Source organism: Danio rerio, chromosome 2, assembly GCF_049306965.1.
Source record: "Danio rerio strain Tuebingen ecotype United States chromosome 2, GRCz12tu, whole genome shotgun sequence".
NCBI classification, from domain to species: Eukaryota; Metazoa; Chordata; class Actinopteri; order Cypriniformes; family Danionidae; genus Danio; species Danio rerio.
The window spans coordinates 6,806,643-6,878,731 of record NC_133177.1 but is presented as its reverse complement, the minus strand read 5'-3'; the positions used below and the strand labels follow the sequence as shown (position 1 = coordinate 6,878,731).

General features: G+C 36.0%; 2 protein-coding genes across 4 annotated transcripts in view; both read left to right on the top strand.

Moving 5' to 3' along the window:
• Window positions 1-21,835, top strand: part of rgs18 (regulator of G protein signaling 18) — a 24,053-nt gene extending 2,218 nt beyond the window's left edge. The window contains exons 1-6 of one of the 2 annotated variants that reach the window (NM_001077307.1): window positions 8,806-9,140; window positions 9,297-9,388; window positions 12,480-12,578; window positions 12,733-12,794; window positions 16,714-16,880; window positions 20,897-21,835. In NM_001077307.1, coding sequence (NP_001070775.1) covers window positions 9,336-9,388; window positions 12,480-12,578; window positions 12,733-12,794; window positions 16,714-16,880; window positions 20,897-21,142 — 627 coding nt within the window. In that variant the 5' untranslated portion in view covers window positions 8,806-9,140; window positions 9,297-9,335 and the 3' untranslated portion in view covers window positions 21,143-21,835. Of the gene's footprint in view, window positions 1-8,805; window positions 9,141-9,296; window positions 9,389-12,479; window positions 12,579-12,732; window positions 12,795-16,713; window positions 16,881-20,896 lie in introns of those variants that run through there. The other variant, XM_005163237.6, reaches the window with a different exon arrangement.
• A 4,505-nt stretch (window positions 21,836-26,340) lies between these two features.
• On the top strand, window positions 26,341-46,199 carry rgs1 (regulator of G protein signaling 1). 2 transcript variants are annotated; one of them, XM_021468455.3, is made up of 5 exons: window positions 26,341-26,562; window positions 38,799-38,988; window positions 39,266-39,326; window positions 40,963-41,129; window positions 45,290-46,199. In XM_021468455.3, exons 2-5 carry the CDS (start codon window positions 38,866-38,868, stop codon window positions 45,464-45,466), a joined length of 528 nt encoding a protein of 175 aa, XP_021324130.2. In that variant the 5' UTR covers window positions 26,341-26,562; window positions 38,799-38,865; the 3' UTR covers window positions 45,467-46,199. The 2 variants fall into 2 exon arrangements, with proteins under 2 accessions (XP_021324130.2, XP_073789205.1); XM_073933104.1 differs by lacking the exon at window positions 26,341-26,562 and having other exon boundaries at window positions 38,800-38,988; window positions 39,247-39,326.
• Window positions 46,200-72,089: the final 25,890 nt, after the last annotated feature.

The following is a 72,089-nucleotide window of genomic DNA, read 5'->3' as shown; positions in this document are numbered from 1 at the left end:
AAAACCAGTCAACCAGCCTAGACTGGTTTAAGCTGGATTTTTCAGCAGGGACAGTGTTACTTGGCTACAAAAATAGCTTCGCTACAGAAAAGCAATTTAATTTAGAATATAGCGACGCCACTGAGAAATATAGTTAAGCTAGTAGCGTCACTTCTTGTAGCAACGCTACTGCCCAGCACTGAATATTAATAGCTGATTTTATTTCTTCCTTAATATAAATGCTAACATAAAGCAAAATTCCATTCGGATTTCAGGTGGAAAAAGCTCAAATTTGAATGAATGCATCTGTTCACAGGAAGTGAATCGGAGTTTAGGAGTGGCTCTGGATTCAGTTTTGAATGACTCTCAATCAGAAAACCAACAAAACAACAAGCCTCTGCAGTCTGAATGCAAATCAGGTGTCAAAGGGCACTTGATGTTTTCGCCAGCGCTGTGGACAGGAAGTGTAGCTCTTCTCATCGGCACATTTCAGTTTCAATTTCTGTCTGTCTCGCATTTCCCTTTTAGTCAGGAGCTTATGAGAATCTGACAGCTGTAACAAATGAATCACGCTCGAGGAAAACTTTGATGCAAAAGACGAACAACATCCCGAGAGAATGGCTCGCAGCCCCAAACTAACAATTCATAATAAGAACACATATTTATCATGGTAATATTCATTGATAGATTGAAGTTGCTTGTGAAACGATCCCCAAATGTATGTTTTTTTATGCAAACAGCAAGGATAGATGTTCTCTGCACTGTTGAGAGACTTAACCGTGTAATCTTTTCACATTTGAAGGTGTCACTTGTCATTCACAGCTTAAATTTGTTTGTTTTTCACTCAGTTCTTGACAAAAACAAAGCTGTTTCATGGTAATGGACGCTTTTAGTGTGTGAAAGAGGAAGATTCACTCTGCAAGGGTGACATTTGACATGTCAGAAGAACATTTGCAATGTGTAGTAATTTTTATGTGATGACATTTTGAAAGTGATTGAATCACGGAAAAACTTTCAGATTTATCTTATTAATCGTGTATCAAAAATATTCATAAAACCTTAATATTGCTAATTATTGCTAAATAATATTGCTAATTTAGGTGCTGTTTGCATATTTTAAAAGAAATATACATTTTCTAGTACATTTCATTTGTATATTTGTGTGTGATTTGCTCATCCTCTAATGAGGGGTAGGTTTAGGGGTTGGGTTTTAGGGTAGCCTACAAATCATACGAATTAGCCACTTTTCTGACAATATGTAAATCAGCTACAATTCCTCGTACAATCGGGCTGGATATAAATGTGTTTTTCTTAGTTCAATTTGGTATTTAGACGAAATATATTACAGTTTGATTAATATAATGCTTTAAATGACACCTAATTTAATAAGTTTGTTATATAACTGTAAGTAACTATAACTAAATGACTTTAACATATTTTAAGTTGTCACACTGGCGAGGCAGTGGCGCAGTATGTAGTTAAATAAAACTTGAGAAATTAAGATGTTTACTTGCAGGATCTCTCAAATCTTTTTACAAGACCTGGAACCCTGTTTTAGACTATATCAAAGGCTTACCCTGTTCAGATGATATCAGTTTTAATACACAGTAATTAATTGGAAAGAGGAAACATTAACTCCTTATTGTCAACTTTTAATATTATTATTTTTTTTTACTCTTTTATTGTAAACTTGTTAATTTTTTTTATCATTTCTTTATTTTTTCTTTATTTTTATTGATTATTAAAAAGTATTTTGGGCGAGGCAGTAGCGCAGTAGGTAGTGCTGTTGCTTCACAGCAAGAAGGTCGCTGGGTCACTGGTTCGGAACCTGGCTCAGTTGGCGTATCTGTGTGGAGTTTGCATGTTCTCCCTGCCTTCGCGTGGGTTTCCTCCGGGTGCTCCGATTTCCCCCACAGTCCAAAGACATGCGGTACAGGTGAATTGGGTCGGCTAAATTGTCCGTAGTGTGTGTGTGAATGTGTGTGTGGATGTTTCCCAGAGATGGGTTGCGGCTGGAAGGGCATACGCTGCGTTAAAACTTGCTGGATAAGTTGGCGCTTCATTCCGCTGTGGCGACCCCGGATTAATAAAGGGACTATGCCGACAAGAAAATGAATGAATGAAAGATGTCACGCTTTGATATTACTTAATACTAATAGTTGGTTTGGTATCCTGCCCTGGGAGAGAACCCAGAGCTTGGCGATTAGGAGCTCGGAGGGCTCCTGCCTGCTCATTTAACATGAAAAAGGGGGGCTGAGATCAGGTAGGTCTAGAGAGCTCCCCCTTGTAAAGGAGGAAAAAATGGAGTGAATGGGAAGTAGGGTGAAAATGGGCATTTTATTGTAGGCTAGGATTAATCAGACTGGTTTATCGATTATGGCAACCATCAATCGTTTGCGCTACAGTGTTTGTCTGAGATAATTATTGTAATAAAATGTGTATATTCCATACAAAATATAAAGCTGATTGGTCAGCTCTTGTCATGTGACTCGTAGTGTGATGAGGGCATTCTGAAGATGTTTTCAACTGTGTATGCCTGGAAGGCACAAGCGTCGCGCCAATCCTACATTGGAAATAATGTGCTTTTACGCTAAAAAGATATGTGAACAGCCGCCCTATTATTTGTGAACTCCAACAGTTAATCTTGTTCTTGCATGCTGGATTCACCTGATTTGTTGACAAATGGGTTGCAGATTCATTCCTTGGCAGTGCATGGGTCTTTAACTGAGCCTTTTCCTCTTCGCAAACAAACTTTACAAAGACGTCTGTTTCTTACTTATTTTGCTGCTTGTGGGTGAAATTTTGGCGCTCAAATGACTTAAATGTAACCGAGAGAATACAGTCATTTTTCAAAATAAAATACTTTTCAAAATAAAAGATCGTTCAGACTCAGATAATAAATAAAATTTAAATAATTAATGATTTTTTTGTGCAGCCTGGTACCAATTGATCCACAGACTGGTACTGGTCTGTGACATGGGGGTTGAAGACCCCTGAGCTAAAGCACATTGTGTAGTCCGAATCCATTCTGTGAGTTGATGTCCACCCCTGTGTGTGTAATAAGCAACGTGTACATGCTTTTTGGCCTTTTTCTATAGCCACATATCACTAACGCACTCTTTAAATAACTTAAAATAGATTTGCATTTACCAATATAGTTATTTTAGCACCATTTAATTTAATATGTTGGTTATGAAAAAAATAAGACTCTACTTCTACTTCTCAGTTTCAATCGATATTTGATGTATAGCTTATATATAGTGTTTGAGTAAAACTGTATTTTTGTTTTGTTCAGCAAACTACTGATGAAATTTCTCCAAGATATATATACAGTTTTAGATTCAAATTAAAATGTTTTAACTACAGAAGAAATGGATACTTGAAGAAACGGCCACGTCTAATGATAATTTCTTTACAGAATAAAACATATATATATATATATATATATATATATATATATATATATATATATATATATATATATATATATATATATATATATATAAATATTTCACCCATGCCTAACAAATCCAGTAGGATTGAAATAAAAATCATAAGTGGACTATGAAGTATATGGCTGGCTTGGCCTGGAAGCAACCAAAGATTTCATAAACAATCACTATTATCAACAAGCGAGTAGTGTGGGATTCTGCAAATGTGTGAACGGTTCAAATGTGTGTATGCAAACTGACAGGTTTTTGCTAACAGCTGCCCAAAACCTTTAAACGATCCACTTGAGATTGTGCCCTCAAAAGGACACTCTGAGGATTGTGTGGTTTTTGTCTGTGCGCCACTTCGCCTGTTGATTAAATGAAGATGTCACCCTTGTCGCTGTCTGAGGACATTTCTATTCGCTCCTGTCATTTATTGTGCCCAAAAGGATTTGTCCATCATTATAATGGCTCTGCAGAGGCAACAGCCACAGTAGGTTTACAGAGTCTTTCTCTTGAGTTTCTTTGGTCCTTTAAATAACACTACTATAGTTTTACAGCTTATTCTGAAGTCTCCACAAAACCACTGCCGTTTACAGATCTCAATGACTGACGATTGATGGTAGTAACATTTATATACTGAATATCATATTTAAAGGGATAGTATGCTAAAAAAAAAAAACACTAAAGTGGTTCAACACACACTGTAAACTTAGAACTAAGTTTGGTGAATTGAATAATTAAAGTATAGTCTACAAAACCGGCGAGTTAAATAAACTTAAATATACAAGTTTTGGGAGACTCCATTACTCAATTGAATTGAGGAAATGAGTTTACTCAATTAATTTAATTCAGTCAACTTATTAGGGTTTTTTTAGTGCAAAGGAAGATATTCTGAAGATTGTTGAGGGGAAAAAAAATCATCAACTGACATCCATAGTAGGAACAAAAATACTATGGAAGTCAATAGCTGTTTTTTTCCCCCAACATTCTTCAGTGTTTCTTCCTTTGTGGAGAAATAGAAGAAAAAAAACTAGGACAAGTGAATGATGAGTAAATGATGACAATTTTCATTTTGGGGTGAACTATCCAGGAGCAATTAAGGAGCAATGTGGTATATGCCCAGCTAGTGTGTTTCCCATACTGATGAACTTCCATGCAGGGAAATGTTATTGTATTTTTTTTATTAAATTTTTTACGGTTATTTTACAGCATCGATGTTGTAGTGTAATTACAATACAATCAGTTAAATAGATTTTGGCATTCATTTAGTTGCTCAAGCGTAAAACAAGACTAAAAGACGTTTACTCGCACGCGCCCGTCAGAATTGGCAGGCTAGCACAGAAGCTCATTGAATATACTGGGGTAAAACAAATGCTCATATTTTAAAGACATGGCAGGGAAAAAATGTAATGTAATGCAGCGCTTCTCATACAATCTGAGACCCACTTTATATCAGATATCACTCAGCCAGTGGAGATCGCTGATTTCTACAGTAAACAGACCTTAAACATGCCGATTTTGCATTGTCATACAGTTCACCGGAAGCGCTTAAACCAGGTTACTGGCAAATTAAAAGTCCTATTAGCATGATTCGGCATATACCCTAAAATAAAATAAAAACAGATTCTTTGATTATTTGTGTACACTCAAAATACTATTTGTGCTGCTTGTTCAAACATCTCAATTGTTAAGATTTTTTGGGGACAACGTTTTTGTTTTAAAGGGGCAGAAGGTGATCTGCCAAAATGCTAATCGGTTAGCATATTAGCTTCGGACGGCAGGGGAGGGACTGTGTTTCAAAGCCACACCTCCTGAAATCGCGAACGTGCTCACCGCAACACGACATCAGACAACCCACTAGTTCATATCATTCGCCAGTTAGAAGTGTATGTAGTGGTTGGCCCGGCGGAATTACAGTAATTACTAAGGAATTACACTTATTACTAAGCCACACTTATATGCTATTTCAGAGCGAATATTCAGAGTAGCATGGTAAACAATACCTGGAGCGCCTCACAGGCTGTCATTGTTCAGAAATGACCCAATGTGAATATAAAAGCAACTGCCTAGCTTTTTTCGGCTAGGCAGAATAGCGCTATTTACTGATGATTTGTTGTAAACTAAATATAAATCTACATTACTGATGCTGTAAAAGGACCTTATGAAACTGAAAATAGTTGCATCAATCTTTCACCGGGGGATTTCAATGGCTGAACAACACTTCTGTGCATATAACAATAACCTATTTGTAACACAACATCTGCATCAGCTCAGCGTGAAGCTAAAATAGTTTTAAAACATTACCTGTCTAACAAAAACACTTCATCCATGGTGTCATCCTTCCTCCAGTGTGCAAAAGTAACTCCAAAATTGATTCAGGATTTTAAAAAGTTACAATTCAGCATTTGATTTTGCCACTCTTTAGGTACCATACTGTTATGCTAGGTAGGGAAAGGGTCCCAAAAAGTGGTACGTGCTACTGGTGACCAGGAAGAGGCAAAAAGTAGAACCACATGCAGATTGTAACATTTATTATATGTAGAAGAGAAACCAAAACAAACAAAGGCTGACATAAAAAATAACCAGATACACTACTTAGAAAACAATGAACAACAAACAGGAAGTGAAACAAAGGGGGTTAAATACATAAATATGTTAATGGAGTAATAAGGGGTGGAAACAATAATAAAAAAATCTATTATTAAAAAAACTGACAATTGACAGGACGTAACAAGCGAGAAAAAGGCAAAAGTACAACACAAACATGGGACCTAAATAATACAGTATGGATTGCTATGTTGCTGGTAGTTTTGACAGTAGAAACCATACCTTCCAACCCTCCCTTTTTCCCGGGATGCTCCTGTATTTTACAGTTCTATTCTGTTATTTCCGTCATCCCGTAAAGGTAGACTATTTCTCCTATATTTTTAGTCTTTTTCTGAAGGGTGGCTATAAACATTAAAGAGCCGAGCCTCCCTATATGCAACCCATTCCGCTGAACCACCAGGGGACATCCCTTGCTCTTAAATGTGAGTCTGTTCTGTGCTTTCATTTTATTTAGGCATGAAAACAGTTTGAAATAAATATAAAAATGGCGGGATTCCATTTCCTTTATATTACAGGTGTCATTGCCCCTTCTATGCAATCCTCATAACAGTCATATATAGCGGTGCGTGACTGTCAGCTGACGCACGCCATAGTGATAAATAGATGCTGTTTCTCAAACAGATTCTGTACACACGATTTGAAGTGGAGTGAAAGTCTGGGTTTTAAGCACACATATACATATAATTGATAATAATAACATCTAAAGATGTCGATCTTGGTGTTTTTTTTTTTTTTCAAACACAACTATTTTTGTTAGAAAAGCAATTGAATGCTTTCATTATGACATTAGAAGTGTGCATTTTTAAAGTGACACCTGTTGTTTAATTAAAGCAAACGAAACATACAAATAAATGAGATTCATTCTGTTTTTTAATCAAAATGTGTAAGTTATACAGTGAAGAAAAGATTCATGAGATTTGATAATTATTTTTCTTTATAACTGTTTGCTAGTTTATTTGCTGCTAATGTATACTATTTATTTTTTATTTTGTAAATAGTAATAATAAAACATATTACTGACTGTTTAACTTTACAATAAAACAGCTCCAGACTAATATATTTAGTATAAGGGGTGGGTTTAGAGAGAGAGGGGGGGGGGGTTTATCCCTTATTAAGGTGGTCATATTCCTTATTTTCACATCCTAAAGTTGACAGGTGTGATAGAAACAGAAATAAATGTGTATCATATGTTACTCTACTGAACAGTAATGTCGTGGTCGCACTAGAGTTTGAGCATGTGAAATTATGTCGTACGGTGCTGCGAAAAGGGGCGGGATTAAACAAAAAGATTAGACATTCAAAAAAGCAAGCGATTGGTCCAAATTTGAAATTTCTGTCTAGAGAGGTCATGTTTTTGATTGGTCTCATGCAGTCACATGATGTGGTTTCCCAGGCCAGGGTTCACCAAGCTTAAACTTTGCAATGCAATAAACTGCAAGACTTGTTGAACGAGCTTACGCTTACGATCTGTCGCATTCGCATGTGTATGAATAGAAGTCTATGAGGCGAAAAGTGCAGTGTGACCAAAGCTTAACGCTCAATGGAAAAGGTTTACTTTAGACCATTATAGGTTGTTGTTGTTTTTTACAACAATTAATCATTTGGTTTATGTTACATTCAATGCTATGTTAATAATAACTGCAGTGATCTTCAAAGTAATAATAAAATAAATAACTAAATAGCTAAATTCACCAACAAATTGCCTTAATGCACCTAGGATCCACATATTACATTCATTACAAACGATGCTTACGGTTTCGTGCTTATTTTGTGCTTATATCAATTGAGGTATACACTACCTGACAAAACTGTTGTTGTCTATCCAAGTTTTAGGAACAACAAATAATAACTTGACTTTTAGTTGATCATTTGGTATCAGAAGTGGCTTTTATGAAAAGTGAAGGCCTGTAGATTATGATTTATTTTACCAAAATAAAAAACATTTTCATAGGACAGTAAGGTCTGACTTTGCTTAAACGTAAGTCTTGTCACTAAACAGAAATAATGTACAGTATAGAATATAAAGTCATGGTGCAGTGGAAAAAGAATTAATATATCGCTCAAATAACTTATTAATAAATCTGGAATGGCAAACGTTTTTCCAGGACTCCCAGAGTTCATCAAGATTCTTTGGATTCATTTTCAATGCCTCCTCCTTCATACTCAACAATGTTCATGTCTGGTGACTGGGCTGGCCAATCCTGGAGCACCTTGGCCTTTGCTTTCAGGAGCTTTGATGTGGAGGCTGAAGTATGAGAAGGAGCGCTATCCTACTGAAGAATTTGCCCTCTCCTGTGGTTTGTAATTTTAATGTAATGGGCAGCACAAATGTCTTGATACCTCAGTCTGTTGATGTTGCCATCCACTCTACAGATCTCTAGCACACCCCCATACTGAGTGTGACCTTTATATTTTTCAAGATATTAGTATTCAGCTGAAAGTGCCTTTTTAAAGGCTTAACTAGGTTAATTGGGTTCACTAAGCAAGTCAGGGCAACTAGACAAATCTTTGTATAACTATATAAATGCTGCTTAAGGGGGCTAATACTATTGACCTTAAAATGCTTTTATTCTAGCTAAAATAAAACAATTAAGACTTTCTCCAGAAGAAATAAATATTATCGAAAATATTGTAAAAATTGTTTTCAACATAATTTGGGAAATATGTAAAAAAGAAAAAAAACAGGAGGCCTAATAATTTTGACTTCAAGTGTACATGATGGCATGTAATAGTTGTGTTTCATTTCGTAGGGGAGTATTTTTACCACTGCATCATTGTAGCTAAAGGAAAGGGTAGGTGTAAGGGTAGGCGATGGGTAAGTAGAATAGGGTTTGGACCCTCGCATAGTGGATTTTATTCGCATCCGGTGTGGGCTTGGTGGAACGCAGACCTTACAGGGTCTTCAATTCTCCCTTCAGAAACCTCACACTGACTACATAGTGACAACCTACCATCCTGCTGTCACTTAAAAAGAAGTCATTTACGCAAAAACTTGACCTGAAAATACCTTTAAAATATATATATAACATGCTGATGGGTATCCTAAAGCCGAAAAGAACAGGTTGAGAGATATTACAGTAAACGGCGGGTAGTTTCCCTGACAGGAAGTCATCTTGACAGGTATGGGAAATGACCTCCTAACACACTAAACATACAAATATGTGCTCGAGTATTGTTTTCGGGGTGGTTTACACTAGATTGAGTCCCTGCTGTGCTGATCAGCGAGTGTCAACTTGAGGGAAGAGCATGAAGATTTTTGTGTTTCTGTTTCCTCAGTTCAACTTCTCTGCCCCCAAGGAGGAAGCATATTTCAAAATGCGCAGCGAGGACGAGCAGCTCGCCTGCAGAATGAAAGAGACACACTTGAGGTACACTTTTATTTCATTTTTACTCATATTAAAGTATTGAAGGAGAGAGGTACCACCCGCTGGGGGTTTTCTTCAAGCAAATGCATTGAGATAGCATTTGGGTTATGTTTCTCTTTGTTATGTGTAACTTCCTTTATTTCTGGAGCTCATTTTGCTGTGACCAAAACAAGAAGGCTTTGTTTAATAAAATGTTGCCCTTTTAAGATGTTGAAAGCTAAACTTTTATTTTGCTTTAATAAAACAGGCAAGAAAAGAAATTGAAAATGTTCTGTAGATCAGTGTGAAAATGCACCTGCTGTTGTGTCTACTTCACATTATGCTTGTGTATCTTGTATTATCAACATATCCTCAGTTAAGATTCACTGTGGGAATATCTCAGTGCTGAACGACAGTTCTGTCCTAAACCTTACAGTGTAAAAAAGGCCTATTAATTAACCGTATTCCCTATTTGGCGGTTCAAAAGTGTTTTCTGTTTATTTATAGTTGTGAATTGCACTATGGTTGCTTGATTTCTGCTCTCTTGACTTTAGATGGTGAAAATTCAACTCTAAAGTTGAACAAAGTGACTTTTATTGACATTTTAGTAGTTTGAATTAATATAATGTAATAGAAATTTGATCATTCTGTCACATTACATTATTTCAAACTACTAAAATGTCAAGAAAAGTCACTTTGTTCAACTGTAGAGTTGAACTTTTAACATAGAGAGAAATATAGAAAAATAAGTCTGTAAAAGGACAGAATTTACAGGCAGTTTATTACAAGGTTTTTGTAGCATAATAAACAAGACCAACCTATACAATATATCACTTTAAACTATTAAAAATGTTAATAAGAGTTCAATATTTTCAAGGTTGAAAGTTTTTGGAAGAAAGACCAAGGTCCCTTAATGCAATTCAAAAGACGTGAATTACAAAATACGCAAAACCTCTAATTCACAGGTATGTTTAATAGTGTACTTTCTCAGATAGACTGAGAAACAGCAGTAAATCTATCAGAACTCAAAATGCATGCAGCACAGTGTGAGTAAAGTTTAACATTTCTCTCATAGGCATGGCAAAGAAGCATTTCAGCAAATAAATTGTTTATTTTGTACAACGTATCATTGACTTTTGTACTCTAAAAGCCATTAGCCAGCACTGTGGTAAAACTTCCCCTTACAGCAGCCATATGAAAGCACAAATGTTCTGTTTAGCAACTGCATGGTGGAAGTAAACATGCAATGTACAGTAATATCGCATGTGTGTACATTTGTGCACAATGCAATCTGATTCTTTGACCTCTATTCTTAATGATAGATAGATAGATAGATAGATAGATAGATAGATAGATAGATAGATAGATAGATAGATAGATAGATAGATAGATAGATAGATAGATAGATAGATAGATAGATAGATAGATAGATAGATAGATAGATCTATCAGATTCACTTCAGAGTGGCATTTCTTATTGATTTAAGCAAATTGCAAAGGCTTTGGTGCATGTGTGCCAACAGTAGGTACAATTGTCTGCCGTTTGGACAAAAACTAATTGCATATGGCTTGTTGATCACAACCGAATCAATTCTCATTTAAACTGTTAAACTCTTCACAACTTCTAACTATTTTTTTTATCGAGTAAGCCATCCCAACATTATCAAACATTTGTATGTGCACGTTTACACCATAAATATCTGAATATGACTTTGTTTTTAATGTCTGCTAAATTGGTAAATGACCTCTAGTTGCAATACAATTTGCATTATCTATTTAATAATCAACTTTGGTAGTATATATATATATATATATGGCATTTCTTATTGATTTAATATATATATATATATATATATATATATATATATATATATATATATATATATATAACTGTAACATTTCTCTTATAGGCATGGTATATAGGCAATGTACCATTGTGTCTTTTGTACTCTAAAAGCCTCTTGCTAGCACTGTGGTAAAAGTTCCCCTTATAGCAGCCATATGGAAGCACACATATTCAGTTTAGCAGCTTCATGGTGGAAGTAGACATGCTGCATGTGTGTACATTTGTGTACAATGCAATCTGATTCGTTGACCTCATTTCTTAATGATAGATAGATAGATAGATAGATAGATAGATAGATAGATAGATAGATAGATAGATAGATAGATAGATAGATAGATAGATAGATAGATAGATAGATAGATAGATAGATAGATAGATAGATGGATAGATAGATAATTTATTTGACTATTTATCCCTCTATATTTATGATTAAAATTGCATTATGAGATCTTAATCTTTCTTTCAACACCTTTTAACCTTGAAAAGCTGTCCAACTGTCCAACCCCAACATCTCCAATACTCCCCAATATCTTTAATCAAAGAAAAGGAATCAAACTACTTCCGTCATGTTTTTTACTTGGCGTGTGCTGTGAAACTCTATTAAACAACACTCTTCCAGCAGTCCCTATGCCATACTCGTGTTCAATAGCCCAATTTGTCACAGGGGCATGAATGCAGTTAAAAGTCGAAAAATTAAAGATGAAACACCCAAAATTACATGAAACTCTGCAGGAAACGTGGATAGCCTGGTGACACAACATTCAAAAAGCACTGCACGTAAACACCTATATTATTGTCTTATTCTGATTAAGGCAAATAACTAGATTACTTGATGTCAATGTAAACGTAGTCAGCAGAGTCTTCAAAGTAAGTGAAAGATCCAGAAGGGCATCCTGCTGAAGGTCACTTTTTTGGCAGATGCTCCTCGGTTTTACTTTCATTTACTGTCACTAATTTTAATAAGCACCCGGTCCATTTTATTTGTATATGTTTTACTCGAATCCATTAACTCTACAGGTGCCTGATAGTTAGCTGTAGATCGTTATTCTATATTCAATTTCTGTATTGCACTGTATTGCACTGTATCTGTATTGCACTGTAGTGAATGCATAAAAATCATAATTTATTTGAGTGCACCCTCAAAAAAATGTTAATAAGCAGATCTTATACAATTGGTTTTTACAGGATTGATTGATTGATTGATTGATTGATTGATTGATTGATTGATTGATTGATTGATTGATTGATTGATTGATTGACATTTTTGCAGAAGTAAAGATAAAAAAGGTCGACTCAGTCTTCTTCTGGCCAGGTCTGGATCCCACGAAAATGTCAGTCCCGATAAGAAGCCCCAAGCAAAAAGTAACCAGTAAGTCAGGTATTTTTTATTCAATCAACTCCAATATCAAAAAGTCACCATACAATGTTTCATATTGGACAATCAGAAGCATGAATCTGTCTCTATACTCACAAAGCGCTTCTCTAACAACAATAATAACCACTGATTAATGTGATTTTGACAGTATACCACCGGACGTGGCTATGAAATGGAGTGACTCATTTGAGGACTTGCTGAGTCACTCAGGTACGAGCTCTTCATTTTATCATTGCACTGCAGTTAATGCGTCTGAATGTTTTAAAGTTCCCCGTCATAACCACATCATGAAAACAAATATATTTGACAACAAGTCTTCTGAACGTTATGGTTTTTTCGTGATTGATTAAACAAACACGTTATTAATTTGTGCTGTCTGGAATGTCTATTATTGGTCCTTCAGTGGAACCTTGTAATGAGCTGGCGATTTATTAAAAGTAGTTTTGACTGTCAACACTGTAAATAAATGCTGGGTTGTGTTGAGACAACATGATGGAATCAAGTCATTAGTTTTACAAATTTAAGTGGATGGAACATAAAAAATTGAGTTGTGCCTCAAAAAAACTCAAGAGTTGTTTCAGCTCATTTTAAATAAGTAGCTTGAATTATACATAGGCTCATTCTGAAAACATAGCCCTATATACATTCCTGGAGATCGCAAATTATGTAGCCAGAAGCACGTACTGTATGGCTGCTTTTCGTCTTTAAAGCGAACGCTACAGGGTGGTATGAAACCGGTCCTTTACGCGATTACCAACTGATCGCTTACCTCTGTATGAACGACTTTCCCGCTGTTACCAGTTTGTCCAGTAGCTCGCCATGTATGTCAGTAGACTTTGAGATTTCGTGTTCGAGGGTTCAAGTCAGGTGAAGAACGGTTCCAGACAAAAACAGAAGCCAAAAAATAAAATAAACAAGTAAATAACAGGGTGAAAATTTTGTAAAACCTGAAAACGTGATAAAAATCAGACGAGGGCTTTTTTTCTGTATTGCTTTTTAATACTGTCGGTTGGGTTTAGGGAAGTGGGTGGACGGGTTAATTGGTGCCTTTGAAAACACTATTCGCTTGTTTAGTGTGACGTCACGCGAAGCGGCTTCCAGGTCCAAGCGCTCTATTCAACTGAATGGGGAGACTCATGAAATGGTAGTAAAAAACGTTTACAAAGCGATTTAATAATTTCGAAAATACTTCGAAACTCCAATGGCTAGAAAGTGATTACTTTTTTTATAAATTGAAAAAATTTTGGTATTTGTTATGCAGCAAACAAAGATATTGTTGTGTACACTATGACTTTATGCAAAATTAACTTTAATGTGTGATATGAATAAAAAGCGATCATAAACGAATAATTTCTCAACTCAAATGAATGGCGGTTTGGACCCGGAAACATACATACGTTACATACGTCACAAACACATCACCACTTAACAAGCACATTGGTTGGGTTTAAGCAAGGAGGATGGTGGGTCAGTCGATCAGTCAGTCAGGTGACAGCGGCCTCTGGTGGATTTATGCAAAAACAGTCGACACGAATAGCATTTGCGAGATAAATTTGAGATCTGAAAAAACATACACAGGGGCCTCTTATGAATTTGCGAAAACAAAAAATCTAAAAAAAAAAAAAACTTTCCTCCTAAAACATATTTGGGACTCTCGAGAAATGTATATAGTGGTACATTTTCAGAATGAGCCTGGGTTGCTTGAATTCCTAATTTTTTGAGTGAGTAAGTATGATTATTTCACAACCTCAACATTATTCTCGATCAATCGTTTCTACGGCAACACGATTTGTATTGCATTTTGAGCTGCTTCTGTCAATACACACTGCAAAAAAATGCACAATTCCTTCATGTTGTCCAAACACAAACTGAGTTAACTTAATCGTTTTTACAAATTTAAGTACATTCAATATAAAACAATTATGTCGTCCCCAAAATAACGAATAACGAATAACGAAAGAATTGTGTTGTTTGAACTCATTTTAACCCTTATGTACTGTTGGGGATGTTTACATCCACATATGGGGTGATTTTGTGTCCTAATATGACCAAAACTTTTTCTGTGTTTCAGCCATCAGAATGATTTTTGGTGACACGTCTTATGTTGACACATATTTTGAGAAAATGCCTTGAATTGTTTAAAGAACTCAACAATACACTCCGGGAAAATTTACTACACTTTTGTTATGTCCAGGATGAAAACATCCACTGAATGAAACTGCTGTACTAATGCATCAGATACATTTTTTTATTTGATTTTTTTTTTGCATAAATCTGTTAATCAACCTCATTCCTAATTAAAACTACTAAATGTTTTTAAAAATGACCGGATTTAACTCTTTAAATGCCAAATTCATAAATGATGTCACTGACTTGGTGAAAAACACACAATGACGTTTTTTCAACATAAAAGTAATTGTGAACTTGATTTTTTTTTATCAAAGTCCTGGAAATATATATATATATATATATATATATATATATATATATATATATATATATATATATATATATATATATATATATATATATATATATATATATATATATATATATTTTTTTTTTTTTTTTTTTTTTTTTATTAATTTGAACTTTTCCCCCCTTATTTTACTGTTAGTGACTGTTTTTGCCCCACTGACTTCCATTAAAACCACATTTTTTTATTGCAAAACCAAGACAGCATATAATCATCCATTTTTGATTGTTGGTGGTTTTCCTTTTGGAAAGAGGTCAAATTTGTAATTTTTTATTGTTGATCATCAGTTGGCACTTTAAACCCTTTAGATAGTCCTATGCAAAAAAGCTTAGTTTCTGTATTTTATATGGAGTATAACAGTAAATTAAAGTGTGTATGTGTGTCTGTGAGTGTAAGAGTTACCTTAACGCACTTACCTTGATGTGTCTGAGAAAATCATGAGGCATTTTTCAGCAATTTAATCCAGTGAATGTTTTCATCCGAATGTAACAAAAGGGTAGTAAAATTTAACAGCGGAAAAGGTTAAAAAGTAATTTGAACAAGCAGGAAAAGTCATTTTCTGAGTGCAAATGATAATACTTCACAACATTTCTAGTAATCTGAACTTATTTTAAAGGCAAAATTGTACCTAAAATGACAGAAAGAGAAATTTTGCAAGTGAAGAAGTGTCTGCATTTTATATTATAGTGTGCAAGTGAAAGTCATAACATTTTAAAGAATGTGGTGGACATTCTTTTCCATAAAAAGTGCAAAAAATAGTACTTCACAACATTTTTAATAAATCTAAGCCAATTTTAAAGACAAATTTGTATCTAAAATGACAGAAAGAGCTGCATTTTGCAAGTGAAGAAGTATTACTTTTTATCAAGGTTGTCTGCTTTTTATATAATATTGTAGAAGTTGAACAATTGTAGATTGAATTTTAATAAGAAAAGCTTCCATTTGTTTTGGAAATTTCTATAGTTAAAATCTACATTAATCATGGAATGGAATAATTTGGTTAGTCCATTTGATTCAATTAGTCCATTCAATATATTGCAAGCAAAAACATGTGTAACTTGAAAATTTCCACCAGAAACTAGTACACTGTAAAAAAAAATAAAAATCCGTAAATTAACAGTTTTCTGTATTTTGTAATTCATGTTTTTATTTTTCCTTTTATTTATGATTTCAATATGGGATCTTGATCTTTCTTCCAACAACTTTTGACCTTAAAAATGTGAAGTTTGTTAACATTTTTAATAGTTTAAAGTGGTATATTGTCTGAGTTTGTGTTGTATATTATGGTACAAAATCCTTTTCTCTGTAAATTATTTCTCTCTATATTATTTCTTATGTTATTATAAACTGCTAAAATGTCAATAAAAGTCACTTGTTCAACTCTAGAGTTGAATTTTCAACATCAAAAGTTGACAGAGCAGAGATCAAGCTCCCATAATACAATTCAAAATTGTAAATAAACACAAAATACGGAATACGGAAACTGTTATTTTTTTCACAGTGTAGGGCTAATTTTAAAACCCTTTAACCACATGGCTGCTATAGACTCCAATGCAAATAAAATAAGAAAAGCATCCCAATAATCTCTCAGTTTACTTCAATATGTGTAAATAATGGATTTAGCAATTGATGTTAAGTTGCCTCTCATTTCAGATGGTGTGGAAGTCTTTACACGGTTTTTGCGTACAGAGTTTAGTGAGGAAAACATTGAGTTCTGGTTAGCCTGCGAAGACTTCAAAACCACTGAGTCTTCAACCAAACTGCAGACTAAAGCCAAACAGATACACGCTATTTTCATCGATAAGGAAGCTCCCAAAGAGGTACGTACAACACATTTGCAGTTTTGAACTTTAAAGTCAGGCTTGATGCTGTATTTAATAAATAAAGATTGGCAGATGGATGGATGGATGAATGGATGAATGGATAGGAAAATGGATAGACATACAGACATATAGATGGATGGATGAATGTTGTATGTATGGATGTATGTATGTATGGATGGATGAATGGATTTATGGATGTATGTATGTATGTATGTATGTATGTATGTATGGATGGATGGATGGATGGATGGATGTATGGATGTATGGATGGATGGATTTATGGATGTATGTATGTATGGATGGATGGATGGATGGATTTATGGATGTATGGATGTATGTATGTATGGATGGATGGATGGATGGATGGATGGATGGATGGATGGATGGATGTATGTATGGATGGATGGATTTATGTATGTATGTATGTATGGATGGATGGATGGATGGATGGATTTATGTATGTATGTATGTATGTATGGATGGATGGATGGATGGATGGATGGATGGATGGATAGAGAGATAGACGGACGGACAGACAGACAGACAGATAGATTGGAGTGTGGATGGATGGATGGATGGATGGATGGATGGATGGATGGATGGATGGATGGATGGATGGATGGATGGATGGATGGACAGAGGGGGGATGCATGGATGGATGGATGGATCTTAATGCTTTAGGTGTACACGTGTAATTTATTTATTTTTTTTAGAATAATCTTAGACAGACAGACAGACAGACAGACAGACAGACAGACAGACAGACAGACAGACAGATAGATAGAACGATAGATAGATAGATAGATAGATAGATAGATAGATAGATAGATAGATAGATAGATAGATAGATAGATAGATAGATAGATAGATAGATAGATAGATTAACCTGCATTTGCATATTAACACATATTTGCATAATAATGTCCAACCGTGAGCTATTTTCAGAGTACTTACAGACATTTGTGTATTGAAAATTGAAAAGAAAAATCTGTACATTTTATGTAAAAAAAAATATTCACACAGATCGTGATCCTTTACTTGCTTGTGCCAATAGACTGACTCATTCACGTGATGTCATTGTTTCGACAAAATCGCATTAGGTAATTTAACTCTCACTTTCAAAAACTTGCTCTTTGAAAGTTTCAGTTTTCAGCCCTCTAAAATGCTTTTGTCAAGTAATCAAACACATAACCAACAGATTCATTCTTTATTTTATTTTTTTTTTAATTTCACTTATATGTATTTTTGGACAAGAAATACAACCAATACCCAGCAAACACTTTTAAGTTCTAAAAAACACCCCCTAATGTTTCCAGTAATTTATAAAAGGTTATTTTTGAATGTTCTTGGAATGTTTAAGAACGTTAAAGCCACGTTTTCAGACAGTGTATTAACATAAATATTTTGGTTATAATAATGCTATTCAAAAAATGTGTTATGTTTCAGTCTCACATTGTATTGAAGGCATAGAAAGTTTAGTAAGTTTACTGGCCATCAAGTGATTCCAAACCTTTTTGAGTTTCTTCCTTCTGTAGATATTTTGAAGAAAGCTGAAAACCTTTGACCATTGATTTCCAAAGTATGTGTTGTTTCCTTCCATGTACAAAATATTTCTTCAAAATATCTTCTTTTTGTGTTCAAAATAAGAAAGAAAAATGCCAGCAAGTTTGGAAGGAGTGTAGGGAGAATAAATGATGACACAATTATCATTTTTGGGTAAACAATCCCTTTAAATGTCTCTTAAAACCATATTATATCAATGTTTTACCAATGGTTTTCTAATAATGTCCTAATAACATAATTTTAATACCATTAGCTACGTGCTAGCATGTACACAACTGTTAATTAACATTCCAGAATGTTCTGACAATGTTCCCTTTTAGCTACATAAACAGACGCCACTTAGGAAAACACCCTTTTGTTAGTTGCAAACAATGCTACATTGCTAGCTACGTGTAGCGCTTTTGGGTAACCTCAGTGGGAGGGTGAGGGGGCCACATTAGACACAAACTAAGCTCTTTTAGCTGATGTCTGTGGTGGTGAAGCGCGGTGTGTTTGCACAGAGGCCATTGTGAGCCCCGGCCTCATGACTGGGGGCAGATCTATGAGCGTGTGGTTTTCCTGCGTTTGGCTGCAAACTCCCCCTCCGCCGCCCACGCAGCTGAGAAAATAGACACTGAAAAAAAAGCAGAAGTGAAAATCAAGCAGCAGGACCACTTGCTCTGCTTTGAACAAACTGAGAGCCAATAATGGAAAGTAGCCTTGCTGAAAGCTCACTCAGTTCTTGTAAAGAGTAACCATTATGTATTATAATTTGTTACATTCGTAAATGTTGCACACTATATTGGGAACTGAGAGAATTTACTATTGTCAGAGTAAACAGTATCTCTGCAGAGGTGAAAAGGAGAGAAAAGCCTGAGACTACTAATGAAAAACTGCTTACATTTTGAATTTTTCACATTTGTTGTTGTTGATGAATGAAGTCCCTGCTGAAAAATCCAGCTTAAACCAGCTTAGGCTGGTTGGTTGGTTTTAGCTGGTTGACCAGGCTGGTTTTAGAGGGGTTTTGGCCATTTCCAGCCTGGTTTCCAGCCATTTCCAGCCTGGTCTTAGCTGGTCAGGTTGGAAAATGACCAGCTAAATCCACCTAAAACCAGCTTGACCAGCCTGGTTTAAGCTGGACATAGCTAGTTTTGGCTGGGCTCCCAGTCTGGCTAGGCTGGTCAAGCTGGTTTTAGCTGGTCATCTCCCAGCCTGACCAGCTAAGACCAAGCTGGAAATGGCTGGAAAACAGTCTGGAAATGGCCAAAACCCCTCTAAAACCAGCCTGGCTGACCAGCTAAAACCAGCCAACCAGCCTAGGCTGGTTTAAGCTGTTTTTTTCAGTAGGGGTATAAATGAAAAGTGTAACTTAAGAAGGTATTTCAGACTGTCTTTGGTTTGGCCAGTTCTATTGTATATTTACAAATTCATACTGTATATATGTCCTAACAACATGCAACACAGTGCCACGACATACAATAAAAGGTATCTTTTTAATGTGATGTGATGTTGTGGCAAAACAATAGTAAAAACTACAGGGTGGGCCATTTATATGGATGCACCTTAATAAAATGGGAATGGTTGGTGATATTAACGAGCTGTTTGTGGCACATTAGTATTTGTGAAGGAGCAAACTTTTCAAGATGGGTAGTGACCCTGGTGGCCAATTTGAAGTCGGCCATCTTGGATCCAACTTTTGTTTTTGTTTTTATAGGAAGAGGGTCAATTGACACATCATACTTATTGGGAATTTCACAAGAAAAACAATGGTGTGCTTGGTTTTAATGTAACTTTATTCTTTTATGAGTTATTTACAAGTATCTGACCACTTAGAAAATGTGTTCAATGTGCTACCCATTGTGTTGGTTTGTCAATGCAACCCTCTTCTCCCACACTTCACACACTGATAGCAACACCGCAGGAGAAATGCCAACACAGGCTTCCAGTATGAGTAGTTTCAGGTTCTGCACATCTTGTATCTTGTACCTTACTTAATATGTAAGGTAACATGCTGTGAAACAGCGACCTTCTTACGGTGAAGCGATCGTGCTACCTACAAAAAAGAGTTTCTCAAAGATTTAATTCAGAACTATTTAGTATGTGTTTTTGGCTTTGTTTATGTGACTTTTTTACACTAAAACATGCTAACCATGCATAATCTTTGTTTACTTTTTGTTAATACAAGCACATCCATCTTTCTTGAACATCATTGTAGCACAGTTTAAGATTACATGACAGTCTAGGGTACGTTATAGTGCAATTAAAAAATAAGCACAAACGTCACAGCATATCCAAACTTCCCAATAAAACTTTCTCAAGATGCTTAGAATTTATGAGATTTATGAGAAGCAGAAGAAAGCACAGATCAGTCGTATGGCGAAATCCTTGTCCCACAAAAAATGAACTTGCGACACTTTTTTTCTTGCGTAACACAGTGATGACAAACATTTTGCTCTTTTTTTTTCCTGCAGATCAACATCGACCATTCAACCAAAGCTGCCATTGAGAAGAACATTCTTCAGCCGACCAACTCCTGCTTCGACGCAGCGCAGCATAAAATCTATGGCTTGATGAAAAGAGACTGCTATCCCCGATTCCTCGCCTCCGACATCTACCTGACCCTAACAAAGAGATCAGGTCCACCTACTATGACCAGGAGAAGATCCCGTTCCTTCGTTTTCAATGAACGTCCTGAAGGCACAGCGGCCTGGTTGTAGATCTGTACTGTAATGCTAGTTTTTGTGTTGGTACAGTTGAAGTCAGACTCATTAGCCCTCCTGAATTTATATATGTATATATATATATATATATATATATATATATATATATATATATATATATATATACTGTATTCACACCAGACGCGGTACGCGTGGATAAATCTTACTATTCATGCGTAAATAGACGTGTTAAAATTTGAGTTTACTTGCTTCATTTGCACACCAAAATCTGATTTATTTTGACCTCAAAATGAGTTTTAACAAAATTAAGAACTGCTTTTTATTCTAGCCAAAATAAAACAAAATAAAAGACTTTCTCCAGAAGAAAAACTATTTAAGGAAATACTGTGAAAAATGTATTTCTCTGTTAAACATCATTTAGGAACTATTGGAAAAAGGAATAATAAATCACAGGAGGGCTAACAACTTTGACTTCAACTGTATATTGTCAGTAGCACTTGATCCCGTGACACCTCTTAGCTATTTATTAACATTAGTTCCCGTGTTGCTGGTTGTGTATTTAAATACTAATCATCCTGTCGTCGTTGTCAAATGCTCGATTTGTGCTTGAAGGTTTCCATGCCGAGGTTAATTTAATCTACTTGTTTAGAATGGCTAAACATTGTAAATAACTGTTTTTGTGACAAAAGCTCTGTGTAATAAACTGTACATAAATGTCTTTTAATTACATTTCATCATTTTGCAAACCTTTGTGTATATATATATATATATATATATATATATATATATATATATATATATATATATATATATATATATATATATATATATATATATATATATACTGGAAGTGACTTATGAAGACTCTAGATGTCATTTAAATGTGAAACTGTTAGAAAACAAAAGCATGTACATTGACAAGTCAATCTAATAGGGCATATGCAGAAGTATGTGGAAGGACTTTCAATTGTTTAGTAATCTAGTTCAAGCACTTCTGTTGAACTGTATGTTGTTACCAACCGTTCTGAAAAACGTAGATTTCTGGAAATCGTGATTTATGTAGCCAGAGCTATGTATGGCTGCATTTCGTCTTTAAAATGAACACCACTGGGCGATATGATTCCGTTTCTTCTTGCGCTCACCAGCTGACCACTTACTCCAGTATGGAAGAACTGGGATTTGAGTCCAGAGAAAAACGGTTCCAGAAAGCGGGTAAAACAAAAACAGAAGCCAAAAATTAAATAAACAAGTAAATAACAGGGTGAGAATGTGGTAAAATTTGAAGACGTGGTAAAAATCAGACGATGGCTTTTCTTTTTCTGAATTGCCTTTTAAAATTGTCAGTTGAGTTTAGAGAAGTGGGTGGGCGCTAGTCAATTTGTGCTTTTGAAAACACTATTGGTTGGGAAAGGTAGAGGGTGGGTCAGTCAATCAGACAGTCAGTTATTCAGTCAAACAGTCTGTCGACAGTGGCCTCTGGTGGATTTACACGCGAACAGCAGGCGTAAATAGCAGAAATTTGAGCTCTCAAAAAGCATACACAGCAGCCTCTGGTGGATTTGTGAAAACAAAAACTGCAAAAAAAAATAGCTCCTGGGACATATTTGCCAGTCGATGATTACATTTCTTTATCTTCAAAATATTTTCTTCAGTGTTCAACAGAAAAACTCATGAAGTTTTGGAACCACTTGAAAATGTGTAAACAATGAATAATTTTTCATTTTGGGTGAACTCTGCCTTTAAGATTTTAATGTCAGAAGCATGAGTCTAGCATGATTACCATGTTACTAGCATATTGTTAGCAAAATTAGCATTTTAGTAACATGATGTTAACATGATTCTGGCACAATTAGCATGTTCTTAGCACAATTAGTATGTTGATAGCAGGGCTGTAGCATGATTATCATGTTAGCATGTTGCCAGCACTGCTGTTTCTAAGCATAGGTGAACTAGGTGGTCACTTCATTTACAGATCGCTGCCAGCAGAAAAGTACAACTTTGTTGATATATTTTATGCTGTAGAATGGAACCCAATTAAATTTATAAAGTCATGGAAAGTATGTGCTAAAATGCTAACTCTTTCTCAAGTTTCCTTTATTAACTTCTCATTGTTTCTGAGGACTACTTTGACCACTGAATAATATCTGATTGGAGCTTGCAGTGGTATTGTGTGCAGTCGGATTTCAGACTGTAGGAGGTCCACAGGTGTCCTGCTTTAGGCTGAGTCTCGCTGCGCTGTGCAAACATCGCTAACAGGTACTCAGTGTTTGCAATTTGTCGAGATTTCATCTCATTTCTCGTGATTTATTCTTTTTTTTTTTACCCCATACAAATTATTGTGAGCAAGATGGCCACATCTACCTCCTGAGGTGAATCATTAGAGCTCATGTCAGGCTTCCAGCTGTCTTCAGCAAGACCCACGTCTGATCCACTGTCATCCTATCAAACCAGACTGCTAGCGTCTCATAGCAGGCATCAATTATGCATGCGCAGACAGGCTACTGGAATGCATAATGTCTAACTTTGGGTGCCACCAAGCAGAACGCAGTCAGGGATGGAATTAAAAATATTGATATACATGTAAACATTTTACTCAGCTTTCTGTTTTGCAGCATGAACCTGCAGAATTATTTCCCAAACCATTCACTGTGAATAAGTGCATCAAGGTCTTAAGCAAAATGAGAATGCAACTTACCTGATTTTGCATTAAAAGTTCAATGTTTTAAAAGGGTGGCAATACATTTGAATGAGTTACAATCTCATGAAAATATATAATGACAAATAATTTGATTTTATTTTCTAAACACGTGAATGAGAACATACAAATCTTTATGAATGTATACAAAAAATGTCCATTCAATTGTATAAAAAGATTTTGATGAAAAGACACAGTATGTAATTTTCCAACCTAAGCTCATTGTAAATATGTGCTCAGGACTACATTTTTGAGAACCAACAAATATATACCCTGGATTTCATTTTTTGTTTTTGAAAATCAACTAAAGGGCGCTGTTAACATTTTTGACCCTCTAGGTCATGTTTTCTCATCTGTACATTTCATTGAATGTTAACATCTTTCTTATGATTATTTAAAAAATGCAATGAAAAAAAAAAAATAAATATATATATATATATATATATATATATATATATATATATATATATATATATATATATATATATATATATATATATAGCTAGCCACCTTTAAATTATATATTTATTTTATATTTCCTAAATAATGTTTAACAGAGCAAGGAAATGTTCACAATATGTCTGATAATATTTTCTTCTTCTGGAAAAAGTCCTATTTGTTTAATTCAGCTAGAATAAAAGCAGTTTTTAATTAAAAAAAAAAAACATTTTAAGGTCAAAATTATACCATAATTTAATAATATTTCGATAGTAGACAGAACAATCCATCGTTATACAATAACTTGCCTTATTAACCTAACCTGCCTAGTTAACTAACCCAGTTAAGCTTTTAAATGTCGCTTTAAACTGTATAGAAGTGTCTTGAAAAATATCTAGTCAAATATTATTTACTGTCATCATGCCAAAGATAAAATAAATCAGTTATTAGAAATGAGTTATTAAAACTGTTATGTTTAGAAATGTGTTGAATAAATCTTCTCTCCTTTAAACAGAAATTGGGGAAAAAATAAACAGGGGCGCTAATAATTCTGACTTCAACTTTATATCTAAGCAAGTCATGAAAGTCCACACCTAAACGCAACCTTGATGTCACAATCTGACAAATTTGTCACAAGTCTGTGTCGAACACCTCACATACAGTTTCTACTCGTGCACTTTAATTATCTGGAGATGCATATTTCCTAGAAACCCCCATTAGAAGTTCAAGGATGCAGTCTATAAATCTTGAAGAAGCCTTAAGTGTTATCAATCCACAGTTAATCAGACTAACGCCATCAAACCATAATGATCGTAATTAGCCCTAAAATCGAGCATCTTGGTAGAACGATTATTTTAATAGCTATTAAAGTGAAATCTGAGGTTTCATGAATCATAAATGGATGTTGACTAATGAACTGTTTCACGAGCTGTGTGAGATCGGGCACAAATGTGGCGACAGTACAAACACAGAAAACTGATTGTACTGTAGCTCTGAAAACCTTTTTATTTCTGTTTTACCATATTAAAAACCTGCAGTCAAGAATGCACAAACTCTTGTTGTGGGAAAGCGTAATACAGACAAATGGGGTGATGAGATGTGTTGTTGTGTTTAACACCCACAGCGCTACTTTGAGATACACCAGATGTTTCTGCAAAAAGCATTTGACCTTGACGAGAAAGAGAAGCTACACTTAAAGGGACAGTTCTCCAAAAAGTCAAAACCTAAGCCATTTGACATTTTTTACTTCCCTGTAACGTGAAAGTCAGTCGATTATTTTTGTCTAGGTAGTACAACATCTTTAAAGTGATAGTTCACCCAAAAATGAAATTCTGTCATTATTTATTTAGCCTTCACCTGTCACAAATCTACACAAAACTAACCTGTAACCATTGACTTCTAGTATTTGTTTTCCCTTTCAAAGTCAATGGTTACAGGTTTCTAACATTTTTCCAAATATCTTTTTAGTGTTAGTGTAAGTTTGCAATGATTTAAGGGTCAGTAAATGGTGAGTAGGCAATGCAGTGGTGCAGTAGGTAGTGCTGTCGCCTCACAGCAAGAAGGTCGCTGGTTCGACCCTCGGCTCAGTTGGCGTTTCTGTGTGGAGTTTGCATGTTCTCCCTGCATTCGCGTGGGTTTCCTCCAGGTGCTCCGGTTTCCCCCACAGTCCAAATATATGCAGTTAGCCCAAATTAGTTAGCCTAGAGACAACAGGAGGTAAGATCCAATATGCAGGTTTATTCAGCGTCAGGCAAGCAGTGGTCATACAGGTACAAACGGTTATGTGTAGGCAAATCCAGAATCATAGTCATATAAACAGGCAATAGGTCGAAAGGCAGGCGGCTAAACAGGAGAACACGGATAAAAAAAGGTCTAAAAACAGGAAAACAAGACAGGGAAACCGCTTCGTAATGCTATGGTACAGCTAACAAGACTCGGCAAACTGGATGGGTGAATGAGTGGCTTATGTATGGTGTGCTATCAGTCTCTGACAAGGTTCAGGTCGTGAGTGTAATCAAGCTATATGAATGAGCATGGGTGTCTGGGCGAAGTGCATGTATGAATATGTAGTCCTTGGAAAGGCGGAAGTGCAGTCCATAGTGTTCGTGTGAGAACCAGCGATCTCTTGAGAGCGATCGCTGGTTATGTGACAATGAGTGTGTGTGTGATTGTGTGTGTGGATGTTGCCCAGAAATGGGTTGTGGCTGGAAGGGCATCCACTGCGTAAAAATGTGCTGAATAAGTTGTTGGTTCATTCCGCTGTTGCAACCCCAGATTAATAAAGGTACTAAGCTGACAAGAAAATGATTGTGTAAAGTAAATGGTGAGTACATTTTTAAATTTTGCATGAACTATCACTTTAAAAGGGGTCAATGTTGTGTGGTTTAGTGATGGGGATTACTTCATATGATTATAACGTATTTTGAAGCACTCAAAAAGCTGGTTATTCCTAATCTAATCTAATTTTGGCTCCCATCGGACAGCTTGATTTTAAAATGACATTCAAATGATATCAAGCATGACATCAAAATTGTGGCACAATGCAAATCGAATGTCACAACCTTGACGTCTGTTTGACATCCACACATTGATGGCTGTTTGATCAACAAAATAATAGCGCGAAACTATTTATATTATAAGAAAAGTTGTATTCATCTGAAAGCTTCAAGCAGCGATGATGCAGTGGGTAGCACTGTCGCCTCACAGCAAGAAAGTTGCTGGTTCGAGCCTCTGCTGGCTCAGTTGGCATTTCTGTGTAGCATTAGTATGTTCTCTCCATGTTTGCATGGGTTTCCTCCGGGTGCTCAGGTTTCCCCCACAGTCCAAATATATGTGCTGTGGGTGAATTGGGTAAGCTAAATTGGCCGTAGTGTATGTGTGTAAATGAGGGTGTATGGGTGTTTCCCAGTGATGGGTTGCAGCTGGAAGGGCATCCGCTGGGTAAAATGTATGCTAGATAAGTTGTCGGTTCATTCCGCTGTGGCGGCCCCAGATTAATAAAGGGACTAAGCTGAAAAGAAAATGAATGAATGAATTTGCGACAAAAAATTACTACAAGACTGTCCTATAATCCGTTTTTGATGTGTTATTCCACATCAATATAGACAAATTACCAGTTTGTAAACATTCAGGATGTAAGTGCAGCAAGGTTGCAGAAAAAAACAGGAGTGCTAGCATGTACAGCGAGGTACAGAGTTTGTTGTTGTATTAGAGATAAGTTATATTAATTACATATTATATACATATATATTATTTACATAATGCTTTAAGCGTAATATAACAGCTTGTCACCAAGTGATTAGCAGTTATTCAGCAAAATTAATGTTAAAGTGAGCCGCGTTCGTCTAACAGGTCCATTTGCGATAGCACCCTCCCAATGGATATTGGATAAGACTAAATGGCCAAGCATCCCGCCTGAAATATTCAAATAACTCCAAGTGATTTTACAAGAGAGAAGTTAAAGGCCTACACGTCTTTGGATGCCAACAATTTTGTTCTGTGTGGTCATGAGCAAGAAATAATGTTTCATGATTACCAGATTAAAAACTTTGTAGCGCTAAAAACCGAGGTTTTGTCTAGCCAAAGATAAGGAAAGAAGACGTACAACTGTACAAGGCCTGGGTAATCATCAACAAGCAAAACTACTGCTTTCTGACAGCGAACTACACCTGTACGGCAGGGTATGTGAACCTACATTTTTACATTTTATTCTAAGCATTCAGTGTTCGTATATGTGACTGTTTCTTAGCTGAAATCATTGCTGCAATCAACAATGAGTAGCGTGTTTGATTCAGCATAGTGTGAACTTACCTGACATAAAATGAGAACTGCAGAGTCGAGCATTTTTAATTAGGTCATCACTCCATTCAGCTCTTAAGATGGCTGTTAGACGTCTGCGGTTGGCATTAAAAGCAGTGTGGTGTACGGTAAAATTTATGTTTTCTATTTTTCGAATTTGGCATCCTACCACACAACATGACATGTTTGTTATTGCAACCGGTCTTTTTTTGCAACCGGTATTCGCGGTTGAACCCGTGTGGCATAGGTTGGTAATTCCCCTATTAGATGTCAATTTGAGGTAATTTTGACATCAAGGTAATCAATTGACATCATGTGCAATTTTGGACATTTATTTAACATGTTTATTATGTCATTTTCACATCAAGGTGTCACTGGGCTATTTGTAGCTTTATCCAATCCACTAATTTAGTAAAGGTTTTTAAGTTTCACAACAATGTGTCAAGTAGTTTCAACACAGGCTCATTCTGAAAACAAAGCCTAATATACATTTCTGGAGATTGTGAATCTCAATTCTCAAACGGTGTTTCTAAAAATACTATTGGTTGGGTTTAGGGAAGGAGGAGGTTGGGTCAGTTGATCGGTCAGTCAGTCAGTCGACAGTGGCCTCTGGTGGATTTATGCGAGAACAGCAGGCGAGTATGACACACGTGAGAGAAATTTGAGATCTGAAAAAGCATACACAGCGGCCTCTGGTGGATTCGTGAAAACAAAATCTGCAACAAAACGTAGCTCCTAAATGCATTTGGCGCTCTCCAGAAATGTTTATATAGCGGTACGTTTTCAGAATGAGCCTGGGTTGGCTAGTTTGGACCCAATTGACTTCCACTGAACAGAAATTGCTAAAACATTCTTAAAAACATCTTCCTTTATGCAGTAATAAAATAAATGCTTGATCAAAAATGTAAAAACAGGATTATATCTAACTCAAACAAAACTGTATGTATAAATACAGTAGTATAGATGGTAAAACCTCTTTTCCTTCATATAAAATCATAGGACTTTTAAAAAGACGCATGTCCCCAACACTCCCCACCCCTAAACCTAGCACCATTTGAGGATGAGCAATTTGGACTAAAATGAGATCAAACAAATTCAGACTGGTTTGTGGCTGGAAACATGTCAGAGTAGTTGACGGTTCATTCTGCTTTGTCAAACCCTAAATCAGGGACCGAAGGAAAATTAACAAATTCATACGGGCTAGCCACTAAATCAAAATATTAATTCATTCTCCTGCGACTTAATCCCTTATTTATCAGGGGTCACCATGGACCGCCAACTATTCCAGCATATGTTTTACGCAGTGGATACCCTTTCACCCGCAACCCAGTACTGGGAAACACCCAATCTCTCTCAAATTCATACACACTCATACACTTGGGCCATTTTTGTTTATCCAATTCACTTTTACTGCATGTCTTCCCTGCTAAAAAATCCAGCTTAAACCAGCTTAGGCTGGTTGACTGGTTTTAGCTGGTTGACCAGGCTGGTTTTAGAGGGGTTTTGGCCATTTCCAGGCTGGTTTCCAGCCTGGTCTTAGCTGCTCAGGTTGGATAATGACCAGCTAAATCCAGCTAAAACCAGCTTGACCAGCCTGGTTTAAGCTGGACATAGCTGGTTTTGGCTGGGCTCCCAGTCTGGCTAGGCTGGTCAAGCTGGTTTTAGCTGGTCGTCTCCAGCCTGACCAGCTAAGACCAGGCTGGAAATGGCTGGAAACCAGCCTGGATATGGCCAAAACCCCTCTAAAATCAGCCTGGCTGACCAGCTTAAACCAGCCAACTAGCCTAGGCTGGTTTAAGCTGTTTTTTTCAGTAGGGTTTGGACTGTATGGGAAATCGGATCACCCGGAACATGCAAACTCCACACAGGAAATCCAACCAGTCTAGCCAGGACTCGATGCAACCTTCTTGCTGTAAGACAACAGTGGTAACAACTGAGCCACCATACTCTCATAATCAAAACATTATGAAATGCATTTTCCATTACAATAAAATAAGAGATGACTAAAAGGGAATCAGCGATATTAAATTTGAAACCTGATTTGTTTCGTGACACAAAACCAAAGGTATTTACTCCTCTAAACGACATGTAAACCAGTCATTCAGCTAAGCTACACAAATAACGAAACGTGAAAGAATTATGGTTTTATTTATTTATTTATTGCTGTCTTCAGAAAGCAGACTAATAAACACTTCACACAGCCCATCATCTCTCCATGCCATCATTACACAACCATGCAGCAGAATATCGTCACTTAATGATATCTTTAGCTGACACTATAAGAGAAAATCATCTCATAAGAGTTTGAGCTAATGTTTGTGTGGCAGCAGAACCAGAATGATGGCATGGCAGTTGTGTGAAGATTTGGCAGCGATAACACAAATTCAACCCTGATGATGCTTGTGAGTGTGGCGGGAGGGGTTTCGGGTGAAGTTTTTAGCGTGCAGTAGGCCAGCAGCAGGAAGAAGAGAGGTGAGAGGAAGCTGATTTAGGAACCACAGCTCCCCCTGCTGGAGGACTGAGGATCAGCAGCTTCACATGTAAGATGAATAGTAAAGTAATACAAGATGGTCACACTTTATATTAAAGTTCCATTAGTTAATGTACAAACCCGATTCCAAAAAAGTTAGGACAATGTACACATTGTGAATAAGAAAGGAATGCAATAATTTACAAATCTCTTGAACTTATATTTTATTTACAATAAAAAATGGATAACATGTTGAACTGTTGAAAGTGAGAATTTTTTAAATTTCAGGCCAAATGTTGGCTCGTTTTGGATTTCAAGACAGCTACACATTCTAAAAAGGTTGAGACAGGTAGCAATAACAGGCTAGAAAAGTCAAATGTACATATTAGGAACAGCTGCAGGACCTATTTTCCACTTAGGTCAATTGGCAACATGATTGTGTATAATAAGAGCCTCTCAGAGTGGCAGTGTCACTTAAATTTACACTGCGCTGTTCAAGTGACTCAATTCCGATTTTTCTTTCTCCCATGTGGCACAGATCAGATATGGCCCATGTACGTGTAAGCAGGAACAAATCACATGGATTCCAATTTACTCAAATCAGATTAAGGCCTTGTTTATATGTGGAAATTTATCCTATATGAATCAGATCTGTGTTCTCCTGTCTGCAGTGTAAGCAGGTAGATCGGTTTTTTACCTGTCAATGTGAGTCGTGCGTCATTAAAAACCATAGTGAATGGCGTCAAGTCTGACACTTTCATTTCAGAACAGACTTCAGCAGAGTCGCAAACCTTTAATCTCATACACGAGGACTTAAATAGCTGTTATATTGTCATATAGCACAGGCATTTAGGCATGTTAACGAGAGCGAGAGAGCGCAATGTCCACCACGTAACCAATATAAACTAATGTAAAACTATTGCATACATCACATGCATAAATCACGCCATGGACATTACTTTAAGATGCCTAAAGGTTTAAAAAAGCCTATATAACAAAAGAAGATGGACAAATGAGAACCTTTCTGTCATAAACTGTAGTAAAACAGCTTATCAAAAGCTGCGAACAGGTTACATACCGGAATAGAGAAAAGAGCACTCTTTAATTATCAGCTGTTAGTCAGCGCCCACTCTTTTTTTTTCTGGCCATTACGCCTTTGCTGTGTGCTGTGTAAATGCAGACGATCGCATACGAGTCACTTTTAAAAGATGATGTAAGCAGGTCATCAAAAAAATCGAATACAGTCACAAAATCGGAATTGACCATCAAGATCTGCAGTGTAAATGCAGTCTTAGAGGTCAAGATGGGGACAGGATCATCAATTTCCCCAATGGTGCTCCAAAAAATATTGGAGCAATATCAGAAAGTTTTTCAGTTTTACAAGATCAGTTTTTCAGCGAAAAATTGCAAAGAAACTCCTCATCACCATCTACAGTGCATAATATCTTCCAAAGATTCATAGAATAGGGAAAAATCTCTGTGCATAAGGGTCAAGGCCAGAAAACCATACTGGATGCCTGTGATCTTCGGGCCTTAAAACGCCACTGCATCACAAACAGGAATGCTACTATAATGAAACTCACAATAAGGGCTCAGGATTACTTCCAGAAAACATTGTCGGTGAACACAATCCACTGTGCCATTCGCCGTTGCCGACTAAAAGTCTACAGGTCAAAAAAGAAGCCATATGTAAATATGTAAACATGATCCAGAAGCACAAATCGCAGAAGCGCCGAATGATGACATTTCATGCTGTTCAGCTTTATAATCTTAAAATGTGAGCAAAATCACCTGTTTGGTCTTCACTTTAGACATTACGCTAGAGAATCATTCAAATACTAGCTCTAAAAGGACATTGGTGAAGTAGCAACGGTTTCTGCTGTTCTGATGTCAGCTGCAGATATAAATAAATGGCGGAAGAAAGTAGTTCCTCATACAAAAGGATTTTTAGACTCTTTGTGTTTGATTTTCTTTTTATATACATGATTATGACGTTGAACTGTTGTATAAACGCAATATCACACTCGTAGTAGTGCAGTGTGGCAGTGTATATATATTAATATATAGAAATGTATATGAATGTAAATAATATATGTAATATTAAAAATCATGGCCGCCATATTAAAGTGTCATTCCAAATCAAAGTGTTCGAAACTGGCCACTTCGAAGGCCCCTTTGGAATTAGGTCTTTTGAAAGATACAACTGATGAACACTTCAGGCCATGATCCTGAGTGCAGGGAAGTCACACACTGCTTTCATTTTGGATGAACTTCTCCCTATGCTCTAATCCCTTTAGTGCACAGGTGTCAAACTCAGTTCCAAAAGGGCCGCAGCTCTGCACAGTTTAGTTCCAATCCTAATTAAACACACCTGATCAAACTAATCGAGTCCTTCAGGCTTGTTTGAAACCTACAGGTAAGTGTGTTGGAGCAGGGTTGGAACTAAACTGTGCAGGGCTTCGGCCCTCTAGGAATTGAGTTTGACACCCCTGCTTTAGAGGGACACTCCAAAAGGATTACAGCATTGATGAGTCTTTCTGAATAAAACCCAGCATAACACTGGGTTCACATTCCATTCAGAAGGACTCCTGCCTATGCACTTATTCCTTCGAAGGTTTTAAGACATAGTGTAGAGTTAAGTCCTTCCGAATGGAACTCAGTATGTGACACCAAATAAACAAGTACCTGAAGTTCTACCATTCGAAATCCTTCATTCAAAGTAGACAAATTTGAGAACTTCAGTTCGAAACGACACGTAATTATGGTGGCCGTGATTGTTTTCACGCTGAAGTGCTATTAAAATGGCAATATACCTAATTTGGAATGCATCATAAATGTTAATAAACTATTATTACAACTTTACACCTAGCAGGTTTATACAGTTGAAACCTGAAGTTTACATACACTAAAAAAGGAACATAACCATTTTTTTTAAATGTCTGATGGTAAATGATACTAAATGTTTACTACTTTAGGTCCTTTAGGATTACCTAAATGATTTACATTTGATAAATGTTAGAGTAATGAGAGATTTTTTTTTAATATAATTTTTTTATATTTTCTAGACATTCAAAAGTTTGCACACATTTCCTTGGTATTTTTTAGCTTTGCTTTTAAACTGTAGAACTTTGATCAAATGTTTGGGGTATCCTTCCACAAGCTTCCCACAATAGTTTGAAGGATTTTTGGCCCATGGTGTAACTGAGTCAGATTTGCTTGCACAAGCTTTTTCAACTCTGCCCACAAATTTTTATAGGATTTAGATCAGGGCTTTGTGATGGCCACTCCAAAACCTTTAATATATTGTCCTTAAAGCACGTTTTAACTAATTTGACAGTATGCTTAGGGTCATGGTCTGTTTGGAAGACGCATTTGTGGACAAGTTTTAATTTTCTGGCTGATGTCTTGAGAAGTTAGTTCAGTATTTCTACATAATGTTCTTTCTTCATGATACTGTCTATGCTGTGAAGTGGACCAGTCCCTCCTGCAGCAAAACAGCCCCACAACATGATGCTGCCACCCCCATACTTCACAGTTGGGATGGTGTTCCTAAGCTTCTAAGCTTTCCCTCTTTGTCCTCCAAATGTAACACTGGTCATTACGGCCAAACAATTCAATCTGAGTTCCATCAGACCGCAGGACATGTCTCCAATAATTAGTCTTTTTCCCAGTGTAATTTAGCAAATTGTAATCTGGCTTTTTTTGTTGATTTTGGCTTGTTGATTTTCCCATGTTGTCACACAAGTAAGCAGTGTGTTTTAGGGTTTTCCTTAAATACTATTCTACAGTTGTGCCTCCAATTAACTCAAATGTTGTCAATTAGCCAATCAGAAACTTCCAAAACCTTGACACCATCATCTGAGCTTTTTCAGAGGCAGAATAATCTTATTGTACGTTAACTTGACTCTCAAGAAAAGTGATAACAATTTCTCAAATATATCTCTCTCATTATTCTGTGATGAAGCATAACAGAAACAAATTTGACAATCCTAATTTACCTAAAAGAGAAAAAGTTTAGTCACATTAACACCTGACTTATTTTAAATGGTTACATGCCTTTTTATACAGTGTATGTAAACTTCTGGTTTCACTGTATGTGGTTGTTGTTGTTGTTGTTGTTGTTTTCAGGATTCTCCCAAAGAGAATTCTAAATATAGTTTCTTGTTTTCGAGCTTGACAAAGGGAATACCTGATCTTACTGACCCTACTGAACACACACACACACTCACAAAGGAAACACAGAGGCATCAGACATGCAGGTTTACACAGGTGCTACAAACAAATGACTTAGACAAATGAGTCAGTCCTCAACAAGGTGGTTTTTAGTAGTATCTTCACTACACAACCTAAGCACATTGATATAAACATTGCAGACAATTCCATGCATTGGGAAAATTTTAAATGCTTAATTATTATAGTTGGTAAAAATTTCTGAATCTATGCGCATCTCCTCTTTTAATTATATGAGCAACTGATGAATAAAAATGTGGATGAATATGTAGTTACAGTATACAGGCTGAATACACAGCAGGAAAAAAGGGTAAATCTGATGTGTTCTTGTGAATGAATATCTCTGATTTCAGGAGTCAACGCAGGTGAGCATGTCCTCACCCTTGCCAGCTTTTTTGGAAAGCAAATTCTCCTGGCCGTGTGTGAGTCATTATGCATGCAAATCCGCCAGAGGATTTTCCATCGCTTCTAGAGATTTACATGCCCAGTGACAGACTGAGAGCATATTAAAGGAGAGCTCAGAGAGGAACGAGCACAAATCGTTCTTTTTGCGATGATATTCACGTTACGGTGCTTCATTTACAGGCCGAAAAGGAAAAGGAGTTCAAGAAAAATGCTAAAACTTCATCTAACATTCAAATCTAGCATTTTCAGTCCAACAATAAACTGTGGTAGGATGTTTAAATACCACCTTTCCACTTGACACCTGAGACGGTCTTTCCTCATTTCTAAAAAAAGGATTCTGGACTAACTCCTGATCCCACATTATTCCAAATCACAGCTCACTAGTAAACTACACTGTTCTTGGAAAGTTCATAACAACATTTCGATCAGACATTTTACAGAAGTGCGTAAACAAGTGCATTAATTGTAACTCTGTTACCTTAAGATTCTATTATTCATTCATTCATTCATTTTCCTTCAGCTTAGTCCCTTATTTATCAGGGGTCGCCACAGCAGAATGAACCGCCAACTTTTCCAGTATATGTTTTACATAGCGCATGCAACCCAGTGCTGTAAAACACCTATACAATTATTATTATTATTATTATTACTTTATTATTATTATTATTATTATTACTATTATTATTATAACTTCATTATCATTATTATTATTATTACTATTACTATTATTATTACTTTTATTATCATTATTATTACTATTATTATTATTATTATTATTATTATTATTATCATTAATATTATTATTATAACTTCATTATCATTATTATTATTATTATTATTATTATTATTAATGTATTATTATTATTATTATTATTATTATTATTACTATTATTATTATTATTATAAATATTAATATTAATAAAATGTTTAAAACATTAATAACTAATATTAATAATTATTATTATTCATTTTCTTTTTGACTTAGAACCTTTATTAATCTGGGGTCTCCACAGTGGAATGAACCGCCTCATCCTCTTTTAAACCAAACTCATCCAGCATATGTTTTACGCAGCAGATGCCGTTCCAGCTGCAACCCATCTCTGGGAAACATCCATACAAACTCATTCACACTCGTACACTACGGACAATTTAGCCTACACAATTTCACCTTTACCGCATGTCTTTGGACTGTGGGGGAAACCGGAGCACCCGGAGGACACACACACAAATGCGGGGAATACATGCAAACTCCACAAAGAAATGCCAACAGACCCAGACGAGGCTCGTACAAAAAAGCTCATTTTAAATAAGTTGTTTGAAAAAACAGCTAACGTAATATTTTGAGTGTGGAATGTTGATCAACAAAAGTGTGGTGATATTAATATTAATAACCTATTATATTAATAACCTATATATTTACTCTTATTTATGTGAACTTAAAAAGCACCTCCCATGAAACCAGTTACGAATCATAGTATAGCATGAGTTCAGAGTTCAGCTTTAGCATCATTTGCTTATGGAACCTCTAATTCTGTTGTTTTCTATGAAATGCACAGCCTTTCAGAAATATAATCAAGCATCTAAACACAATACTGTATGTTATATGATAGATGAGATATTGCGCCTTGAGTTTTGTAGCTTTGATTACTTGAAATGATGGAATACACCAGGAATACACCATTCCGGCACAATGGAAAGGATTAGATCATAAATAGTAGGCAAATACTTCAATTTAGGTCTACGTGAACCGCACTCCATTTGGTTATGGCAGGATTTCCATTCAACGATTTCAATATTGTGGATATATGTGGTGATGAGCTATGGAGACCCACCTGGAGCATCACACAGGCAGGTGTTGCTGTGGGACTGGTTGAGAAGTGGGCAAGTTCAAACTAGCATGCCCTGTAGAAGCACTTGTGGGGAATTTGAGAAACACACAATGGTACAACCTTACATTACAATTAGACACACCAGAACAAGCCAGCTTAAGACTCACCAGAAACTTCTAGATAAGTGTGCAGGTTGTTGGTCCTCCACGAGTAGAAATGGACATTTCTGCATATTAGACATACAGTAAAATTTTGCTGATATTTGATGAATAAATTAATAGTAATGTATAATTTTCTATGAATAAATTCACTGCTAAATTACTGCTACTACAATTAATACTACTACTACTACTACTAATAATAATAATAATAATAATAATAATAACTATTATTGTGATCATCAGTATAAATATTAATAAATTAATATTAATAATTATAATTATAATAACAATACTAATAGTAATAATAATTATTATTTTTGCTATTATTATTGATATTATAATAATAAGAATAATAATTATTATTATTGTTGTTATTAATAATATTGAAAAAAATATTTTAAACATTAATAATTAATAATAATAATAGTAATAATAATAAAAATTAACAATAATAATTAATTAATTTATCTTAATTAAATTAAAATGTATTATATTAAAATACATATTGCCTCTGAATAATTTTTGAAATACTGTTTAATATTTATATTAAATGTAATATTTATTTTAGAATGTTTTCAAAAAATTAACAAATATCATAACTAGAAACTATATATTTTTAATAATTATTTAAATATAATATAATATTATATAACATTATTATAATAATTATTATTATTAGTAGTAGTGGTAGTAGTACTATTATTGGTATTGTTATTATTAAATGTATTATTCTTATTAAATTAGTCAAAAAAATATATTTAAAAAAAAAATATATATATATATAAAGCAGAAAATATAGTAAACGTTTAATAAAAATTTACTCGATTCCTTTAAAAAGGCAGATTTATTCATGAACCTGCTTTTTGAATGATTTAAGTGAGTCAGTAATCTAGTGAGCTAGATTAATATTCTTTATTCCTGAATGAATCAACTATTTTGAATAAATCGATTGAATGAATAACTTTATCCTGCATTTCCTTATGTAAAAATATTGGTTTATTGGTTCAAATCATGCTAGAAATGTATTTCATGATTTTTTATTTTTTTTTTACTACTTTTCAGTTCTGATGCTTAATCAGTGCTCAGATTATTCATTAATGCATCACACTATGGAGGACTTACAGTATGACAAACTTACTGTCTTGCAGTGAAAATTTACCCAAAGAAATATATAGCAATAAATATATAGTAAACACTTACTAAAAATGACTCATGCAGATTCATTCATAAGCCTGCCTTTTTGAATTAATCGAGTGAGTCAGTAATCTAGTGAGCTCCTCATAAAGTCATATAATGTTCTTAAAATTACAGGGTTCTATAAATCATGCTAGAAATGTGTTTCATTATTATATTTTTTGTACTATTTTTACAGTTTTTGGTTCTGATGCTTGGAAAATACTATTGAATCAGTGCTTAGATTAATCAGTAATGCATTGCATTATAGAGGACTTACAGTATACAAACTATAATTGTCTTGTAATGAAAATTCACTCAGAAAATGCAAATAAATTTTCCCTCAAGTCATCCTAAGCAGGTATAATATGAAAAATGTTGAAGCTGCACTTTGACGGGATGCATCAAAACATGCTGTTTTCCTACAAGCGTCACTATCTGTCTTGAATTCAACCGCAAAGTAAAGCGAAGTGACTTTTCCCTTGTCCATCAGCTCTGCGGTGAAGATGTTTTCTAGATGACCTGCGAGCCTGAAGAGATGACCCTGCCCAGAGCTTTGCATGCTGATTTCCATGTGTTCCATTCATGCCAGTAAACGTGTTCGGACCCTCCAGAGCCATAAAGAGCCACCGAGTGAAGCAGAGACTCATGCCGAAGACACTGCTGACAGAGATGGCCATAAAGTGAGTCCTGCATTCATAACTGCTTCATCACACGCTTATTTATTTTTTATTAATTTTATTAATATGATCATTTACTGGTCAGGAGGTTCTAAGGTTTTAAGATAGGAATATTATTGGCACAGTATAGCATATTCGCTGTAAAAAAAACAAACATTGATCTTAAATTTTAAGTTGACTCAACTTTAAATTTTTTGTTAGCAGTGCATATTTGAAATCAGCTTGACCTGTAAAGGATCTCCATGTAATTTTCAAGGGTAGATTTTGTTGCTTTTCTCAGGAGCCTGTGGACGATGTGGACTCCTGGGGTGAGTCCATCGAGAAGCTGCTGTCCTGTAAAGGTGAGAGAAGAAAATCCCTTCTCAATGCTGTGATCCATTAAGCAGAAATAATTTTAAAATATTAAATATTTTTTGTTTATTCATAAGCATAACTGTGTTGTGAATCAACACAAAAAAATAAATTGATTACGGTGATCATTTAAAAAATATTTTATAAAAATTTGTAGATAATTTTCTTATTTAATTTGTATTATATTATTGTTCAAATATAATTATTATAACAATTATTATGATAATTATTATTAATCATTTATTGTATAAATATCTGAAAAATATATTTTAGCAATGAAAAGTGATCAGATTTGAGTCTAACAATTATTCTAAAATAAGCAAATAAATAATATTATTATTATTATACATTTAAATAGTAAATTAATAATTATATAACAAATAGATATTATTTGGTATATTCTAATTATATTATATAGATGTAACAATTATAATATAATAAATAAATTATATATATATATATATATATTTTTTTACTATTAACATATAATAAAATTAAAACACTGAAATTTTTAATAATAATAGTGTTAGATATAATTAACATTATATGTATGTAAGTAATATAATAGTATAAATTAAATAAATAATAATATTATATATATATATAATGATATATCATTTACATTATAATTTATATAACATTTATACGTTTTTGGGATTATTAATAGTTATTATTAGTATTAGTAGCTATTATTATACAAAGTTATTATGATATAAAGTGATGAAATTTGTATTATTCACAAAAACAGCTCATGATACATCTGCTTTAGCACATATTTATTTGAAATATTGAATACATTTTTATGCAGGTAATAGGAAATATACAGCATTTAGATAATAATTTGTAGATTAGTAAATAATATTGTCTGCACCGAAAGCATAAGAACATACTTGTGGATTATTTCTCAGTCGATTTGTTGGTTGGCAGAATGCAAATACTGAGAAAATAAGCATAAGGCTTGCCTGCTGACTGTAAACACTTTAGTCAGAGTATTTGCCTAAAGTCAATGAGCCAATGTTATGGCTATACATCTTAGTCTAAATCTACACTGTGAAACCCAAAAGGTTAAGGTACTGTAACTCAAAACATTTGAGGAAACCAATTGCAACAAACCATTTAAGCTCAAAAACTAATCCCGAAGAGTATGAACTTAATCCATTTGAGTAAACGAAGCAATTTGATCAAAGTAATACTCAATAAATGAAGAGAACTAAACCAACTGAGTACTTTAAAACCTAATAAGTTAAGACAACGCAAACCGATTGCTACAACCATTTAAGTTAAAAAAAAACAATCTATATGAGTACTGTGAACTTACTTCATTTAAGTTGAAGTAATGAGGTATTTAATTGACTCACTACCTTCAACATTGAGTTCAAAACTCTTTTCAAATGAGTAGGATTAACTAAACTCATTTCATTTGATAGAGCTTACTGTTGAGTTTTACAGTGTATTATAAAGGCACATCAGATATTTGTATCAACTCTTTATGGAAGAATTAATTTTACCCACTTTAATTAAACTCAAATATAAATATCCATCAATGAAGATAGAATGAATATTAATATTAAAGTAGAATGAATATTAACTGTGGTGATAAGCTGCAATAATGGTGTCTTGTTGCAGCGGGACAGGCGGCTTTCCAGGACTTCCTGAAGTCGGAATACAGTGAGGAAAATATTCTGTTCTGGCTGGCATGTGAGGAATATAAAAAGGTGACGAATGAGCCGGAGATGATCAGCATGGCCAATCAGATCTACACTGAGTTTGTGCAGACGGAAGCACCCAGACAGGTGAATAACACTCTCTGAATGAACCAACTGTGAGGAAATCAATCAGATCCCACTGCTAAATGTTCATTTGGAGTACTGAGAGCTGTATACGGCAGTGCTGATATACAGACATGTCGCAGACCTACCAGTGTTATATTGCATTTATACAACTGTTTGATGGCACATGCGTGCAAGCAAATAATGGGTCTCTCCAACTATTCAACTAACTGTTTGATTTAGTGGCTAATTTGTATGAATTTGTACGATCTAATTGGTACAATTTAGTACGATTTGCTTACCGTATTTTCTTATAAGGCATTCTTTTAATATGTATATTTTTATCATTATTAGAATCAAGATTACTTAAAAAAAAAACGAAAACTAGGACTAAAGCAAGTATTAAACTCTGCAGCACTTTTAAAAACAAAAGTTTAAATTTTATTATTTCATTATTAGTTATAATGTTTTTATAACAATCAATACATTGGTTTAAACACTTAAATTTATAATTATGAAAAACAAAAAACAGGCATAACAGAATTCATTCTAGAAAATAAAGATTCCAGAATATTCTCAAATATATGATCCTGGGATTTATCACAGGATTGTTCGATTTTGGTCAATAAATCTTTTTTGTTAATTGGAATTTTTTATTAAATTTTTTTTAGACAAAATCACATTAAATACTAAAACTTAATACTGAAACGAACAAAAGTCACCAATAAACTAGCTAAAAATTAAATAATAATTAGTGAAAATAATTATTATTTAAATGATTATTAAACACTTATTAAATAAACATAAATAATAAATTTAAATAATAGCTGTAGATTCACATTTACAGTCAAACACATAAATAAAGCGTATGATTATATACAAACACATCTTTTCTATATAAACATAAAGCATGTCTTCTAACTTTTCTTCAGCTGCAAAAAAAAAAAACTAGGCATGTTTAATTATGAAGACATTTGTCTGAATTTTCAACGCTATCTCAAGGCAATTCGTAACTTATTTTTATTTAGTGGCTATTTCGTATGAATTTGTATGATCTCATTCGTTTCACCATATGAAGCAAAAGAAAAGGACCAACCCGGGTTCATTGTGGAAACGTAGCCCCGCGGACGTTTCTGCGGACCGCGATTTACGTCCCGGGAGGTACGTATTCGAGCGGTTTTTGTTTTCGCGGATCCGCGAGAGGCCGCTGTGCGCGACTCGGCCACCCTCCTCTTCCTCCTCCTCCTCCTCCTTCCCTAAACCCGAGTGACGGTTCGCAAAAGCCGTCCAGAAAAAAAAAAAAAAGTAAAAGCCCTCGTCTTCGATTTCGACCGCGTTTTCGGATCCCACCGCATTCTCGCCCTTATTTTTCGGATTCCGTTTTTCGTCTTACCTGATTTCCGGAACCGCTGTTCCCCGGACTCGATCCTGGTCGTCGTCCCCGCGGCCGGCTCCTCCTCCTCCTCCGGGGCCTCCGCTCTGCCGACGCAACGCTGTGAGCTAAGCGGACAAACTGGTTGCATCAGGAAAGCCCTCCACTCGGAGGCGAGCCGTCGGCCGGCGAGCGCGAAGAGGAGGGGCGGAGGGCACCACACCGCCCCGCAGCGTTCGCTCGAAAAAAACTAAACGTGGCCTTACGTACCTCCGGCCACGTAAATCGCGGTCTCCAGAAACGTCCGCGGGGCTATGTTTCCAGAATGAGCTTGGGTTGAAAAGGACAAGTGTTTGGATACAACTTTTTTTACCACACTTCCTTATTAATGTTAATTTACTCGTTTGCTAAAAATAAAAAATAAATTAAGAAATAGTTTCGAAACAAATCTTTGCGCTTAACAAACTAAATTAAATTTGTAAGCTAATAGATGTCTTCAGTGGAGAGCGTACAACACAGTTTCCTTACTCCACGAAAGTAAAGGCGTAAAGAGTAAAAGTAAAGAGGTCTAATGGAGGAGACTCAGGGCCTACTCACACTATGCTATCCGAGCCGTGCCCAGGCCCGTTTCCTGGATCGTTTGAGAAGTGTGAGTGTTCTGAGTCGGGCTCAGACACGGTTAAGTTGGCCGGCCCTGGCCCGGTTGGAAGAGGTGTGCCAGAGCGCGGTTCACTTGGGCTTTGGAGCGCAATAGTGTGAAATGTGCCAGAGCCCGAAACTGTTAGCGAGATGTGACTTTTAAGGGGCTGTTTTCATATGGATTAATTAATCATTCTTACTGTTTAATAAACGCAAACTGCCGTAGATTATTAAAGACGCAAACCCCTCACTGCATGACAGCTGCGCACCTTCAGCAAACCTCCTAATTCCTATCCGAGGGCTTTATGATTGCTTAGTGGCGGATCTGTTCGGCGAAATCTGACCAAGAAATCTCCACTGTGCTGAGCGAAAGCGCTTACTGATCAGAGCATCATCAATGACGTAAGCGTGCCCAGGGCCAAATGTAATGCGAGTTAGGGCCGTCGGGGGAAACGGGAGAGGGGACAAGCATGCTTTGGCCCAGTTCAAGGCAACTGTACATAGTGTAAGCCCTCATTCTTTATCCTCGTGGTGTAGATGGTTTAACTGTTTTCTCGCTGGTAAAGCGTTCAGTTTTTCCACTTACAGAGTCCACCATGTAAACAGCAAATGCATCATGGCGCGACACAACTGACTCTTAAAGGGAATGGGAGATGAGACTCTGAATGATTATTGCATGTTATGCTCAAAACACACCCATAACTCATTAAGAGAATAAGCTCAACCCTGTTAGACCATGATAAAAGCTTATAAAACAGCAAAAATTCTGCCGTGTACACACACTTTTACTCTTTCAAATTTGGACATTAACAAGCATTACCCCTATAAATATCAACAAAAGTTTTCTGTTTACACAATATTTTAAAAAAGGATTAGCAATTACGTATCTGTAAAAGATTATGTGTATGCAGAGTTAGCCGTATCTTTAAGATGCGTGAGATGGTGCTGCTTAACATTACAACCAAAAGCAGAGACGCTTCTCACACATATGGCATATTCTACGTACAAATCATTTTCATTGATGCGTAAACATAGCCTAAGTCACACATCTTATAGCATTAAGCATTAGTTTGAATGTTCGTTATGAAAATGAAGGGTAGAATTCCCATGTTAAAGTAGGAAAGAGTAATAAATCCATACGAAAGTGTCCCTTAAATGTGATTGTGCGGCTTGAGTTTTGCGCTTGGGTTCACTTTGCACTCACACTACAAGCAACATGAAACACTCAAACTAGTATCAAGAGTTCACACTTAGCTGATGATTGATTATGAAGCTTGTTTGGCATGCTGTCCCGGGAGAGAGCCCTGAGCTCATAAGTTTCTCGAGCTCGGGGCTCCCTCCCTCCGAGAGGGGAGTTTGAGCTGAGGTAGATCTCGAGACCTCAGATAGAGATTGCTCTTAAGAGATAACTATTTACTAGGAGCATGTCTATGGTGCTGATTTAGATTAGTCAATTAACTTCAGTTGCATGTTTTTTGATGGTGGGAGGAAACAGGAGAATCCGCAGGAAACCCATGTGAGCATGGGGAGAACGTGTAAACTCAGCACAGAAATGTAGGCTGGCTTAGTAAGGAATAGAACCAGTGACGGTCTTGCTGTGAGGCAACAGTGATAACCACTAGGCCACTGTGCCACCCATCGAGGATAGGAGGAGAAGTAGGGTGGAAGGGGGGATTCTTCAAAATGAATATAGCTGTTATATGGAACTCAGGGTATTTATATCGTCTGATTGGTGAAGCATAGATTGAATAATGCGGGACCGGCTGCAAGCAATCATAACCACGTGATCCTTTCGAAATTAGTTTAGAAATAAACTTCACTAAGTGAACCGGGATATGGGGTCAAATGCACTCGGACACGGTTTGGATAGCCTAGTACACCCTGAGACAAAAACAATTAGACAATACAATTAGACATACACAAAACAAATTATGTGTCATGTTTAACCACTACACAGACATACACCAGATTCCAAAATAAATGTCTGTGGTAAGGCTGCTCTCAGTGCCAAAATCATCATTCTATGTGTTGTCCTCATAAATAAACCACATATTTGAAGTCTAAACAGTCGCATTCAGATAAATACATACATATTAGTCAGTTCTTTTTTATTAAAATGTTTATTTTTATAAGGGAAATCACTAAATCAGTAATGTATTCCACTTATTTTCAGGTTAACATCGATTCTGGGACTCGCACAAATATAACAAACAGCATCTCGGAGCCAACACGAAGCTCATTTGACACAGCACAGAAGATGATCTTCAGTCTAATGACCAGAGACTGCTATCCCAGGTTTCTGAAGTCCGACATCTACCAGTCCATCCTGCAAAAGCATGGAAAGAGATGACTTCATAACTAGTGGCGTATCCAGAGTACCAGTTGCCATAAACATGTTTTTTTTTAATCTTGTTTTATATTTGGTAAGCATAATAAGTTTAGCTTTGGACTTTTAATATTGTTATTTGTGAAGGAAAACACTCATTTCAGTGTCACTCTATAGGATGCAGTCTGATTTTCATGTTCAGTTGCCCATTGATTGATTTTTCCTCTTCACAGAAAATCAAACCAATTAATCACGTCTCATTTTAAACCATAACAGAAAATTGTATAATCACCATCATATCATCAAAAGAATGTTATAAATTATCCCGTGTGGGATTAAAGGATCTGTTATGGGCCTGCAATTGCCTGGTAATCAGCATACTGTTGAGAAATCCAGAAAAAGAGGATCTGAGCGCTCCTTTTTACACATGTACAGCCAATTCTCCTACAGTTAGCTTCTGTAGTAGTGCAACGTTTTTATTAGTTTATTAATCAGGCATTTAAAAAACATACCATTACTATTATTGTTGTTTGTTATAATTATTATGATGTAAAATATTTTATTATCACTACTACTACTTTTTTTTTTTAGGGTTTCTAATAATTGATGTCAGATCGTAAAGAGGGAAATTTGTACTATGAATTTAAGAGACTGTTTAAAAAATGACCACTATTATCTAGGCAGGAACATCCTGGATTTCTTAAATAAAAAAGGAGAAAAATCTGTATATAAAATTGTAATAAATGAACATAAAATATGAAGAATTGTGTGAGTGCTTTATATAGAACTTTCAGCATGCAAAATAGATTTAATAAACAGTATATGTTGGAATATACACAGACAGAAAATAACCATCTGCCAACATGTACAATATTACAGTGCATTTGGAAAGTATTCGTAGCGTTTCACTTTTTCCACATTTCTTTATGTTACAGCCTTGCATTAAATTAATTTATTTTCTCAAACATTCTACACACAATACCCCATAATGACAATGTTAAAAAAGAGTTTTTGAAATTGTTGCAAAATTTATTAAAAATGGAAAGCATGAAAAAACACATGTACAGAAGTATTCACAGCCTTTGCTCAATACTTTGTTGATGCACCTTTGTCAGCAGTTACAGTCTCAAGTCTTTTTGAATAAGATAACACAAGCTTGGCACACCTGTCTTTGGGAATTTTTTCCCATTCCTCTTTGCAGGTCCTCTTAAGCTCTATCAGGTTGGATGGGAAGCGACGGTGTACAGCCATTTTCAGATCTCTCCACAGATGTTCAATAGGATTTATGTCTGGGCACTGGCTGGGCCACTTAAGGACATTCACTGAGATGTTGTGAAGCCACTCCATTGATATTCTGGTGGTGTGCTTTAGGTCATTGTCCTGCTGGAAGTAGAACCGTTGCCCCAGTCTGAGGTCAAGAGCACTCTGAAGCAGGTTTTTATTCAGGATGTCTCTGTACATTGCTGCATTCATCTTTCCATCTATCCTGACTAGTCTTCCAGTTCCTGTATTTATTTCCTCCACATGCAAATACAGTGTATAACATCTCATTGCCATATCGTCAAAATGATCATCACTTTTACTTTTCACATGTGGACGAGTGGATGATTAAAGAAAGAAACCTTCATAAACTGATTTTTAGTGGGACCGCGCCATATTGTAGAGCATTTACAATTTTCCATATGTAGTAAAAGAAATAGTTCACCAATAAATCACAATTTATTTACCAATTACTTTCACTCAAGTTACAGTTGAACACAAAAGAAAGTAGGCTATTTGAAAATTGCTGGAAACAGCTAACCATTGATTTACATAGTAGAAAACACAAATACTGTAGTATATGTGTTTTCTACTATGGAAGTCAATGGTTACAGGTTTCCAACATTTTACAGGTTATCCATCACAATAAATAAATAATTTAATAAACAACTATTTTTTTTAACAGCAGATGGCGCTAGGCTAGTTTTAAACTGTACACATGCTAATGAGGAAAAGTGCTTGTGTGTTTGGCTGAGTCGTGTAAAATGGCTTTTATGCTACGAGATTAATGGAAACGCTGGTCACAATAGAAACTTAACTGTTTAATCGTTTTAGAATCATATGGAATTTGTAAGAAGTTGGATGAAAGCAGAGTATGCCATTTGTAAAGCATACAGCGCCATCTGCTGTTTAAATCTGAACTCATAATCCATTCAGGAGAGAATGACGGTGCATTTTAAACTGATGTAGAACTGATATTCTTCTCCACAGCTTCATGTTTAAAAGCTCTTAATTTGTTTAGGAGTTCTCCTATGTATATTCAAGGTTAAAACAAAACAAACAATAGCATATTTTCATAAAATATATTTAAAATCTATAGAAGTTTTTTCCTAACACAATTAAAATGAAAATGCAAATGCTTAAAAGATCAAATGATAAATCAAATGCTCAAACTATAAATCAAATGTTCAAACCGACATTGCAAATGATAAATCAAATCCTCAAACCGACTCCTCAAATGATAAATGCTCAAACCGACATTGCAAAGGGTGAATCAAATCCTCAAACCGACTGGAAATTGGTTGATTGGTCATTGATGATTTTAATCAAAACTGGTCTCTTCCTCCTGATGATTGGAGACGTTATACAATTACGCTGATGATTGTTTGTTTTATTATCTGTGGACCACGTCCAATGATGACACACTGGAACTCATGTGATGTTTATTAAAGTCAAATACATCTCACACAATTACATCATGGCAGGCCATATCTGGTAAGTTTTTGGTAAAATATGAATATGAGATCTGTGAGATCTATAATTGTTGAATAGGTAAATGTATCCATGATTAACATTAGCTGTATCAGTCGGCATTTTATATCATGTCTTTTGTTTGTTTGTTTGTTTGTTTGTTTGTTTGTTTGTTTGTTTGTTTGTTTGTTTGCTTGTTTGTTTGCTTGTTTGGTAGTAGGCTATATATCCCCACCCCCAGTCTTCGTCTATAATTAGCCCCTAAAGTTTAATTTGTAAGGTTGATTAGCAATTCATGCCAGTAAAATACATTATGACTATCTATCTATCTATCTATCTATCTATCTATCTATCTATCTATCTATCTATCTATCTATCTATATATATATATATATATATATATATATATATATATATATATATATATATATATATATATATATATATATATATATATATACTTGACCACTCGGTGGCGACAAAGTGCTACATACAACATTTTCATTAAATCAGCAACACTGAGCTTGACAACAATCTTATAAGACCAAAAGTTGTTTTTTATAGAGTTGACGGTCCTCCAGAATCGTTTAAGCACAATTTGCATGTACTTTCCACATTTTTTATTAAATTGAAATATTAAATAATTAAAATATTAATAGGGGAAAAAGTCCTGTTTGGACCAGGCTTGATGTGTGTTATTTTAGGACTTTATTTATTTCACCGCTCAGTAACTTTATTAATCTGCAGAATGAACCAGCATACAGTATGTTTTACGCATCAAATGCCCTTCCAGCAGCAACCCATCACTGGGAAACACCCTTCACACTCTCATTCACATACACTACGGACAATTTAGCTTACCCAAATCACCCGGAGGAAACCCACACCAACACGGGAAGAACATGCAAACTCCACACATGAAAAAAAAAACACACACACAGAAATGCCAACTGACCCAGCCGGGGCTTAAACCAGCGACCTTCTTGTTGTCAGGCAATCGTGCTACCTACTGCACCACTGCGTTGGCCCATAGTTTAATATTTATTTACTTATTTGTTTTACTTTTATTAACTTACAAAAGAAAAAAATTAAGGGAAACAAAAAAAATATATAAAATTTAGTAGTTTGTAATTTTTATTTCTAAATATGTTTTGTAACCAAAATATTATTTTATAAAATATATCCATTTGATAAATCTGTTTTGTTTAAATGTACCAAAATATATTACCTACATCTACTGAGAAATTGATTAAAATAATAATTTTCAAAATACTCATAGCGAGGAAAATAAATATTGAAGATGCCATTTTTCTTTTAAAAAAAACATATTTCTAAAGGTAACTTAAAGGGCCATGAAACCCCCTCGTTTCAGCAGGGTGTTTTCACACCTCTACTTTGGAAAAAGTCAGAAAAGTGGGCGTGTCCAGCTCTGTTTAGGGGGGAGTGTCGGAGGAAGAAAAGAGGCTTGGTGTGGGAGTGTCTATTTGGGCACGCTAAATTGCAGAGTCAAAACACACAACCACAGCGGACAATGTGACTGTGTTTACATGGACATCTGTAGTCGAATTATTTGCCAAATTATTAAATGATGGACTTTAACTGCAGTTTGGCTCTTTCATTCAGGGAATTCATTAATGTCCCTCCCGACAAACGTGATATTTGATTCGAGGAACTGCTCTAAGCGTGTATTTTTCATGCAATGTTTGATACCGCACGGCGAATGAGAGAAAAAAAAACTCAGCATTTCCCGGAAACTTAGATGCACACGGCAGGTAGCGTCAGAAAGCTGCGTGTGTTATTCCGGTCACAAAATCCAACACGAGGTTATAGTTTGGTTGTAACTGTTAGTGCTAACTTGTTTACACTCGGTGCAATAGTTTGTTTGATACGAATATAATACGAACTGAATAAACAAAGAGCACTGGTCGCTCACTTACCAAATCTGTAGAGACAGGACAATCACCAGCAACTAGAGCCGCATCTTTATTAAGAGGAGACTACAAGCGAATCCGGATCTCAGTGTTTGCAGATGAGAACAGCTCTCAGGTAAACAATAATCCTCCTTAGACACGTAAGTTATTGTTGTTGCGCGTACACTGTTAATCCACGCGTGAGTCTGCGCTCTCACAGAGAGAAAATGAAAACGAAACTTAACTGCAGCAAACTATAAAATCAACACTTCACGCTTGTTTTGCCAACACAACGTGGCGTCTTTGCCGTCTACACTCTGACAGTAATGAATATTAATGAAGTTGCACAATAGAGCGCGCTGATTGGTTTGAACCAAGCCTTACTCATGCATTAATGCAGCACACTGTAAGACGTAATAAGACTCACTCTGGCACAGACGCCCAGTCTGCACGCTGGAATACACGCTATTATGTCATGGCCGTGACGCAGCTTCAAAAATTCGTTTCAAACCGGAAGTACGAATTTGCTTGAAATAACGCAAAAACAACCAATTTACACTTTTTAGTGAAATATAGGTGTCCTAATAGTGTTTTTAGCAGTGTGGGACACATATACGACTGTCAACAGCTCAAAAAATGTGTTTTGGTGTTTCGTGACCCTTTAACACTTTTCCCCATGATGGTGGTAACAACCAAAGAAATCAGTATATGCAAAGAAAACAAATGTAATTGGTTTACAAATTTAGTATAATAAAATTAAATGACAGGGGAAAGTATTGAACACATGAAGAAAGGGAGGTGTAGAAAGACAGCGAATGCAGAGACAGCAGTAGTTCTTCAGCAACCCTTTAGCCTGGTTTATATTTCTGCGTCAAGTGATCGGCGTAACCACGGCGCATGCAACGCATGTGGCTGTGCATTCATACTTCTGCACGCTGTTTCTGTTGCTCTGCAATAACACTTCCGAAACGCTAGTTGGCAGTGAGGTGTTTATGTTCCTCAGTGTCGAGTTTCTTCACTGAAGTTTTGTTTTTTCTGAGCGCTTCCTGAATGTACAAGTGGCTCAAACTCACATATTTTGAGGCAGGAACCGGCGGGCGTGCAACAACTTTAACAATGAGGTAAACACAAAACAAAACTTTCCATCCGGAGCTCCTTCACGGGACTCCACACTTGTAAACAATCGGCTGTCGGTCCCGCCCAGACTCGTCATCGCTACCAAGCCGACCAATCACAGAGCTTGCGCTACGCATCGTTACATTTACAGTTACATTTTTTTTAAGAGGTGACGCTTGACGCAGAAATATAAATCAGCCTTCTGCGCTTCCTCATTGTGTGCGATTAGCTGCTTTTGTTAACATCTACATTAGCAGGATGATGAAGATGAAACCAGGGTGGACAATACAGCAAGACGATGATCCAAAACACAGCCAAGGAAACACTTAAATGCTTACAGAGAAAGAAAATCAAGCTGTAGAATGGCCCAGCTAATCACCTGACTTGAATCCAATAGGAAATACAAAAGAAAGGTCAGATTTGATAGACGAGACCCACAGGACTATCAAGATTTTTACACTTAGTTGAAGTCTGCCACTTTAACCTGAGCAATGCATGTGACTTCATTCTCCATATGAGAAGCGTCTATAAGCTGCCATCACCAAAAAAGACTTTTATATAAAGTCTTAAATACATTTCAGTAGTTCAGTGCTTTCTCCTTGTGACTTTTGATTATTACAGATTTTTTGTTTTGTTTTATTTTTATGTTTGTATTGTTTGGGGTTTCTGCCAACATCAGTTTCAATTCCATGTCAACAGCTCCTTTAGAAATAGTATTTCCAGGAAAACACTCATCTATTCAAATGCATCTTAGGAGAACGCACGTGCCTGTTTACCTTCTAATTATTTTGGAAGAGCTTTGCATGCATTACAATGTAGACATTGGCATGCAAAATATGCATCTGTGTTTACCTCGGTCGTAACATGACACCAGTAACAACGTCATGTGCTTTAAACTAAAAACAAAAGAGAACATATCAACATGCTAAATTAGGTTTATCAGTTGTCTAAATTGCAAATTCCGAGATTCGAGGTCTTTACAGAAAGTTCCATCATCATACCTGCCTGGTAACGGTAAACTCCAAATATATTGTTGTTGTGACGCACTAGGCTGACCATTCGTGATTATTATAGCTATATTTAAGTATTTTAAGACTGAAAGTGCACTACTGAATCACAATGATCTGGTTTTAGAAATGTTTCTATCCTTCTGAATGGAACCCTCTTTGCTTCGGTGGTTGATATAGCAACAGACAAACTTGTGTGTGTGTGTTTGTGTGTATGTGCGTACCCTCATGTACCACAATGACTTCCTCTTCTTTGCTTATCTTTTTTTCAAGTGTACATTCATATCCAAAGGGGAAACTTTAGCTTCATAACCGTTAGAACATAGTTTCTGTGGACATTGTCACACTGTAAATGCTTTTTTCCTACGCTTAAAAAAAATTGTTTTTTTTTTACTTGTACAAATTACTTATTTAAAATAAGCCGAAACAACAAAATTCTTGAGATTTCATCGGGACAACTTAAATTTTTTACATTCAATCCACATAAATTTGTTAAGTGTTAAGTTTAAGGTGCAGTAGGTGATTGTCTTCAGAAACATTTTTGTTGTGCTGGTTGAAAGTCTCTTCACATTCCAATAGTAATGATTAAAGTAAATTATCTAAATGTATCTTTATGTATTTTTATATTCTGGGTAAGGCATAAAACTAAAAAATGTTCATCCAATTAAATAGAGTCGGGCCGACATCTCTCATAATTCCGATAAGTAGGCCAAACTGTCTGTCAGTAAATGCAGATTAGAACAACTGCGCAGCCTTATGTGCGCAGCTCCGCCGACTGATGTTTGTGCTGCTCGTTCACAAAAGAGAGAGAGCGCGCACACGCGTGTGCGATCGGTAAAAACCTAAATCAATATCGGAGTTATGTTTGCACGCTGAAGAAAGGACATCACAATGGCTAAAGGATTTCTCTTAGGGTGCTTTTACACCTGCCTTGTTCGATTGAATCGCACTAGAGTTTGTTTTCCCTTTTGGTGCGGTTCTTTTGGGCAGGTGAGAATGCAGCAATCGTACTCAAGTGCGCACCAAAAGCAGACCAAATAATCGTACCAAGACCTGCTTGAAGAGGTGGTCTTGGTACGTTTTTAAACGAACCCTGGAGCGATTCGTTTGTGGTAAATATGATTCGTATTAAAACAGGTCAAACCGCAAAAAGTACTGCGCCTTTTAGTCTAATCCAGCTGCCGTAGGCCGATGAGCTGTGCATTATGGGATATGGAGGAAAAATATTTGTTGACAGCGCTTTACCAACAGAGAGAGAGGGGAAAACATTACCTGATGGATCGTTGGTAATATTTCGTGACATTTTGTGTCTGCCGGTTTGTTTACTTGCGCTAGTTCATTGGCATTTTCCCGCACGTGAATTCTGACCAATCAATAAGCAGTTTAGGAAATATGTTAAACAACATCCGGCCAATGAGAGATGTGGATTTTGTCAGATGACTGCATTTTGGTTCTTTTCAACTGCTTCGGACCAAAGCCAGCAGTGTGGTGTGAAAACGACCCAAATATGGCAGAAAATGCAACAATGTATCATTTATTGCCCTCATTTATAGCCACTAAAATCTTCCGGTGAAAGATTGATAAGACTATTTTCGGTTTCATAAAAGACCTTATTATGTAGATTTTAATTAGTTTAACAACAAAACACAAGTAAATACCGCTATTCCGCCTAGTCTCTCCCTATATTGTTTACCATGCAACTAAATATTCGCTCTGAAAATCGCATGTCAGTTTGCTTTGCACGCTGCCGGACAAGCACTAGTCGCTTTTAACACATGAGAGAGGGTTCTTTTGCTGTGCTCGTGTTTAAGGAGGCATGGCTCTAGAAGGCAGGGGAGGGAATGATACAGAGATTTATTAACGGCCAAGAGCGTTGTGACTGGCAGCTGCGCCTTGCGTTTTTTCCCCTTGCGCGCCTTGCGCTCGCAATTGAAAAAAAGTCGACTCTGAGCGGAAAAAGCGTGTCACATCACTCCCATCTTTTTCAATCTCCAATCAAAGAGCAGAGGCGGGGTTTCCGTTGAGGTGCCTGCAGTGTTTGTGTTGTCAAGACAACAACGGAGACTTTTGATGATAAAGGAGAGACTTGTGGTTGCTGTTTTGAGTTATCCGGTGCTGTATGAATCACAAATCTTGAATATCACATTAATATTAAAATTATATCAATATCAACAGCAACACTCTCGCACAATATCTAGATGAGTCAGTCGTTGCCTGGCGACATAAAGAGTGCACCGTGCTTCTTTTTTTTCTTGTAAACAAAAAAGGCAGTGTGGTGCGCCTCACGTTTTTGGAATGTAAATGCGTGTTCAGTGTGATCGACCCCTTAGATCTCCCATATTTTAACCATAACCCACAGAAGGTAAAAAATAGTCATTTTTTAAAGTAAAAAACAACATCATGAAAATGAAAATTCATAAGCCTCTACATTATTTTTTTAATAGGATTGGTGTTTACGTTAGATAAACAACACCGCAATAACGTCAGCTGCAGCAGATTGATTTTATAGCACCAGGTTAACATTTCTGACACCTTTATCACAATCAAATACGTTAAAAGTAAATACAGGCCACAACTGAACATTGAGAATGATCTCTGAGTGGCGGTCTCCAAAATTAAACCAAGAATAGACTTGTGCTGAAAATATTGTGTCCACCAGTCTCATTCGTTGAGGTTAATATTGAATTAAACATTAATAAATGACTATAAAAATGATGTGGTTGTTAGACTGTTGCACTTTTTGTGTTGTCAATATGCTTTGTGTTAATATAGACCTATTGTTGTGTGTGCAAGGTTTGTATATTTATAACCACCTAAAAAGTTTGGGAACCCCTGGTCTAGGTGATCTGTATGACAAGCTTTCTTGTGGAGGTGTAAAAGAAGGGCGTGTATCTGAATTGTACAGCAAAACGCACCATAAGTAAAGTATTTTATATTTGCCAAAATGAAGACAGCGCCCTCTAGTGGATGTGTCATCTGAAATGTGCGACAAAATGTATCCGGAGCAATTTATTTTACGTTACACAAAAATGTATAAGCAGAGGCACGTATTTCCAATAATTATAGGCTGGATTCATTCTGAACTTAATTTTTCTTACTCATTTCACTGTGTAAGGTGTTGTCTAGTTCATCTCAGTTCAATTACATCTGGTGAGTTGGTTGATAAATAAACAAATTTCCTGTTCCAGCTGTTAAACACTGTAGAAATGCAACATGTTTTTAATGTGTGTGTGTGTGTGTGTGTGTGTGTGTGTGTGTGTGTGTGTGTGTGTGTGTGTGTGTGTGTGTGTGTGTGTGTGTGTGCGTGTGTGTGTGTTTAAAATTCAATTATTGTGTTTTTTTTATTATTTAACATTTATTAAAAATGTTGCTTTTTGAGTTTGATGTCAGCCTTAACTGTATTGTTTGTGCACGTGCACACTGATGTAACTATAAATAACATCACTGATTTAAAATAATAATAATAACGACCCACTGGCACAGTTCAGTTCTTGTTTCTTTGATCTTGTTCCTAACCACTTATCTGTTCCCATGGACACTAATTTCCTTCATCTGTGTTGATCTTTTCATCTGCGTCATCTGATTTAGTTAATTAGAGTATTTAAGTTTCAGTGTTTTCTTTGTTCCCTGTCCAGTCTCGTACTTACTTCCCCTGTATTAGCTGTATGTTCTTGATATACTCCTGGTAATAGACCCTTTTCACGTTTTTGGGTTTCTCAGTAAAGGAAATCGTCATCGAGTGCTGTGAATTGGAGAGTACAACAGTTGAAGTCAGAATTATTAGCCCCCCGAATTATTTGCCCTGTTTATTTTTTTCCCCCTCCGTTTTACGGAAGAAGATTTTTTTCCAACACATTTCTAATTATAATAGGTTTAATAATTCATCTCTAATAACTGATTTATTTTATCTTTGTCATGATGACAGTAAATAATATTTGACTAGATATTTTTCAAGACACTTCTATACAACTTAGTGACATTTAAATGCTTAACTAAGTTGATTAGGTTAACTTGGCAGGTTAGGGTAATTAGGGAGGTTATTGCATAATTATGGTTTGTTCTGTAGACATTATCGAAAAAAAGATAGCCTAAATGAGCTAATAATTTTTACTTAAAAATGGTTTTTAAAAAAATTAAAACTGCTTTTTTAGCTGAAATAAAATTAATAAGATGAAAAATATATAATCAGACATACTGTGAAAATGTCCTTGCTATGTTAAACATTTGGGAAATATTTAGAAATAACCAAAACATTTCGAAGGGGGGCAAATAATTCTGGCTTCAACTTTATGTAAATATATTTAAGATGTTGGTAACCTTTAAATGTGCCACAAAATTCTTAACCTCTCACTAAAGTAGGTGTCATTGGCGTGCATGTGCGCGTTCTCGGAAGTAAACAAACACCTCGCAGTCAGCTCACGTGTGATTTGACCGCGAACACATTGATACATGAAGACAAAAATGACATTTTTGGGTGAATTATACCTTATAAATACAGCATGTGACACTCATAACGGCATTTGAAGGTGTCAATGTTGCTGTGAAGACTTTATCCTTCTCTCCAGACCTTAAAAATATAATTGGCTGAATCGAAAAGCTGAATTAAGATCGTGTGTAGGGTCGAATAGAGATCGTGATCTTTTTTCGATTACTCGTGCAGCCCTAATATGTATTTATATATAAATATTTATATATATTGTAATATGAAAACAATTTCACTTGATCCCTTGAATATCTTTGTAAAGAATTTATTATTTTAGATTGATTAGTATGATTCTGATGAAATAGGTACATAGTAATGTGATTATTTAATTGTATTTTCTTTGTTCTCCTATCATTTGTTTACATATATTATGACACCCACACTGTTTGTACCTTTTGGTGGTCTTATATTATTATTTATTATTAATTTACACTAAGAAAAATCCAAAAATGACAGCTAAAGAATTTAACTTTTAAAATCCAGTAGGGATGTAAAAAAATCTAAATTTTACTGTAAATCATTTAATTAGTTTATAATCATACATCAATGCTTTGAAGTACAACTACACAACAGAGCTTTGTTACACTGACAAAAACCCAACAATAAGCAGGTGTGAATGAGAGTCACAAGATCATCACAAACAACTTTTCCCACAAGCAGAGAAACATACTAGTGTATAGATGGTGCTCAGTGTCATTCACACAACACCATCATGGTAACACACATGACACTAAAATAATTCAATAAATATTATTTATCAACTTTACATGTAACATAAACCTCGAATGTGCACAACTCATAAGAAAATTTTGTGAACTAATACATGAAACATAGTAATATGTAAATAAGTCCATTTACGGATATTCACTGTATACAGTAGGATTTTACCTTTAGCAATTTTGGGGCTCTATTTTGATGATCCATGCGCAAAGTCCAAAGCGCAGGACGCAAATGCATTAAGCGCATGTCGGAATTCATCTATTCATTCATTTTCTTGTCAGCTTAGTCCCTTTATTAATCTGGGGTCGCCACAACGGAATGAACCACCAACTTATTCAGCACATTTTAACGCAGTGGATGCCCTTCCAGCCGAAACCCATCTCTGGGAAACATCCACAAACACTCACACACACACACGCAGACACTACGGACAATTTAGCCTACCCAATTCACCTGTACCGCATGTCTTTGGACTGTAGGGGAAACCGGAGCACCCGGAGGAAACCCACGCAAACGCAGGGTGTAACTACCCGCCGGGTATTAAACAGTCCACGCTTCCAAATACTGATGTCCACCATGCGTTTCATTTATTGAACACCGTGAAAACGAAAAGATAAACATATAAACAAACCAAATGTTTCACAAAAACTCAATCAAAAGGACATCAAAATAAACAAATAATATATAAAACGATTTTAGTTTACCGTGTTGGCCTGCTAACCAGCTGTAGAATAAGCAAAAGCATTTAACAGGTGCTTGCATTGAGATCTCACTATCCTGAGTGACCATACAAACTCTCGCAGGTTAAATCAATCAATGAGAATCATGTGACTTCCCACTCAAGCCAACCGGAAACAAAGAAATTAGTAACATAAATGAATACACATTCAAATAATGAAATACAAAACAATAAACAAAATGACAAGCTGACCAATCAGCGTCAGCTACACAGGGAGAACATGCAAACTCCATACAGAAACGTCAACTGGATCGAGATCGATCCAGCGACCTTCTTGCTGTGAGGCAACAGCACTACCTACTGCGCCACTGCTTCCACTTTCGCTATTTTAAGGACGGGAAAATCCGCCGTAGCGCATGGTCTAAAAGGGTTGAGCTTATTCACTTAATGAGTTAAAGGTGTGTTTTGAGAATAAATCAATCAGAGTCTCATCTCCCATTCCCTTTAAGAATCAGTTGCGTCGCCCCATAGCGCATTTACTATTTACATGATGAACTTTGTAAGTGGAAAAACTGAGAGTTTCACTAGCGAGAAAACAGAGTTAAACAGAGAATCTGCAGCAGGTGAATGAAAGATGAGCCTTCTCAGTATTTACTTTCACTTTCACTCTCGTGGATAAGAAAACTTGTACGCACAGACATCAATTACCTATAAATAATTAATTTCTTTTATTAAGCACAAAGATTTGTTTCAAAACTATTTCTAAATTCAGTTCTAATTTCCAGCAAACGAATAAATGAACAATAATATCGAAGTGTGCTCAAAAACTGAGTTATATCCTAATACACATGCTGTGCCCCATATGGTCTAAAACCTGACAGGTGGACAAATCTAAGCTTGTTTTAATAAAACAAATATAAATATGGATATAATAAATAATACTGCTACTAATAATTACATTATACAAAAGTAAATCGTTACGAATAAACTGGAAAAGCCCTCAGAGATGAAGAATGCATGAAAGTAAGGTTTTCATATTTATGTTGAAAATAATTATTTTGTAATATTTTATTCGTTTAATTCTTTTTCATATGTAAAGATATTTGCGTATTGATGTACATCCTGTCTGTTTTAATCAGTGTGTAGGCAAGGCGCACAACTAACTATAGTTGTGGTCTAACTATGGACTATAGACCTGCTTTGATCTGGTCTATTGATCTATTTTAGTTCCTCAAAATAGCAATGCACCTCAACACACCTCCTTTTTTTAGACCAGAACGCCTATGGGCGCACATATGAGGGCAAATGCATTTGCTATTTAAACAGCGTGCTGCAAAACTTCAAAACGACTCCTGCGCCAAGCTTAAACTAGCAAACAACAATTGCGTCGCGCCTTGCGCAGCATTGCGCCGGGTGTATAATAGTGCCCTTACTGTTTTTTTAGCATTGAAATCATTCAATTTTTGTACAATGTAGCTCTTTTCATCATCTTCTTTGTGATTTGTCTATTGTGGCGTGATGTGCTGAACTTATTTGACGTGTTTTCCAGATTACGGATTTTTACTGTAGCATTTTTACTGTTTTTATTACTGATATCAGACATTTTTTATTTACAGCGTAGCTTTATTCATCATTTGTTTTGTGTTCCGTCTATTGTTGCATGATGTGTTGAACTTATTTGACGTGTTTTCCAGATTACGGATTTTTAGTGTGGCATTTTTACTGTTTTTATTACTGATATCAGACATTTTTTATTTACAGCGTAGCTTTATTCGTCATCTGTTTTATGTTCCATCTATTGTTGCATGATGTGTTGAACTTATTTGACGTGTTTTCCAGATTACGGATTTTTAGTGTAGCATTTTTACTGTTTTTATTACTGATATCAGACATTTTTTTATTTAGCATAGCTTTATTCATCATTTGTTTTGTGTTCCGTCTATTGTTGCGTGATGTGCTGAACTTATTTGATGTGTTTTCCAGATTACGGATTTTTAGTGTAGCATTTTTACTGTTTTTATTACTGATATCAGACAAATTTTCATTTACAGCGTAGCTTTATTCATCATTTGTTTTGTGTTCCGTCTATTGTTGCATGATGTGTTGAACTTATTTGACGTGTTTTCCAGATTACAGATTTTTACTGTAGCATTTTTACTGTTTTTATTACTGATATCAGACATTTTTTTTATTTACAGCGTAGCTTTATTCATCATTTGTTTTGTGTTCCGTCTATTGTTGCATGATGTGTTGAACTTATTTGACGTGTTTTCCAGATTACAGATTTTTACTGTAGCATTTTTACTGTTTTTATTACTGATATCAGACATTTTTTCATTTACAGCGTAGCTTTATTCATCATTTGTTTTGTGTTCCGTCTATTGTTGCATGATGTGTTGAACTTATTTGACGTGTTTTCCAGATTACAGATTTTTACTGTAGCATTTTTACTGTTTTTATTACTGATATCAGACATTTTTTTTATTTACAGTGTAGCTTTATTCATCATCTTGATTCATCATCTGCTTTGTGTTCCATCTATTGTTGCATGATGTGTTGAACTTATTTGACGTGTTTTCCAGATTACAGATTTTTAGTGTAGCATTTTTACTGTTTTTATTACTGAAATCAGACATTTTTTTTATTTACAGCGTAGCTTTATTCATCATTTGTTTTGTGTTCCGTCTATTGTTGCATGATGTGTTGAACTTATTTGACGTGTTTTCCAGATTACGGATTTTTAGTGTAGCATTTTTACTGTTTTTATTACTGATATCAGACATTTTTTATTTACAGCATAGCTTTATTAGTCATCTGTTTTATGTTCCATCTATTGTTGCATGATGTGTTGAACTTATTCAACGTGTTTTCCAGATTACAGATTTTTACTGTAGCATTTTTACCATTTTTTTAGCATTGAACTCAGACATTATTTTACAGCATATCTTTTGTTTCATCTTCTGCTATGTGGTTTGTCTATTGTTGCGTGATGTGTTGAACTCATTTGATGTGCTGTGAGATGTGCTGAACAAACTTCTAAACGTCAAGCAGTATTAATGATGAACCCTGCCTTAGTAAACAGCAGTGCATGTGCCAGCTGAGAGATTTTCTCACCACAAATGCACAAAGTGTCCTGCTTTGCATCACGTACAAAGAACATTTCCATACATGCTCAGCCCTCAAGCAAGACTACCTTTTCAGTCTGTCATGAAACTGTTTTGATCACAGGATGAAATTGTTATAAATGACGTCTGTCCTCTGCGAATAACATAAACAACAAATAAATGATAAGAACAGGGTCGCAACAAATACAGTGCTCATACATGAGTACACCCCTCACAAATCTCTCATTTAAATGAATATTTTCTATAGGAAGTTTTACAATATTCGATTTCTCTCTGGCCACTTTATTAGGTACACCTTACTATGAACCGGGTTGGACCCCCTTTTGCCATCAGAACTGCCTTAATCCTTCGTGGCATAGATTTAAAAAGGTACTGGAAATATTCCTCAGAGATTTTGGTCTATTGACATGATAGCATCATGCAGTTGCTGCAGATTTGACAGCTGCAAATCCATGATGCGAATCTTCCATCCATCACATCCCAAAGTTGCTCTATTGGATTGAGATCTGGTGACTGTGGAGGCCATTTGAGTACAGTGAACTCATTGCCATGTTCAAGAAACCAGAGATGATTCACACTTAATGACCTGGCGCATTATCCTGCTGGAAGTAGCCATCAGAACATGGGTACACTGTGGTCATAAAGGGATAGACATGGTCAGCAACAATACATAGGTAGGCTGTGGCGTTGACACGATGCTCAATTGGTACTAACGTGCCCAAAGTGTGACAAGAACATATCCCCCACACCATTACACCACCACCACCAGCCTGAACCGTTGATACAAGGCAGGATGGATCCATGCTTTCATGTTGTTGATGCCAAATTCTGACCCGACCATCCCAAAGTCGCAACAGAAATTGAGACTCATCAGACCAGGGAACGTTTTTCTAATCTTCTATTGTCCAATTTTGCTGAGCCTGTGCGAATTGTAGCCCCAGTTTCCTGTTCTTAGCTAACAGCAATGTGGTCTTCTGCTGCTGTAGCCTATCTGCCTCAAGGTTCGACATGTTGTGGTTATTTACTGTTACTCTTTCTATCAGCTGGAACCAGTCTAGCCATTCTCCTCTGACCTCTGGCATCAAGGCATTTAAACCCTAGAGATTGGTTGTGCGTGAAAATCCCAGTAGATCAGCTGTTTCTGAAATAATCAGAGCGGCCTGTCTGGCATCAGCAACCATGCCACATTCAAAGTCACTTAAATCACCTTTCTTCCCCAATCTGATGTTCAGTTTGAACTGCAGCAGATCGCCTTGACCATGTCTACATGCCCAAATGCATCAAGTTTCTGCAATGTGATTGGCTGATTAAAAATTAGCTTTATCGAGAAGTTGGAAAGGTGTACCTAATAAATTGGCCGGTGAGAGTACATTAGATTAGTCAGTGCTAAAGCCAAATCTGCAGCTAATCTAACAAAATAACTTATGATAATGGCCCAAAATTAGTACACCCAAATTTATATGTTAAGGAAAAATTTTAAATAAATAAATAAAAGCTAAATTCAAGAGAAACAAAATGTATTTTTTTTCCCCAAATTTTGCATGAATTTAAATGCATTATCTTTTTTATTTCTGAAGATGTTCTGCGACTTAAATATTATTTAAATAAATATATCCGTTTAATAAATCTGTTTTGTTCAAATGCTCCAAACATAAGACCTAAATTCCCTGAGAAATGGATGAATGTTATTTATGAAATGTTATGAAATAGAGAAAATGTTCATTTTCAAAAATGGGGTGTACTCAGTTATGTTGAGAACTATATGTTAGGCTAAATCCATGGCAAGTGAAGTCGCAAAAGGCAGTTTCCTGTCTGATACTCTCATTTTCACTCATTCTCTTCTCAGCTCTTATTCTTGATTAAGCTGCGGCACTTTAGAGGAAATGACTGTGCACACATTAGGATGTGAATTGTGATATGTACATAAAGCAAAGGGGATGAAAGTTTTTCGAAATTTCCCAATCGATGACTCTTGCTTATTATATTATACGTGTAGATTTAAAAGAAAGCCTTGTACTGTATGAGCTAAAGTAACGTGGATTTGACTTGCCTGATATGTAGTTTTGTCTTGTTTTAAGGACATCTTTTAGATGCATATCAGTTTCATCTGCAGGGTCAAACCAAATGCTTTTGTTCCTTTCCACAATGGAAACATCAGCGCCGCAGTTAGCATGTACATGTGTGCCAATATGTGTGTCAAAACCCACGCGCAACAAAAAAAATGTTTCTATTTTTGTTTGTAATTCCATACTTGACCTTTCATTACATTTGGCTGAACTCAGTCATTTGTCCTCGTTATATACGTAAGGTCTCCTCTTTTTTATTATATACGCTGTTAAGAAACTCCATAATATACAGTACAAAAGAAGCAGGTGTAAAATCACTGTAAAAATACAGTTGGAACATAAATAATTTCTACTTTTTACAGTAAATTACCGTATTTTAGATATGATATATGTTTGTTATATCTTATCTATATATATCTTATAAATCTTATATATTATGTCACAAAAACTGCCTTCTTTCATCTGGGAAATATCGCTAAGTTACGAAGTATGCTATCCATCTCAGATGCAGAAAAGCTAGTCCATGCTTTTATGACTTCTAGGTTGGATTACTGTAATGCTCTGTTTGCTGGTTGCCCAGCATCCTCTATTAACAAACTTCAGCTAGTATAAAATAAAGGCCAATCATATCACCCCAATTTTTGGGGTGCCTGTTAAGTTTTGTACTGATTTTAAAATATTGCTTCTTACCTATAAAGCTTTAAATAATCTAGCTCCTGTTTATCTAACCAACTTTCTGTCTCGCTACAATCCAACCCGCTCTTTAAGTTCTCAAAACTCAGGGCTTCTCGTAGTACCTAGAATAGCAAAGTCGAGTAAAGGAGGTCGAGCCTTCTCATTTATGGCTCCTAAACTCTGGAATAGCCTTCCTGATAATGTCCGAGGCTCAGACACACTCTCACAGTTCAAAACTAGATAATAAAAAACCTTGAATATTCTCTTGCTGAAAAAGTTTTACACTTATGCACTTTAAAAAAAAAAATTGTTACTGTTGTCAAAAATTAGTATTAAACAAAAAACGTTGATTAAAACTCCCCACTGTTGAGAGAAAACCCAAGACATTCTTAGAGTTTGTGATGAAGCTGAGGTTGTTCCTTCATACAAAATAGATTTGAGGATTGAATTTAAATTAATATGCTTTATTTTAGAGGTTTAGCGAAGGCGGGTGATTTTTGACCCTGGCGTATACAGAAAACGTTCACAATCGCTCTATTCTGCAGATTCATTACTTCTCCAACAACCTCAATGCATATTAAAAGCCATGGGAGAAAGAGCTTTTGTGGTTGTGGCATGCACTTCCTTCGTCTGTTAGGAAGGTCCCCGCATTTTCAAGAATTTGTTTTATGACAGTAAGTGTTTTTATCTTAGTAATATTAGTGAATATGCAGTATCCTGCTACTGTAGTTAAAGACAAATATGAGAAAAGTTTGAGTTTAAAAGACTGAAACAATTATGTTTTTAAATGGTGAAAGATGAGCAGATGTATCATATATTTGTGCAAGAAAATAAAATGCAGCGTATAAGAACAGATTCAGTCTCTGTTTACATTTGAGGAAGGCATAATATTAAATTGATTAAAAGTCTTTCTTTTCATGTACTAACAAAAAAGAGGATGTGTTTACAGACATAATTTTTTTTCAAACTTAGTTTCACTATTATTAGAGGTGCTACTGCTGTTGACAGACAGGCTTAATCTCTCTCTCTCTCTCTCTCTCTCTCTCTCTTTCTCTCTCTCTCTCTCTCTCTCTCTCTCTTTCTCGCTCTCTCTCTCTCTCTCTCTCAATTCAATTCAATAGTTGCTTTATTGGCATGACAAATTTTACAAATGTATTGCCAAAGAATTTATAGTTTACATAAAAAGCAACAGAAATATATAATAAAAAAATAAGTACACACAATAGATAGTAATAGTAGTAAAAAATAATAATTATAAATTATAATAAGTATAATTATATATATATATATGTATATATATAAATATATATATATCATTCAATATATCATATTGATAGTGGCTTGAGAAAACCATAACTTTTGGTCAGACTGTCATACAGACTTAAAATTGAGCTCATTTGACTCAGACAACTAAGCTGCCAAACACTGATGACCTTTTAACTTACTAGCCACACCCTAGCAACCACTTACGGCATCCTAGCGACTGTCCCATAGACTTCCATTGTAAAAAAAAGTAATGTATTATAGTAGCATATTACTTTTTCCTGTAACGCAGTAGTGTAAGGCATTACTAACACTTTTTCATTAATATTTTACTCGGTACATGTTCAGTAACGCGTGCGTTACAAGAAACTTCGCGCACAAGACATTAACAAATATAAAATACCGCAAGTAAGTTCTATTTCCTTCCTCTATTTCTATGTTTAGCCTATATGTTCCTTTCAATGGCTTAAAATGACTGAGGTTGAAGGGTTGGTCCTCTAATTGCACATTATTTTGAGAAAGCTATGTTCATCATGCTCTTTTTGTGCATGACAGTTTTGTGCAGTGAACCACTTGAATTTAAAGTGAATATAATAATTGCAACAATAAGAAAAGAAAAAAATCTGCATCTTGTCATGGCATTGGATTTATAGGCCTGTTGTGTCTAATTTGAATATGGCTAAGGTATTCACAGATATTGCCAGATAATCACTTTACCTCTACCATACTTTTAACAGACTTAAATCATTTGTGATTCTGGCTCTTATCCTTTCTTGCATTGTCTTGAGCCTTTAAGTTGCCAAATATATATTGTTAGTATCCTGGACAGGTCATTATACAGTCATTATGCTACATCATATCGCTTTCTACTGGATGTAAAATGCTCTGCAGTACATTTTGTCATTTTAGAATGTTAAGTTCTAATTCTGTAGTTATTTTTGGTAAAAGTAACTAAAAAGTAATATGAGAGTCTAGTAACATTAAAGGTATGAGACAGTAATATTGTAATGTCAGCCCTGCTGAAAAAAAACAGCTTAAACCAGCCTAGCTAGGCTGGTTGGTTGGTTTTATCTGGTCAGCTCAGCTGGTTTTAGAGGGGTTTTGGCCACTTCCAGGCTGGTTTCCAGCCATTTCCGGCCTAGTCAGGCTGGGAGATGACCAGCTAAATCCAGCTTGACCAGCCTAGCCAGGCTGGAAGCCCAGCCAAAACCAACTATGTCCATCTTAAACCAAGCTGGTTTTAGCTGGTCATTTTCCAGCCTGACCAGCTAAGACCAGGCTGGAAATGGCTGGAAGCCAGCCTGGAAGTGGCCAAAATCCCTCTAAAACCAGCCTGGTTGACCAGCTAAAACCAGCCAACCAGCCAAGGCTGGTTTAAGCTGTTTTTTTCAGTAGAGAGGGATTACTTTTAAATAACAGTAACAAGTAATCTGTAATGTATTACAGTTTAGAAGTAACTTGCACAACACTGCTGATAACATACCAATTCATGCTAACATTATACTACACCATACCTGAAACATAGCCTACTAATCATACTAGCAACATGCTAATTCATATACTAGCAACATCTGGTATATGAATTATAATCCATAATAGAAACATACTAACAAACATACTAATCATATTAGCAAACATGCTAATTCATGCTAAATTTATGCTGACGACATGCTAGTTCATACTAGAAACATGCTAGAGACATGCTAATTCATACTCAATACTAATGACAATTTATGCTAGAAACTTTGTAATTTATGTTAGCAGTGGAAGTCTCTCTCTTTCATTACTTTATTAATAATTAACAGGTTGATTAGCTGGTTCAGGTGTGTTTTAATTGGGGTGGGAACTAAAATATGCAGGACACCGCCCCTCCCAGACCCAGTTTGGACACCCCTGATCAAAACAATGTCTTTAGGTGTGGTGACCATGCTTAGCTAATGCTAAAGCGCACTGATGGGAAACAAATTTTATGTAATCTTGTGGATCAAATGTAAATACCATAAGAATCAGTAACTTAAAACAAAAACTGTTACACAAAACCATTCTCTAAATAAAGCCGCATCCATTAGCGCTGTCATGTTCACCAGCGAACAACCACCAGATGTCGCTGGTAAACACTCACTCATAAAACTACATATCTGCCTTCTTTTGGACTACATATGCATACATGCACTTCTCCTAGACACTCACACCTGCTCACTCATCCAGCTTGATTACATTTTCACACCTGAGGACTTTCAGAGACTGATTAACACACACTATTTAAGGCACACATTCACCCCTTCAGTTTGCCGAGTCTTGTTCACTGTATAGTAGCATTACAACGCGTTTTCCTTGTCTTGTTTTCCTGTTTTGAACCTAGCCTTGTTTATTTAGTTATCCTTGTCTGCCGCCTGCCTTTCGACCTTTTGATTGTTAAACTGACTACGATTCTGGATTGTCCTCACATACCTGTTTGCTCCCGTATTGACCACTGCTTGCCTGACTGTGAATAAACCTGCATATTGGATCCTACCATCTGTTGTGGTGTTACTCCCCGGCGTTACAAGCGCTGGTCTTCTGAATAAGTTTTCAACATATTTCTGGAGGCAAATCTTCTCCGAAATTGTCTGTGGGTTGTCAAGAGGTGGGAATTTGTTCATAATAATGAGGTCAGATGGTCAAACTGTATCTCGCAGATTTCTTTTCTCGCAGATTTCCTTTGTTTGTGTGTGTAATCAGTTTGTTTAAAAGTAGAATAAAAGATATATTTTTCATGTCTGTGATGTAGGTATTTGCTGAGATTCCAATGCATTAAAAGGACCCCAGAGGATTTGTAACAATGAAGCTGCAGAAACTGTTGTTCAAACACCTGGACAGAGCCCCTACCCAGAGAATTATTAATCAATAGCAATCAGTGATTTACTAGAATAGGCTTCAGTATTGACTGTTGCATTTTACTCATTCAAAATTATGCGACTGACACGTTTTATCAAATGTCTTCTATAGTCTTTGTTGAATTATTAGAGCATAAAGCTGGGCATTTTGACTGTATTATTTTAGAGTAATTAAACAGCAGTTCTAGGGATGTAGATGTGGTTCTAGAACTGGAATTGTCAGAAGGTTAAAAAAAGGTCACCAAGTCTGATGAGTTTCGATTTCTGCTGCAGTATGGTGAGGAGGTAGGGTTAGAGTTTGGTGTAAACAACATTCAAACATGGTTTCATCTTGCCTTATACTATTTTACAAATAAAGGTATAAAGCTATAACTGAGGTAATATTTTATGTCAATAGGTGCACTTTTGTACCTTAAGGGTCAATACTGGTTCCTTAAAGGTACACATTATTACTTAAAGTAGTTATTAGTAATCGTTAGTACAGAATTGTTCCTTTTGTACCACCCCAAATCAGAAAAGGTCGGGACAGTATGCAAAAGGCAAATAAAAAAGAAGAAATTATTTCTAAATTTACGTTGACTTGTATTAATATACAAGTACAGACAATACAACATAACATTTTGTCCTTTTCTTCTTTGGTCGGGAACAAGCGGGTCGATTTCTCCCAAAAATATCTGAATTGTGAATTCATCTGACCACGGTACACATTTCCACTGTGTGATGGTACTTCCCAGATGCCTCAGAGCTTCTGGACATTGTTAACATAGGGCTTCCTTTTGTCACAGTACAGTTTTCACTGGCATTTTTGGATGCAGCTTTGTATTGTGGTGCTTGACAAAGGTTTGCCAAAGTAGTCCTGAGCCCATGTGGCGATATCGATTATAGATGATTCTTGATGCAGTGCCGCCTGAGCGATCGGTGATCATGATAGTTCAACTTAAGCTTGCGCCGTTGTCTTTTACACACTGAAATTCCTTCAGATTCCTTGAATTGTTTAATTATGTTATGCACTGTTGAAGCTGAAATATCCAAATGTCTTCCTGTCGTTCTTTGAGGAACATTGTTTTTAAACATTTCAATAATTTTCTCATGTCATTGTCGGCACACTGGCGATCCTCAACCCATCTTTGCTCCTAAAGGACTAGACCTTTCTTGGATGCTGCTTTTGTACCAAATCCTAATTACAATCACCTGTTCACATCACCTGTTTCAAATTACATCATTATTTAACCAATTTACCTGATTACTAGCCCTAAACTGCTCCTGTCTCAACTTTTTTGGAATGCATTGCAGGTCTGAATGACAGGATAGATGTATATTCACAAATGAAAGGAAGTTGACTAGACAAAACAGAAATGATGTCGTGTTCATATTGTCTGCAATAAAATGCAAGTGAAAGTACATTTGGAAATCACTACTTTCTTTTTTATTTGTGTTTTTCATACTGTCCTAACTTTCTTTATTTGGGTTTGTTTGATTTTATTATGGACAAAATCTTTGAGAAATGTTTCCAGCACCTTTTTGAATCAGTGTCATGTAGGATCAGTGCAGGTCTGAAGGCCATATGGCTGAACAATTGAAGTCTCAGGAAAAATAAAAACAGAAGTGAAACCATTGATCTGACTGGGGCTTTCTGTTATGTTACAGTAACATGTCTCAGTAGACACTACATTCGTTTTCTTAGCAAAATTCCCTATGTCTTGGGACCACTTAAATTTCTGCAAAATTCATATTCTTATGAACCACAAGCAAATGTCCCCGTGTTTCCAGTGAATAGATGCATGTACCTGTTAATGTTGTTACTTGCTTTGATTTTACAGTCTGTTGATATCTCTGATTCTGATGTGACTTTTGCTGTATGTTCAAACCCTTATTTAAAAAGAGCTGAAACAACACAATTCTTAAGATTTTTAGGGCGGATAACTTCATTGTTTTATGTTCAATCCACTTAAATTTGTAAAAATGTAAATAATTAAATTAATTCCTTCATGTTGTCCCAACACAAATAAATTGACTGGAACGCAGAATGTTTCACAAAGTAGGTTGGAATAGATTAAAGCAAAGGTTGTTCCAGTCACTTTTGATTACAGTTCGAAATAAATTTACCGCAGTGCCCTTTAGTAGAAGGGCTGTTAGACCATGGGAAAATCATAATGATAATTATTTAAAATGATTATCCAACGCCTCTGTTATTCTCAGACGATGTTGTTCTGTTGACTTCATCAGACATGGACCTTCAGCATGCAATGGGGCGGTTTGCTGCCGAGTGTGACGTGGCTGGGATTAGAATCGGCACCTCCAAGTCCGAGGCCATGGTGCTCCACTGGAAAAAAGGTGGTTTGCCATCTCCAGGTTGGAGGAAAGTCCTTAACCCAGGTGGAGGAGTTTAAGTATCTCTGGGTTTTGTTCACGAGTGAGGGAAGGATGGAACGTGAGATTGACAGGCGGATTGGTACAGCGGCAGCAGTAATGTGGTCGATGTACCGGTTCGTTGTGGTGAAGAAGGAGCTGAGCGGAAAGGCAAAGATCTCAATTTATTGGTCAATCTACGTTCCTACTCTCACCTATGGTCATGAGCTTTGGATCATGACCGAAAGGACAAGATCTTGGATACAAGCGGCCGAAATGAGTTTCCTTCGAAGGGTGGCAGGGCGCACTCTTATGGATAGGGTGAGGAGCTCTGACACCCGGGAGGAGCTCGGAGTAGAGTCGCTGCTCCTCCACATCGAGAGAAGTCAGCTGAGGTGGTTCGGGCATCTGTTTCGGATGCCTCCTGGACGCCTACCTAGAGGGGTGTTCCAGGCATGTCCTACCAGGAGGCGGCCTCGGGGAAGACCCAGGACATGCTGGAAGGACTACGTCTCTTGGCTGGCCTGGGAACGCCTCGGGACCCCCCGCAGGAGCTGGAGGAACTGTCTGGGGAGAGGGAAGTCTGGGGTTCTCTCCTAAGACTGCTGCCCCCGCAACCCGGCCCCGGAAAAGTGGCAGAAGATGAATGAATGGATCCAATGTAGGCTCATTCTGAAAACGTAACCCTATATACATTTCTGGACATCACAAGTTATGTAGCCAGAAGAACATATGGCTGCATTTTGTCTAAAAAACGAATGCTACGGTGCGGTGTTACACCGTTCTTTTTCATGCTGACCGATTACCTTCGTGTGAACGGCTTCTTCGGTGTTATCAGTGTAACACTAGTACTACATTAGTAATTTGAACACTAATACAGAAATGGTTCCGGCGATTTAGAATGACCAAATCAACATTTCAGGTGTTTCACAGTGTGCTCAGCCTGCTGGTTTGTCTATTCACACACATTTTTATCATTACATGATAATTTTTTTAAAGCACATATTGGAATAGCTTTGGTAAGCGTGTTTCCATCACAGTTTATGTGTATCTTTTGGAATGAAAAGTTTATCCTACTTAGTTAAGCTCATACAATTTTTATGTGCATTTTCAAAATTTATGCACATCTTTGCGTTTCCGTCAACTGATTTTTTTTATGCGCATAAAATAAGTGGATAGAAACATAGCTATAGTTGTAACCCCGGGGAGTGACACAGACAACTGAAAGTGGATCCACTTGCAGGTTTATTGGAGTAGTCAGGCAAGCAAAGGTCAGCACAGGTGCAAACAGATGTACAAAGGCAGTCCAGAATCGTCGTCAATATAACAAGCGAGAGGTCAGAAGGCAGGCGGCAGACAGGGATAACTAAATAGACAAGGTGAGGTAAATACTCGGGAAAACAGGGCTAGGAAAATGCGTTGTAATGTTACTGAGGCAGATAACAAGACTTGGCCATGTGAATGAGTGAGTGTGCTGCTTAAATAGTGTGTGTAATCAGTCGTAGACTTTCGCAGAGATCCGCTGCTTAAAAACCTGCAGGATAAGTTGGCGGTTCATTCCGCTGTGGCGACCGCGGATTAATAAAGGGACTAAGCTGACAGGAAAATGAATGAATGAATCAGTCGTAGACAATCCTCAGGTGGTGCG

Excerpts from the sequence above, each read along its gene's own strand:
- rgs1 (XM_021468455.3), top strand. The coding sequence starts at position 38,866 with ATGCTGATTTCCATGTGTTCCATTCATGCCAGTAAACGTGTTCGGACC. Across the intron at positions 38,989-39,265 it reads CTGACAGAGATGGCCATAAA|GAGCCTGTGGACGATGTGGA; the intron begins GTGAGTCCTGCA and ends TGCTTTTCTCAG. Across the intron at positions 41,130-45,289 it reads AGACGGAAGCACCCAGACAG|GTTAACATCGATTCTGGGAC; the intron begins GTGAATAACACT and ends ACTTATTTTCAG.